This window comes from Astatotilapia calliptera, chromosome 16, assembly GCF_900246225.1.
Source record: "Astatotilapia calliptera chromosome 16, fAstCal1.2, whole genome shotgun sequence".
NCBI classification, from domain to species: domain Eukaryota; kingdom Metazoa; phylum Chordata; class Actinopteri; order Cichliformes; family Cichlidae; genus Astatotilapia; species Astatotilapia calliptera.
Window position 1 is genome coordinate 22,275,240 of NC_039317.1, and position 69,378 is coordinate 22,344,617.

The window sequence follows — 69,378 nt, forward strand, 5'->3', positions numbered from 1 at the left end:
AGTGTATGTGCATGTTTGTGTGCAGTGAAAGTTCCCCAGCAGAGATGACATTTCATCTCCTGGAGCCTATCTCACGTGGTAACAATTGTGCCCAGTCCTGCTGGCACAGATTATACATACATATGGTCTAGGTGTAATATGTAATGCACACAAATGTGCCAGCTGCATGGACATTTGGGGTATAAACAAGCACACAGCTATGCATGCAAATATATTGCCCTTTTTCTCTGCATTAACACATACACAATGCACACACAAATCCAATCAGCACTAATAGCAGCTCGAACATCTCTTCTGCACTAAAAGCCTCATCTATTGACAAACGTGACTCTCTCTCTCTCTCTCTCTCTCTCTCTCTCTCTCTCTCTCTCTCTCTCCCTCTGCCTGTCTCTTCTTTTTTTGTGCTTCCTAATGTAATAGTGTTGTAATGGTGTGTAATTGCTGCTTTACCATGGCAATCTATTGTGGTAGATGAAACCACACTTGAACAAAGCAGATCAGAGCAGCAGGCAGCAGATGAACCACAGAAACTTTCAGATGTGTCCTGTTTTCAGAGATAAGTAGATAAATTAACCAGAAGGAGAAATGGATAGTCACCACTAACTGGTGGAATAGCAGTGGTTTTCTTTTGGACTCACTGATCAAAAAAATGTTGCCGCTGGTCCTGGGAAACATTGCATTTGTAAAATCTTGACTTTGCTTTCTTCTCTGCCCACTTTTTACGATTATGCTGTGTGCGTTTGATTCAGTTCCCTGGTCATTTGGCTCCAGGCCTTTGAACTCATGGCTGATAATATTAGAATTCCTTTTGAGGAAATATTAAAGGAATAAATTGATATAGGAGAGCACAGAATACATGCTGTGCTGCACTTGAAATGTTGAATGTAATGGCATATGCTGTTTTTTGCTCTCCAGAGCAATAATATTGTTAACAGTTTCAGAGTCTGCATTCATTGTCATAAATTCATGTTTGTTAGCAGTTCTTTTCTTTGAACTGCTAACAAACACCTTCTATGTCTATGGGTCTGCTTAGACTGAAGCTATTAAAGGTCGAAAGGGGGTAGGTGGTAATGATTATGCAGACAGCTGATGGTTGTTACAACAGCTGATAACATCAGCTGTTGTAACAACTAAATGCTATTTCACATTAGCTGACGGTTCAGCTGACACTCTTCTGTGCAACCTATTGGCAAAACCTCATATAGGACACACAATTGACACACAAAGTTGCTTTAGCCTGGCTGCTGTTCCTGCTGCACCTGCAAGCAACTTTGCAACCCACCTCCTGCCCAGGTTCACTTTTTCTGCTGTCATTGCTCTTTTTTTGTGCTGGGGGTATTGTATTGGTTTCAGATTCCCTGCCTTGTCTTTCTCTGTATGTGCATAATAACACATATTTGGCATGATGGGTCTGTCCTTAGACCCATCATGCCAAATATAAACTATCACACATGGAATAACTGTCCTGCTTTTACAAAACTGGTGCTAAGCGAACTGGCTCTAGGACAACTTATATGTTTTCAGTTGGTAATTGTTTATCCATCTGCTTACAAGCAGCTTCATGAAGCCTCCTCTGTCACTGAGCAAGTTGCGAGATATGGCTGGTAGGCAAAGGGTTTAATATAGGTTTCTGTTCCTTCCTCCTGTGGTACTAAACTTAGTAATTTCACTGTGGCATCTCTATAATCATTGAACTGCACAATCCCCTTCTTTTTTTTCTGAACCTAAGTATCAAATCACAACCTTTTTTGTCTCTTTTTGTGTATATATACAAGTGTTTATCATCCAGTGATTGTTGTTGTGAATGGACACTAAAAACATGTAACTGAATTGAAGGTATCAAAAAAGTGTATTTAGAATAAATTATGAGTCTTTTTATCTGCTGCATTGTTCGTATGCTGGGGTAAAAACATAAAAAATGAGGCAGCAGTATAGAAAAACTAATTTGAACAGAGCAAATAAAACAGTTTTGGACAGAATATATATAAAACACTTCATAATGTGACATTGAAATGGTCAACATATGAACATTTTCAAAACTGAAATTTTAAATGTCATAAACAAACATATCTTCATTTGACATATCTCTAAATTGAAATATTAAACGAAACCAACTGACAAGACATAAAGCTGAATTTCAACAGCAGATTGTCGGAACGTTGTCTTTTATGCTCAATATCACCAAAGGCAAAACACCCCATATAGATATTAGTATTTTAATACAGGAGAGCTATTTCCAGTTTGCTTACGTTGCCGTACAATTTTCCCATCATTTCATGCTCCACATATGTTTACGTGTGTCAAGCAGTGGGTTGTAAAAATGCTTTATGGCGTCCCAGGAAACACTGACCTTTCCAGAAAACCACTGATCTGTTCCAAACAAACATGATATACCGTGCGCATGCGTGTTCGCGAGCGTGTTCGCGAGCGTGTGTGCTTTTGAGCTTGGGCGCACGTTCATGTTTTTAGGTAGTTGTGTGTGACATGATGTACAGCCAGTAACATTCCACCCCACAAGCCATCATTAACTATGATGTACAGCCAAATGTCGTTATGTATGGTCGACTGCATGATTTACTGTTAGAGACATAATGGAGTGGCCACTGTAATGAACTTGCTGAGTGTTTGATGTACGGGTCTCTGCTGGAGGGAGAGAAGTAAATACTACGGCCATGATGGCAACAATTACTGTGATGATGATGATGATGATGAAATTTCTCTCGTCGCAGACGCAAGTTCAATTTCTAGAGGGAGAGAAGGAGGACAAAAAGGAGGAGGAGATGAGTAGACGAAGGAAGTGGGTAAAGAGAGGAGGGAAGGAGGGGGAGCAATTATAGTGCTGCTGTAGCAAACTTTGATGTTTTGACAGCCAGCCACTGCTGGAGGGAGACAGTGGTGATGATGAAGATAATAAATGGTGATGACACTGATGATGGAGAAGTTCACACAGTCTTTAAAGTCTTTTATTATTGAAGATCTGTGGAGCCAGAGCGTGCCAAACTAGGTCAACCACCCACCCTGCCTCAGTGTCCTTGAGCACTGGAGTTCAGCAGATGACTTTGTGCTCTGATCTTAATGAAAGGGTTTTAAGTGTTTGCAAGATCAAAAAGTATTATTATGTAACGAAAATGGCACCGTTGGGAAGGAAGGAGTCACAGGTGAGGATTTCCGAGGAGAGCACAGACTTAAGGCCACGAGGAAACGTCAAATGATTTCTGGTAATGACTAGTGTTAAAATCTTAATTGAAGTTGATACAATATACTTTACCTCATTTGCGTATTTAAGACTTACTTTTGTAATGTAAATATACATAATATTCCTAATTATAATAATTATGATCATTATTCCACAGCATAGCAGCCTACAGTGGCAGAACTATAATCTCACACTTAACCCTTAAGTCTTGTTTTAAAGCTGGAAAGCGCTTCACCAAACCAAACACAGTCTGACTTTGCCCCCTAATGGAACACAGCCTATATTACCTTCTAGAGCAGTTTTACCTCCATTTTCTGCACTGCTGGATGAATGAATTAACTTCATTAAAAAATTAATTTAAAAAAAAGACAAGAAAAATACAATCAATTCATTTTTATTTACATAGCTCCCAATCACAACTTTAGTCATCTCAAGGTACTTCCCATTTTACGTAATGACTCTAAAACACAATAATGCCCTCTAAGCAAACACTTGGCACAGTAGATTAAAGCAAATAAATAAACATTCCCTTTTAACAGGAAGAAACCTCCAGCAAAACCTGACTCGGGGAGTGTGGACATCTGCCTCGACCAGTTGGAGTAAGGAGAAAGAGAAGAGCATAGAGAGAGACAACGAAAAACAGACAGGGTAAAGCACAATGACCTCACCAGAAGACTGAATGCAGGCAAAATCATTAAAACTCACCGAGCTTTTTCTTTTCCCTTCTTTCATATAACAAGCACGGCTAATGTTTTTCCCATTATAAGATGCCCTTTATTTCTCAAGGGCTTGTCAAAGTGGATGAATGCTCACGCTTGACTTGGTGCCAAATACACTTCCTGATGCAACCCTCTCATTTTTCCGGGCTTGGAACCGGCACTAAGGCTACACGAGCTTGTGACCCCGTGAAGCTGGACTTGTCTCATTGCATGTAAGGTGAATGTGGTAACCACTACACCACGAAGCCACTTTTCCCAATACAAATTAAAAGCACTAATTCACTTCACTGAATTATTACATAGCTAAATCTTCCTTGACTCAACTGCACCAAAAATGTAGATTACGGTATCACAGGTATAGTCGTGTGGAGTCCTTAGTCCACTTCAACACTAATACACTTGGTTCTGGATTATTTCTAATTAATTTAATTAGTCATTTTTCAGCTTCTCTCTTCATTTCCACACAAAACATTGGTATCTTTAAACTGAAAATGCTAGAAATCCAATGAAAAACAAAAGCACTAATTAAATTATTAAACTATTTTATTCGATTTTTTTTAAACAGCACCTTCATGAAACCAAAGTCGTTTGTTCCAACTTTTGTCTTTCTTACATATGAGTTGTGTTCTCTTTGCATCCACAGAATGGAAAAGTCCCACAGCAAGGCTGAAGCCAGGGTCTCCACAAAATCTTGTCCCAAGTCAGTTGCAATTCGACGCCCTGTTCAGCTCTATTGGCCTCTGAATGAGCACCAGCAGGTGCCTGTTCATCTGGGAGTGTGCCTTTATGGCTCTCCACGGCTTTGGCGGTCTGCTCAAGGATTTCAGCATATCGGGGCTCAGTATCAGGAGTCAGAGGCCGAGACTCTGAGGGATCGTGGAAGAGGTTATACAGTAGCGGCGGGTCATGGTGAGTCACATGCTCTCCATGACAAAGGCAAATCTTTGTGTCATAGCAGCCACCGGCGCCCGGGGGGAAAAAGTTGGGAGTGAAGAAGTGCACCTTGAAGATAGAGTCACCTGTATGGAAACACACATCGGTGAAGATATATCAACATAGAGTGGCAAGACAAAAAGTGAATATTTAAAAATTATCTTTATATAGAAATGTACTGAAATCAGGTCAAATCTTCATCGAGGTCATAATCATGACAAAACCATCAATTTGAACTAGTAGCACACAAACCATTACATTGTTCTTATAGAAAAGATTATTCAAATTAAAAAATGACTAACTAGAGTCAGGAATTAGCAAAAAGAGTCAAGAGTCCAACCAATGACACGTAATTATTTGCAACAGCCTTACTTTGACCTTTAAAAATAAACATTTCAGGGTTGGAATTTACTAAGAAAATAAATAAAAAACACAAAAAACAAAAACCATCTTCTGCTGTGACGCACGCATCCCAAAAATTGATTTGGAAAGACTCACTGTCATCAATCATTGATTTTTATGAAGCTGGAAAGGTTGCAGCTCTAGAGTTTAGATATTAATCAGTCTACAGTGAACAGTGAACCAGCTAAAGGCCAAAACAATCACTGAAGCATCTATTTTAATGAGTCTAACACAAATATTAGGGAAGGTTTGTATATGAACTGATGAACTGTGCAAAGTTGATGTTCTGAAGTGGGACAAAGTTTTTGCTGCACTAAGAAATAAGAAAGAAGTTTTTTATGTCCCTCACTGTATTTATTCAGCTTACAATATAAGACATAATAAGAGCACATATAATATGGATGTACTTATTTTATCCTTTAGCCAAAACACCAGACACACCGTCAGCTATTGCTACTACTGTAGGCTAATCCCATCACGTGGTAATAAAAAACAGGCTGATGTCAGCATGTTGCGATAAAGCATCAATGTTTTATTATAGCCTTTGCCCTTCGGGGAGCAATTGAGGTCTCTGAGTGCTGTTTTCTATTTCAAGTTTTTGTTACTGAGCACTAAAATTTATTTTGTTTATATTTACAGATCACATTATTTAAAAACTTTGGGAATTTTTGGCATTAATATCCCTAACTGTAACAAGAAATAAGGAATAAAGAATCAAAAATGTTGATCTTCTAGGTTTATATATGTGCAAACTTACTGCCAGGTGGGTGCCAGCGCACTGCATTCAGGTAGATGCCACAGTAGTGGAACATGAACTCGTGCTCTGATCGTGCAACTTCCCCCTCCAACAGCGGCATGAGGTTATAGCCATCGGATTGTCTGGAATAGAATCACAAGAAAAAAAGAGGTCAGAACGATGGGGTAAAATACAATCGGAAACTGTTTTAACCTTTTCAAGAAAACAGGAAAGAAACAAGACTCAGTTAATACAATTACACACAATTTAAAAAGCACTTGTGGGAGTGAATTGATATACCTGTCTGGTTGTTTGTCCTTGGCTAAATATTTAAGGGTGGGATACAGATCCATGAGGCTAGTGGGTTCATCCACCACTTTTCCTGCTCTCAGCCTGCCTGGCCAGCGGAAAATGCCAGGTACCCTGATCCCCCCTTCCCAGCCCCCCATAGCTTTCCCACCTACATGTGAAACAACAGGAGATATAATAAAACACAGAGATGTGATTTTTTTTTTGGTTTTGTTTGTCAATAGTACGCATGAGATTTAAAATTCTACAAAAATGTCTGAATGCCTGCTATAAAATCTTTAAAGTTTGCAATTTAATATCAGCAAAAAAACAGCTTGACACATTGTTTACCTTTATAGATGCCGTTCCAGCCTCCTTTCTGCCCAGTTCGTGAATCAGAATCTTCCAGATGCCCACCATGATCGGATGTAAAGTACATGAGAGTATTGTTGGCAATGCCAAGGGAATCCACCGTCTCTGTAATTTTACCTAAAAAGACAAGCGGCATAGTAAGATAATAGGATGAGGTTGATTTCAAAGGAAAATTAAGAACTGCACAGATTCCTAATTGGTGCAGAGCAACTGATTCATTGAGATCTTGCTTTCATACATTTGGCCATATTTTGTCGTGATTATAAAAACATGGATTGCTGACTGCCACAAAGCTACAAGCCACTGGATAATATTTAACATTGCATGCACATGGTGGCACACTTATTTCACCACCCTCACTCACCAATCATCCAGTCCACTTCTTCTAGGTTGTCACCGTAGGCACCATGCCGACTTTTGCCAGCAAACTGTGGTGTTTTAAACATTGGCGTGTGGATATGGGCCAATGAGAAGACTAGGAGGAATGGACGATCCACATTCCTAAAGAGCAGCAAAAAGGAGTTGAACACTCTCTCAAAGGCCTTTTTTTTATCTTTTTAATTATTGCCTGTTTTCTTGTCATGGCAATGGGGACAAGCAATTTCCTGTCATTGTCAACCATAACCAACAATGATCTAATCCCACTCACATAAATTGCCCTGTGAAGCTGAAGTCTGATGCAAACTAAGCCACTAGCATTGTCTGTGTGACATTTGATGCTCTATATAGAGTTTTTTTTTTTAAATGGCTTCAATGAGTTGAAAACAGTTCAAGTGAATCAAAACAACACAGGTCCACACACACAAGAATCTTAGGGCGTTTTCACACCCAGAGTTCATTTATTCTGGTGCGAATCAGTTTATGAGTTTATAAACTTGCATCTTTTTCCAGTGTTTTAGTTTGTTTTCATACAGAAAATAAAAAAAATAAAAATGACTAGTTGCTAGTCCGTACAACCGTTTGTGTACTATTTTTTTATAGATCCTGTTTTATGATTTCTTTTGATACGATTTATTTTGGTAATGATCCCTGTAATAACTATCTGAAATAATGAATGTCCTATCCATCCATCCATCCATCTTCATCCGCTTTATCCGAGGCCGGGTCGCGGGGGCAGCAGCCTAAGCAAAGAGGCCCAGACCTCCCTCTCCCCAGCCACCTCCTCCAGCTAATCCGAGGGAACACCAAGGCGTTCCCAGGCCAGCCGAGAGATATAATCTCTCCAGCGTGTCCTGGGTCTGCCCCGGGGCCTCCTCCCAGTGGGACATGCCTGGAACACCTCACCCAGGAGGCGCCCAGGGGGCATCCTTGTCAGATGCCCGAACCACCTCAGCTGGCTCCTTTCGATGTGGAGCAGCAGCGGCTCTACTCTGAGCCCCTCCCGGATGGCCGAACTTCTCACCCTATCTCTAAGGGAGAGGCCAGCCACCCTTCGGAGGAAGCTCATTTCTGCCGCTTGTATCCGCGATCTCGTTCTTATTCCATAGTTCTTTCGGTCACTACCCACAGCTCGTGGCCATAGGTGAGGGTAGGGACGTCCTAATTAGTAAGAATCATTTGAACGTGCACTGATGTCAGTCTGAGTTCAAATGTTAAGGTTAATTTCCTCACAAGGGAAACAGAAAATTATTAGTATTGTTGGAGATCAATCAGCTGTAACTCTAACATAACCATCATATCAAGGTTAACTTCCTTGATAAGACTGCAAACAAAAGACTACCAGTAAAAGTCTCTGCACAAAAGCCATGTGATTATTTGTTTTGCTCCACCACTTTTACCTCTTTATAAAGTTTTGTGCTTCTCCCAGCAATCTCTGGGGCAGTGTCTCCACGGTCATCGGCTGTTCGATTACTTCTTGGTTCCTCATAATGATGCAGTTCCATGTTGGCAAGAACTTAAAGGGCACACACCACACAGCGGTTGCTAGGATGCAGAGAAAGAAAAGTAGTACCAGGAGCCACAGGCCGACTTCAAAAAGGCCACACACACGGGCACACACCTGAAAACATGTAGCACATAGACACACAAAGGCTGGATTCAGAAAGATTTGTCTGTTTGTTTGTTCTTCCCTAATGACAATGTTCACAGTTATTCCCGGTTTACTTCTAGTGTTTTTAGAAAGCCTTTTGATTTTATAGTGGTTTTCTCACCTTAGGTTCTATACGCAGGAGAACAGATTAGGTACTCAGGTAATTAGGTACTCGCTATGTAATGTTTGCCAGCAACACCTGATTACCAACTACAACTTCAGAGATTATATATAACTGACTCAGTCCTCTCTAACATTTAACCATATTTTCTTCATAACAGACATTTTATTGTACAGATATTACTCCTGGGACCCTTCTCTATTAATTTACTTTTGTGCAACTTCATGATACAACCACTAGATGGCATCAGAAACTACCATGAACGTTTATTATTTTCCCTTAGTGAAACAAGTAGTACATTGTGTCCTTTGTTCACACTAGAACAGAAAATAGAAAATAGTTGTATTTGTTAACATTTGACGAGGATGAAGTGGTTCCTGGTTTTTGTATTTGCTTTTAATCATTTTTAATGACACAGCTAACTGGTACCCCCTGGTTTCTCCTGGGAATACCAATGCTGCAGGTGAGGTAGCATCAATAAACGTTCATGTGTTAACCAAATTTCAATAATGACGTTATTCTTTTTTTCTAGAATAAGTTTCTGGGCGGCGTAACTGAATTTCACATTTGCAGTTTGTGTTTCCAGTTTGTGTTTTTTTTTTTCCTCCAACCTCTTAAGCACATGTCTAAGTGATTACACACATCAGTTAATTTTGCTTTGGGGCAACTAGCACAACGACTCTTTGTTTTCCAGTTTCTTACTCATCGTCTAACAAGGATGTTGTATCCCTCAGGATTTCTTATAATTCCATTCTTTTCAGTAAATATGCCTCTGTGAGACTTCTTTAAAATAAAATGTACCTCATTATGATCTTGTTGTTCTTGTTACGATTATAATTGTATGATCATGCCAGGTCTCTCTTGGAAATGACATTTTTAATCTCAGTGAGATTTTTACCTGGATAAATAAAGGATTAATAAATGAAAAAAGAATGTGTGCAGATGAAAACAAAGATAAACTGACAGAAAAATCACACTTACGATTGTGAGAAGTCCAACTCCGAGCAACATGGTCAAATTTTGGAGCGCGTGCTGGAGATCTACCAGCACGTCGCTGCCCTCTCCAGGCACACAGTCATTGAACAGGGTGAATGGTAGACCATAGAAGTAACTGAAGCCATGCTGGTTCGGGTGATGACAGTGATCCTCTCTGTGTTTGCAATTCACACCCAAGTGCCATTTACCTGTAGATATACAATGAAAATGAGATATAGAGAGATGAGATACCAGAACCATAAATCCTGGGTATGTTTCTTCAGATGAGTTACGGTGCATACCAAATGCAAACCATATGAATTTCAAGTGCTGCGAGTGCCATCAACCTTTTCTCACTTTCACTGGTAAAGTGAGGAAATGCTGATGTCATCACAAATTGCCTTCTTGTGCTCAATAAAACATCCCCGGTGTGCAGACCTTTAAGTGCAATTTTCCAAAGGGCCATAGCACATTATGTCATCTCACCCACTAGACCAGTAGTGTATCCTTGCTGCTGTAGTCTCTTAGCAAAGGTGGTCTCACTGGGTGCAAGCCCTCCTGAACCTCCGAGGAACAGCAGCACCTGGACACGCCCTGTGCTGACCATTCCTAGTCAATAGATGCACACATGCACAAAAAACAAAAAAGGTTAATCAAATATGGAACATGGAGTTTGTCCAGGTTGCCACTTGCTGACTGAGCGTAAATATGTCTGTTACCTGAGCGGATTGCATAACGGCCCGTCATAAAAGCAGTACGACTTGGGGTGCAGAGTGGAGCAGCTGCAATGTGCTGCGTAAGCTTCACCCCATCAGAAGCAAGTCTGTCGATATTTGGAGTTCTAAAGACATTGAACAGATATGATGAAGGGTCTTATCAAGTTTAAACAGAGACACATTTTTTTTGGCTGGATCCACATTCAGATTATTGGTAATTCTGCTCTTCAGACTGAAAAGGAATGGGAGATCAGCCACAGACAAGTGTGCTAGTTTAGCCTGTCCCTGCTGCAGATTGCACTGTTTTGAAATCAGTTACAATATGGCACGTATTATATTATTATACACATTTAGCACATTGTAGTAGCAAGTAAATGAGCAGATCACACTGTGTGTATCACCTCTACAGGATTTTCTTCCTGCTAATCACCATTGTGAAGATGTGTGATGATGAGGATTTAGGATGTAGTGTGAAGGAGTATCTCATTAACTCCTTTAGCACTTTAACAAGGAAAGACTTGAAAGAGAGGGTTTATATGATGGCGCGGGGACTGAACTTTCAAACGATCACACGTGAGAAGTCACTTAGTTAACAGGTTGTGCTAACTTCAGCGAATGCTTTTGCAAGTTACACCACCAGGATCTGTCATACGTAATATTATAATAATATTATATTATTTTGGTTTCCATGTACCCCAGTTTTAAGAAACTAGAGACACACAAATATTCGTGTATTTAACAACATTTTCAAAACTAAGAAAGCTGTATTTCTGTAAAATTAAACAGTGGTGATAACAATATGGCCTATTAATATTTTTTTTTTAATGCTACATTACATAAAGTCTGGAATGGCTTTAAAATTGAATGAACAGACATATTATTTGGTATGAAGATTAAAATTAACTTTAACTACATTACATGCCGTTTTTATTACGGACTTAAAAGAGAGTTTAGAGTTTAATACAATTCCCAAATATTTATGACAGCCTACAACCCGCAGTTTTTTCCTCCAGATATGTAAACATTAGATTGTACAACTTGGTGAAAAGCAAACACACTAACTGAAAACAAGACTAATTCAGCCATATGGAAACATTTAAGAGAACATCTGCAAGTTTGTTGGTTGTTTCAGTTTCATTATTACTATACACAAAGAACAGTTCTTGCTTGTGTGTAATTAGCAGTGCCATGACATTCACCTGTGATACAAGACTGAGAACAGGAAAATGTTTATATTTGCTTTCAACTGAAGGCCAATTTCACTAAAACCACTGACAGTGTGTGACTGGCTGTGTGCTTTCACACATATTTGAAAAACATTGGATTGAAAACATTAATGCAATGCTGGACGGCATTAAGGTCAGTGTGAGATCTATAGTCCTGAGTGACATAAGGACAAACTGCTTTGATGACCTGTCAGAGCCAGAGGAGAAATGCATGAACACAATAACAAAATAGAAGTGAAGTGCACGTGCAGACAATAGCAGTGTGCACGAACACAATGAGAAAGGCTAGCATGGGTGGGGAAATGACTGAAGTGCATCAAAGAGATCAAGAACAACTGTAAAATGCCCAATAGTGCTCAGACACTTGTAATTTTATTAAATGCCTGACTTCTTTACTTGCTTGGGTTATGGGCCATTCTCATGGTGTGGCTTTGCAACGTTTACTAAAGGATCTGAAGTAATTCCTCAATTGTAGTTCCTCACTATCAGCTAGTGTTTCAAAGTGTATAATTACTACAGAAGGTTTTTTAAAAATGCATATGTCCTTTAAAATTTATTTAGCCAGTAATGAAATTCTAGAAAGGTGAAAAAATAAACTTAACAAAGAATAGTGGAGCGAAACACACAGCTACACACATTTCAGACTTACCTAATGGTGTCATTACCGTAGCACCCTATATCACCAATTCCTAAGTCATCAACAACCATTAGAACAAAGTTGGGCTTCTGGTCAAATCCCTTCCCTGTGACATCACGTCCTGTTGTCAGGAGCAGGAAGAGAAAAGGAACCAACAGGACAGACCTGAGAGCAAAACACTGGTTATACATCTGAAGTTCTCTTATATGTGATTTTAGACCCCCCCCATATCTTGACAATCAGGGGTCAAAGAAACACTGACATATTTTCCGAACCCAAGGTTAGTATTTTTTATCATCATTGGTGATTAAGACGTCGATTATTCGATATTTAAATAAAACCTATATGAATTCATCAGATTTCTGGACTCCGTATTAGGTTTTGGACTTCGAGCAAATAAAACTTACGATTTCACTTTGGACTCTCTTGCGATTTCACTTGTGACGTGCAACTCTTTTTTTGTTTTTTGGATCACATGTCTTACATTTTATATACCAAACCTTTTTTTCTTAATGTATCAACGTGATAACGATTCTTAGTTTTGGTTATAAAACGAATCCAGAATATGACGCGTCTACTGCTGTGATACGTGTTTTGCAACAGTGGCAAATGTGTAAAAAAAAAAAAAAAGTGACACATAGGTGCTGCTGCTCTGAAGCTCGAACTGTCGGGAGAGCAAAAGTGAAATCAGATAGGTGCCTTTTATCTTTTGTTTTAATTTGAGCTCTTTCAACGGGCTCTTACCGTAGCTCGTGTGAGAGCAATTGCATTTGCAGTTGTCTCGATAAGCAGAATTTTTTTCCCATCCGAACTCACCTCATAATGGGCTTTCACATTCATGAATCCATAAACACAGGAGTTCCTTCTTAGCTAAATTCGTTGGCCCCGCCTCGCTGACTGTACAGTACTGTTTCAAGTATGAGCGCAGAACCTTTATTTGTACCGTAATGTAGGACATAAAGGCACAAAAAAACTGCTGTGGCCTGCAAGTTACTGGTCGACACCCCTTGTTTTTGTCTCATACTTTAAAGGTGCACTTTTTTAGGGACATGGGAGAAAAAAAATTACGATGAACTTTTGCGAGATCTCGCAAAACAAACTCGGGATCTCGCAAAAGTCCGTCTTAATTTTTTTTTCTGCCATGTCCCCTGCGGGGCTCCGTACTTTTTACATATCTTTATCTACTATTATTTTTTTCAAAGTTATGATCAATGAATAGTTATTCAGTCCAGTTTAAAGAATTAAGTGGTTTAAGTGTTATGGAAATGCAACATGTTGCAAACTATAATGGGAAATAGATGTCAAAAACACAACTATAGCTCTTTTATAGTATATAATAAACTCATGGACTTATAGGGCATTTGTTATACCTCAGAACATCTATTTGTGAGGGATATTTTTTACACTAAATTATTCTCTTGTATTTTTCATGACTCATTTTATCTCGATACCAAAACAAGACCTTTCATGAGAAATCATTCTACCTGATTAACTTGTTGGGCGCAAACTCTATTAGTCACTACCTCGTCTCCATAGTCACCTTCACTGCTTTGTTTAATTGGACGGCTTACGGTTGGTGTGGGTGTAATGCCTTGGGGGGGGGGGGGGGGGGGTACCAAATGTGCTCATGAAGATAGGTGTGTTTGGCTTACCAACAAAAACATTATGGAACTTCCCACATTCTATCTCTGAGAAACTGATCAGGTGTGTCTTTATAGACCTGTCACAATAAATCAGTTGCAACGGGAGAATTATTATTGTGTGGCTGTCCTTCTATAAATACCTTACATATCTTAGATTTTTTTTTCTCACTGAACTTTATTAACTTTTCGACAGATCACATACACAAAAAGCCACAAACACAAAATAGAATAACTTTTACTGTATTTATATCGTATGTATGGTAAAATAACAGTAATTGAAGCTTACTCATTGGTCACAACCACATGCTCATAAGACCCATAGGGCATTGGTGTTTACCATACAGAATTGCACTCCCTGCCCACTTCATTAGGTACACCCTACTACTAGTTGGACCCCCTTTTGCCTTCATAGCTGCCTTAATTCTTTGTGGTATCAATTCAACAAAATGCTGGAAACATTCCTCAGAGATTTTTGTCCGTACTGATATGATAAAATCATGCCGTTGCTGCAGATTTGTTGGGTGCACATCCATGACAACAATCTGCCGTTCCACCACATGCCAAATGTGCTGTATTGGATTGCGATCTGGTGACTGTGGAGGCCATTTGAGTACATTGAACTTATTGTCATGTTCAAGAAACTAGTTTCTGATGATCTGAACTTTGTGAAATGATTTGTTACCTTGCAGGAAGCAGCCATCAGAAGATGTATACACTAGTTATAAAGGGATGGACATGGTCAGCAACAATACTGCGGCAGGCTGTGGGATTTCAGTGATTCTCAGTAGGTATTAAGGGCTGAAACTGTGCCAAGGAAATATTATATTCGTTATAACACCACCATTTGGCTTGAACAGTTGTTAGAAGACAGGATAGATCCATGTTTTCAGTTTCAGTTTTCATTGTCCAGTTTTGGTGAGCTTACATGAATCCTAGCTTCACTTTACTGTTGTTAGCTGACAGCAGCAACGCCTAGTGTGTTTTTCTGCTGTTAAATTGCAGATAAATTGCACTTTTGGAGATGCTCTTCTGTGTGGCTTGGTTGTAACAAGTGGTTATCTGAGTTACTGTTGCCTTCCTATTACCTCAAAGCAATCTGGCAATTCTCCTATGATCTCTGACATCAATAATGCATCTTCACTCAGAGAACTGCTGCTGATTGGAACTTTTCTCTTTTTTTGGACCATTCTCTGTAAACCCTAGAGATGGTTGCGGTGTTTCTGAGTTTCTGAAATGCTCAGACAAGACTGTCTGACACCAAAAGGGTATCTTAAATCACCTTTCTTTTACATTCTGACACTCTGAATTTTAGCATGTCATGTTGACCATGTCTATATTCCTAAATAAATTAAGTTTCCAGCATGTGATTGGCTGATTAGAAATTTGTGTTAACAGGTGTACCAGATGAAGTGGCCAGTCTACATGTTTGCCATTAGATTTGAGCACATTAACAAACAAAACATACATTTTAGAATTAGCAATAAAAACAAACACTGCTTTGACTAATGGGAAATCTAAATACTAATGTATTTTGGCATAAACCAAAGTAATTGTCAAACTACAATAACTTTAGATGGTGCTAATTCAATTAATCTTCTGGTGACCTTGAATGTCCGTTCTACAATAATCCATTACATCACTGAAGAGTTTTTGATGTATACCAAAGTGATGAACTGGTCTATCAACAGTGGCTAAAAATGAAAGAAAAAGAAATCCCACAAAAACTGTTTAATTGATTCCTCAAACATTATTTACACAACTCCAGAAGAACACAAGTGCCAGATGACAAAAATAAAAAGGACAGTTCCTACACAAAAACCACACAGAATATTTAAATAAACAGGAAGTCAGAAGAAGAACAAATGAATTGTCTATATATGTGTAGTAAATCAAGATGTATACAGGATAGGAACGTGCTTCTCCCATTGAGATTACAAAAAAAATCTCTGCTTGTGTCGCTGTGTCGTTTTTTTATGATGACATTATTGTTTGTTTTCCTATCAGGAATATTCAAGAGCATATAAGGAATAAGGCAGGACTGGTCAGTGCCATGATTGATGCCCTAGTGTTATGTGGCAAGTGCACTTCAGGACCCAATGAGTTTACAACACTCAAGGTTTACATTCTAGTTTGAATGCTGTGTTCTGATACTTTGTATTGCTGGGATCAAGCACCATGAGGTGACTGTAGTTGTGAATTGATATAATATAAATAAGACTGAATTATTGACCGAGAGTGTTTCGGCAAAATGTATTGTTGACCATGATGTCCTCAGTGCAAGCAACGCATATCGAATTTTTCTGGATTATTGTACGAGTCTCCATTACAGGAAGTTATCTAAAAGAGCATCGCAGGACATTTCAGTGCTTTTGTTCACTGCAGGGCAGTACTGCATTTAAAGAAAAAATTTGTATTTTGAAGGCATCGGTGGCTAGTCCTATTTGTATTATTATTATTGAGTGGGTATTTTTTGTGCATTGTCACTCCTGATACACTATCTACGTAGTTCAGTGTTACAAGAGAAAACAGCTTTTGTCTGTCACAGATTACAGGTTAAGAAGGCAGATCGCTGACACTGCGTCTGACCCACAGTTTGTAGAGTGGAATTGATCACAGATTATTAACATTTCTCAGCTTGAGGCTAGGCTGTTAGCAACAGTCTCTGTCCTGTATTGCAGCTATATGGTGCTTTACAAGTAACACACATTACATGACCTGCAGCACTATGCAGCCTCTATAGCCATATATCAAAGTTTAAAGGGAGCAGGGCAAGTACAAAACTTCAAGGCAACAAAAAAGACATTCAGAAGTTACGATTTTTTTGTGTGTGTGCTACATTTGGAAAAAAGCCGTAGCGCTGCATTCTTTGCATTTTACAATAATATTAACAAAATAGCACAGCAAACAAGTTGACTAAAGACAATCTGTCGGCTCCGAGGCATGGCTGCTAAATGTAAAGGATTCCTATAAAAAAATCACAAGTGAATGGCGTTTGTAATGTGGATACATGAACAATAAAAATACACTGTTACAGCAGCTGGCTTGCTCAAATAAAGAGACACACAATGAGAAGAGTTTTACATCTGCCACCAGCGGAGGTGGTTGAAAGAGTTTAGATTGCAAGATTAGCTAAAATAACTAAGACTGTAAACGGCCCGACTGTGGACACACATACAGCAGCTGTTATGTTTGTGTTATTATTTTACATGCATGAGCAGTTTAATTTTAAAAAATGTAATTGCGTAAATGACAGATTAAGAATGAATACAGAACACTCTTTCATTGTTATAGCCTCCTACTGGTTTGCTTGTCTTCTCAGTAACAGATGGGTAAAAAGTTAAAGGTTGACCCAGCATTAAGGGTGTTTAAAGTGTTAAGCCAGTTCATGTCTCTGGAACTATTGGAGGAATAAAACAATATTCTTCTGAAAAAATATTCCCTCATTATGTATTTTGATAACGTTGTTGGAGACCTGGGGGGAGATCTCAGACTGATAAGTCCATAGTTTATGGATCCCATTATTTTCATTCTTACCAAGCAATTAAACAGGCAATTTGGATGGGTGTATTTTCATCTTGTAAGAGACTTCAGCCATCAAAGTGAAATGTTTTAAATTTAGAATAGCTCAGAAATTTGAAATTTGAAACAGCAACAAAAAAATCTCCCTGCAGCATAAACCATCCTTTAATTTGTCACCCTGTATATCTTCTCTGTGTGTCTGTAGATTGCTCAAGCCAGGCTGTGTCAGTGAAAGGCACTATAGAGAAAAAAAAAAAGACTGCTTCACAACTACACACATACTACATCAGAACAAAGTCTAATACATTACTACATGACCTCCATTGAATTTGTCCATGTCAGGATTAGACTTTACTTCATCGTACTTTAGTAAGTTTACACAATATATTTTTGTTGGCTTGTTTTTGGTATTTCCTAAATTAATATGACTTGAATCTTAGGCTGTATTTGATTTGTGTCATCTTTTAATGTATTCAACCGACCGAGGAGAAACGGTCACTTAACAGGATTTTAAATCAAGCCCCTTCACCTATCAGAAAACAAGCACACACATTCAGTGACATCGGTGGTCATCTAAACACATTTGACCACGCATCCCAAGAATACTCGTCTTTAAATCCTTTACCACAGCTCCTAACCAGACTCCACAAAATGCTTGCTACTGTGTCCCCCTGTTATCCAGTTAACCTGCATCTGTACTATAGATAATTGAAAAAGAAATGTCTTATCTAAATGATTTAAAATCATACGGGCAGTTCAACAATGGCAAAATTGTATAAAATTCCAAAGAAACAATTACAAGTTAAACACCTACAACATCGATTTCAGTTACTGTTTTGTATTTACATTGAATTAATAGTAGCCATATAAATAAAATTAAAAGGTAGGTATATAATTAATCCATTTTATGGTTATACGTAAATTGAGATTAAATCTCTTTAATGGCCACTCTGAAAAAAATTATAATAATTTGGTTTAAAGTAGAGTGTTTGACCAATTATTTTAATACATTTTTTTAACAATAATGAAAGCCCTAAAGATCACATGATCTTTTTCTAGCTCCTTCTTTCCACATTTATGCACACACAAGAATGAACGGATATTATTCACACGCACACTGAGACACATCCACGCAAGCTCGTGTAGAGCAACATACAGACATAGAAATTCAGACTGAAACACGCAGCCCTACTCTGGGGCCTCACAGTAATTTAGCTCTACAGAGGACAGAGCCGAACAGTGAGACTGCCACTTTGTTAGACTGTAGTTGGCCCGGGCGGTAAGGTGATCGTTTCAGGTCTAGGAGGAGTTCAGAAGGTTGCTAAGAACTGTAAATAAAGAAAGGAGGAAAAAAATAGATTAATGGTTAACACGTTTAAAGTATTACATGTGAATATTTATATCAAAAATGTGTTCTTTGCGTTTTCGTTGTGTGTGTGTGTGTGTTTGTCATACCCTGGGGATCTGACCGAGCCTCTGCTGCATCAGCTTTGTGTGGAGCCTCAGGGTCTGCTTCTAGTCACAAAGATTGACAGTCAGAGAAAAGCGAATAAAACAAACGTGGGAACTCATTGCTCAATTGCAAGGTTGTACTGCCAAGTTGAATTTCGCAAGTATTTAAGCAACAACCTCCAGAGCAGAAAAAATGAAGCCAACATGCAATTGCCCAAAAAAATTGCAATTCCTTAAGGCTACAATTAAAAGTGAATATATGCTCATAGATCCCCACAAGGCTTATAGTTTGCATGAAAAAGGACAGCTTTGTGAGCACTACTGTATTACCGCCTGTCTGCTAGGCTTCACTTTCGCTGACTCAAACAACTGAACTGGACCCAAGTTAATCAAGATCAAAATGCAGAACTCCTATACAGCTATACAGCTATACTATTAAAGTTGAGGTTTCAAAATTAAGATTCGCAATCTGTGAATCTGTGACATCATGGTGGATATGCCCATCCTTTGTATACAGTCTATGATTTAGCTTAATAATGTTTCTACTAATTAGCATCAAGTTATTGCGTCCCTTCTCTCAAATATGAGGAAAAGCGTTCATCTTCCTTCAGTGTGAAACTGCTTCACCAGCTGTACAGAAGTGTGAATTTCTAAGGATCTTGATTTCTTGGGGTAATTGCATATTATCCAAACCATGAAAATTAGTTTCTTATTTTTTGTGTCACAGAGGAAAACTTATACCTATTCGTGAAGTCTTTTAAATTATTGTTAGTGAAGCAGAAACTAGCTGCAATTACTACCTCTGCTCTTTACAGAGGAAAACTGCATGTCTAAATATGTTTAATCAAATTAAAAACACATATTGTCTATTACTCTAAATGCTCAAATTATAAGAGTTACTTTGAATCTGACTACTGGCCTGCACTGCTATAAGTGGATGCCCTATTACTCATGTTGACTGCAAATGAAAACTTTGCTGAACTGGCAGTAATAGGATGCAGGATGCGAGGATGGTGTGAGTCGTATGTCACTGACAACAGTTCATGAAAGGGAGCCAAAAGCTGAATTTAAAAGAACTGGTAAACTTGAAAACCCGTGCTTTTAGGACTACAAGTAACAAACACACACCTTGCCCACTGGACACAGTTAGGATGAAACTTGATTTAAAGCGGAGATTCAGATAAAAGATGAATAATTTTCTTTTGTAGCGTCATTAAAGCTTAACAGATCTGAAGCTCTGATGGGGGTTGGCATTCATTTCAAAGAGCTTGGACATAAGCAGTTCTTCTGTTGCTAATGTGGGCACCAAACTGAACAACAAACACAATTTTGGCATACACTTCATTCATTGTTGATGAGGGTCAAGAAGAATTTCTTGTCTGGTCAAATACCAAACCTTGCGTACAGCAGTTAAGGTAGCTACTGTATAAATTGACTTTTCCCTTTGATTTATTATTATTAATTAGTTTTCCACCAGCAACAAAAGGATCAGATAATTACCCTGTCTATTTTTGAAGCACAGCTTCTTCTGTTGATAGGTGAAGTATCCAGCGATTGCTCCCACTGCAGACACAACAATCGCACTAAGGATTGCTGCTAAAGAGCTTGAGCTGGCCTCTGTAGCACAACAAACAAACAAAGAGACAAATAAAGATAAGTCATAACAGCAGAGAATGTGCAGTCAAGTTCAGCAGTATCCTATGAACATGCCACTGGAACTGTAAACCTATTGGTCTGAGCATTAATGTGATCTGTGAAAATCCATCTATAACAACTGTAACTGTAACACTGAGTGTCAGCACTGGGTGCCATTTTGCAGTTGAAAGAATGAATATCAATTTAGTAAAGAAGCTCACTGACATGACATAATGTGTGAATTATGTGTGTATGTGTGAGACAGACAGGGGGAAGGGAAGGAGAGATGAAGAGCAAGCAACAGTGTGTGTGTGTGTGTGTGTGTGTGTGTGTGTGTGTGTGTGTGTGTGTGTGTGTAAGCGAGAGAGCGAGGCTGCATCATCTCGTTCCAGAATTTTCTGATTCCTTTTCATTCGTCTGTCATTTAAACTTCCCACAGCATTCACAGTGAGCATTCACAGAAATCTGTCTGCACCTGTAACCCAGTTACTATGACAACACCAAAATGAATAGTTTTCATGCTGTGTGACAGCACACCGCCAAGTATAGGTACTGGCACATACATCACTAAATTGGCTAAATTGTGAGTAAATGTAATTAATTGTGCATCTAAATAATGTTTTTAACAAACAAAAAGGTTTAAGTAACCCCATCAAACTCATTGTAATAGGTCGCTACACTAACACTACATATATCTGGCACATGATTTCATGCTGTTGTGTTTCCAACTTAAAGGCGAGGCTTTTATTGTCCTCTTGTGGCCTGAGTCGACAGCGAGACTTTCAGCGCTACAGGGGTGAAATTGATGTTGAGGCATAAAAGACAAGTTCGGAAAAAAAAAAGAATAAAAGAGGACAGGAGATCCAGAGCTCACGGCGAGAAAAGCAAGGGAGTGGCATGAGTCAGAAAAGTGAGACGAATAAAAAGTGGGAATTAGTCAGTTAAATTAAGTGGAATGAAACCGGAGAGTATAGTGAGTCAGAAAAAGGAAGTAAAGGTGGGTGGAAACTGACGTGTATGAGCATGAATGCGCATAAACGCATCACATACAGCTGGGACACAACTGTTTCTTGAACAGAGGCATTGACATGAAATAATACTAAATGACACTGACTATCATCGAAATATGTTTTAGAGTCGCTCCTGTAATTAAACATTTGGGCACTTGTGAGTTAAACCTTGAATCCATTTGGTAGATTCTACAGCTTTTGCTTCTTTTATAAAATTATTCTTAGATGTTTTTTAAACTTGAAAGGAAGGTTTAACCATCAAACCTACCAAAGCTACTTGACTACACATAATAATTAAAGTTTTACCTCCCTTTACCACTACAATGGATTCTAAATTGAACAATCAATATGCGATTGAAATGCTGACTTCAAAGCATTAACTGTTTCGGAATTACAACCTGTTACAGTCAATCGAAGCCACTATACTTGGTTAATGAAAACACTTTACAACATCTAGCCAAGTCAAGAACACTCTCAAGGAAGTAGGTGCGCCTTTCTCAAGGTCTACAATCAAGAAATGCCTTCACGAACACAGCATTTACAACAAGGTGTGAAGCCCTGGTTATTCTCAAGAACAAGAATGCCAGATTAGCTTTGCTGGAAAACATCTAAAACTGCCTGCAGAGTTCTGACAAACATGGAACAGATTAAATAAAGCTGAACTAGTACTATGAAAGCATGGAGTAAAAGAGAAACAGCTCATGATCCAAAGGCATGTATGGCTACCAAGGGGAACGGATCCACTGGTATTTACTGATGATGTGACTGATGAGATAGCCCGTCACAGTGCAAATAGATAAAAACACAAAGCATACTGCAAAGCTACCCAAGAGTTTCTCAAGGCAAGAAATTCGATAGGGCCAAGTCAGTCACCTGATATCAACCCAGTAGAGCATGATTTTCAGTTACTGACGACAGAACTAAATGCAGAAATACCCACAAAAAAGCAGCAACTGAGAGTAGCTTCAGTAAAGACCAAGCACAGCATCTCAAGTAATGTGACATTTGGTGATGTCCATGGATTCGGGGCTTTAGGCAGTCACTAACTTCAAAGGATTATCGCCCAAGTAATAAAAACAGTCTTTGTGAGCCTCTAAAAATAGGACCTATGTATAAAAATGTTTCTAATTCAAAATTAAAAGTCTGACTCTTTAATTTAAAATCCACTGAGCAGTGCATAGAGGCAAAACTCCAAAATTTAACTGTAGTGTTAGAAAGACAATGTAAACAGACTATAATTTAAATTGACTGAGATGACCCGATCAATAATGGGGTTGTAATTAGGGTGTTGCTGTGGGGCTTGAATTATTTGCTACCAAAACATTCTGGTAATAATCATCACAGTGAAGTCATAGTTGGCCCAGCAGCGATTCACTTCTGAAGTCTGTGTCTTGTGCACACAGACTTCAGAAGTGGTGCTCAGGACGCTGTGAGCCCCAGAAGTCAGTGAATATTTAGCAATGCTACAAATGAGTAATGCTCATGTGTATGTGTGCAGGTTGGGAACTGAATAGATTTTTGATCAGTAAATATGGAAAGAGATTATGGTGAAAGGTTGAGAGTCTTAGCCAACTAAGTTACATGTAGGTTTGTGGCACACGTGGATTGTTACTTTAAAATAGGAAAACAGAGGAGAGAACTCACTTTGGGGCTGTTGATCTGCTGTAAAGAAGAGAGAACACACAAAAAGTTAGCAACACAACAACATCACATTCAGTTGTTCATGGTAAACTGTTTGTATCCTTTCATCTGCTTTGATATGAACATTTAATTCTACTGTTATTTCCAATAAAATTCGATGTGACACACCCCTAAAGACCAGCTTCAAACACGAGAGAGAGGCATTTCTCTGTGACTCTTGTATCCTGTTTGCATTGACAAAGGCATGCCAGTAATATCCTGTCTGTTTCAGAACCACATTGGGCCTATTTGTGCTGCTGCGGCTACGATCCTATGTACGGTATTTGACTAGGATTTGCACTGTAATATTTTGCTATCATGCGTATTTTTGATCTCAAAGACAAACAGAAAAAATTAAATCCTTACCATCACTCCCTGAGGCACCCAAAGCAGGCACTAAAGAGAGACAGAAAGACAAGAAAGGAGAGAGAAGGTATTATTTAAATGCTCTAATGATGCATGTAAAGCATTGTTGCTGAAATGACAAAGTGGAAAAAAAGAAGAAAGGTGAGATTATTCTCTTTACAGTGACTTGTAACCTCAGGGGCATTAAGAGTTCTAAAGTTTCTGTCCTAACTAGACTGTACAAACACACACACACGCTCATGCATACACAAGATTGTATGAAACATCCCTTATGTACAGTTACAAAGATGGCAAAGATACTTTTATAGCATCAGAGCGATAAAATATCTCACAGAGAGAGAGCGAGAGAGAGACAAACACTTTCTCCAGCTCTTTCACAACCTGATCTTTGATTTTATCCACACTCAAACAACCCTGTTATCTCCTTCTGCACTGCCTGTCTGTATATGTCTGTGACATCATCCTTGCCCTTTACTTGCTTCAACTTGAAGAAGCTGCTAATAACAGAGTACTAAAGAGGAGTCTTTCACCCTTCGCAAGTATATAAATGATTATACTACTTTTGAGTTTTCACATTTCAGGAGGGAACTGAGAAGCTGCTTCAGGAAAATCTGCTGTTCCCACATTTCTGTCATATTGCCGCAAGGTTAGTGATTAAGCTTTTGTAAAACAAGTCAGTTCAGCACCTTGTCATGGGAGCAAGGCACTGAACCGACAGCCTTCTTCCAATAGAGAGACAAGAGAAATGAGAAGAATGTTTTATGAAAACCAAACTACACCTTACTAGCCCCTGATTGCAATGCTAACTTTGTACATACACAGGACATTTTTAGTTTGGATACAACAATAAATTCAACCATAATAGTTATGAATGAATACCAACCATCTTCGCTTTTATTTTCGTCGTTTGACAGAGGTGCTAAAAAAATAAATGAAATAAAATTAACAAATACCGTGGATCAATAAAGAAATGCAAAATTATTCTCGGAATGGGAATTTCTTATCAGATGTTTATGAATACATATCACAAATCTAACACACTATAACATGGTGTTTCTGTCCCCCTTTCATTGGATTTAAATGGGAGCTGCCAGCGTCTTGAGCTCAGTCACATTTAACTACACAGTAACGATTAGCATTTGGTTTGACTTAAACAATATCATGCATAGTTTATACACTTCTTGCTGGTTATGTTGTACAGGTGCTAACAGTATGAACTAATTTTGCACTGAAATGTGTTAATATGAATACATTCAGTGGTAGATGTACTATACAGTAGGCTAAACACCCACTAAAATATTGACCACTATTCACAAATAATAAGTACTCTAAGAAGTTTCAAATCCCAATTTAACCCTTGCTCAAGACCTACTGTGAATATGGTGCATTAGCCCTGTTGTACCAGGCTCTAGAGCTACCAGAGGACCATCTCAAACCCCAGTCTGTGATGCAGTTTTCAAGTGATCAAGTGCTAAAAAAATTTTTGGTAGAGGAATAACTTTGTTATTTTTTTTAAACCTTTATGAAGATGACAACAGTCTTGTCACTAATTTCCCCTGTAATATTTTGCATCTTAATGGCTTTAAGACTCTAATTTCACCACTTAAAAATAATAGATAATTAGATGATGGCAGCTAAGGCAAAAGACTCAACTGGATATACAAATACAACTATTCATAGTTGATCCCTAAGATCTAGTCGCTGTCGTAAACAGGGCTAATCTCATTGCACTGGTTGTGTTGTTTCATATCTTTATTTATTCTGGACATTTTCGGTTATTGGTTACAAGAATAAACTGAATTTTAATTGTTATGAGCAATTACTAACCACCTAACTCCTGGTGTGCTACCACCCTCTTCTCCACGGGACTTTCCTGGTTTAACCCTGTATATAGTAAAATAGTCAATAAATGGATGAATAAATGAATGAATTAATCAATCAATCAATCAATAAATTAGACAATCAATAAGCCTGTTAGTCAATCAATCTTGCCAATGTGTTTTTAAAAACATTGAAGCAAAAAGCATGTAGCCCTCCATGTCGATGGGGCCATGACAGTTGATCCCTAAGAGATGGTTATTGGTTACGACACTAAACTGAATTGAAATTATTATGAGCAATAACTTCCCAACTTCCCAACTTCCGGTTACAGATGGGAAGCGCATCTGTAACCGGAAGGTCGCCGGTTCGATCCCCGGGTGTTGGGCAGAGGGGCCGATGGCGCAATATGGCAGCCTCGCTTCCGTCAGTCGGCCCCAGGGCAGCTGTGGCTACAACCGTAGCTGCTTCCACCAGTGTGTGAATGTGAGAGTGAATGAATAGTAGCATTGTAAAGCGCTTTGGGTGCCTTGAAAAGCGCTATATAAATCCAATCCATTATTATTATTATTATTATTATTACCTGAATTCTGCCGTGGTCCCATCCTGCTCTTCACGGGAGTTTCCTGGTTTAACACTGTATACAGTAAAACAATGAATAAATAAATGAATCAATCAATCAATCAATCAATCAATAAGCCTGTTTGTCAGTCAATCAATCTTGCCAATGTGTTTGTGAAAACACTGAAATAAAAAGCATGTAGCCCTCCATGTCGATGGGGCCATAACAGCTGATCCTTAAAATCTACAGTCACTGTGGTAAACAATGCTACTCTCTTTGCATCGCATAGATTGTACTGATTTGAAGTTTTCAGTCAAAACGACACTTTAGGCTAAATCTCCATCAGTATCTGTTCGTGCTGTATTGGACAGGTACTTCTGTGCATCTCCATTTTTTTTTATCAATAGCAACAATAAACTCAACAGCAATTATTATGAGCAATTACTGACCATGTGTTTCCTGCTCTGCAATTGACGTCTTCTCAATGTTAAACCCTGGATCTGGTAAATAAACAAACAAATAAATAAATACATACATACATACATAAACAGAAACACAAAATCAATCACTGTACAGGAATTTTATCTAGATAATGCCAAAACATATTGAAACACATGTAACACACTGTAACACTCTGTTCTCAGTCCCTCATGACCCTCGTGAATGCCCTGCAGAGGTGTTCTCAGTACTGAAATACTGAAACACAGCCAGCTCCAAGGGTGTAACTGTGATCTTGTGAACCAATGTTGACTTAGATTAAGGGATATTGTCTGTCACGAACAAAACCTTACCCTACTATATATTTATTGGGGAAAACCCAATTGACTTAAATAACATGTGGGACTCAGTGTATAGTGTTAGGCTGGCCAGGGCAGGGTGGGGTGTGATCACCGCATTAATTTATCACTGATAGAAACCTCAGTGACCTATTTTCTAGGGACCTATTCTTTCTGTTAATAACATCATGAAAACAAATGCAATTAAAATACCAAAATAATTTATTGATAGGATGGATGTTAAATAACAAACCTACATTACTCTCATTCTGACCCCCACATCTTTTCTTCTTGTCTGAATAGTTCTTCCAGGGTAATTGGTCCAAATTACTAACTTCCTTTCCCATCTCAGTGCTTGCACTTCTAGGGACAAGCTAAGCTAAAGCACAATGTCTCTGTCTAAAAAAAGGTAAAGCCAAACATAACCTTAGAATAGGACATACTGACATGAGGTCAGCATAACATTTAGTATGAAAGAGCACAAACTCCAGTTTGAGAAAGAGGGTGTTATAAGATAAATAGAAATAAATTAAGGGAGACACTTCTATTTTCATAAACCTTTACTCGGGTCATTTGGCAGGCTCATGACATTCATAATTTGGAAGATAAAATCAGCCAAGCCAAAATCCCACCTTAGAACCTTCCTAAGGGAATTGTATTTCCTGATAGAAAGGCACAGATGGATTATTTTGTTCAGAAAACAGGGAGTTGCAGAAAAAAATATAGAGTACATTACACCTCAAAAAAGCATTACAGCATGTACATATTTTTTAATGAGTGACAATGCAAAAGTTCTGTCAGGAGTAATTTTATTAGTCCCAGAATCAAAGAATCTCTCAGTTGAGATCGAATCTCAAATTTAAAATATGTAGTTATGGCCAAAATCTAGAAAACAAAACTGCAAGAATGAAAGGCATTCTTCAGATCTGTTTGATTTGAAGTCTTTGCTCAGGGACAGGCAGCGCTGCCGTATATTCAGAGATTATGGGAAAACCCCAAGATTCAACTGATCATCTTAAGAAAGCTCTAAAAAATGTTTCTGCTCAAATGATTTTCAAGCTATGCAGATCCTCATCTGTCGTTTCTGTAATTATTTAAAATGCTGTAAATGAACATTTCTGAACATCAGCTTAACTTGCAAGCTTCTGTGTATTTCATATAACTGAATTTAAGGAAAATAAAATGTTTTTAGGTCTTGTTTAGAGGTTATATGATCAAAAGAAGAAGGAGTCATAATGCCAAATAATAACCGACCTGCATTTGCAAAGGGAAAATACAGGTATGTTTATTGTCTGTATGCTATTATTTGTGTATATATGAGGCATATAAAGGTCTCTTTATACTACTTGTTATGACTTGCAGTTCTACTGTCACACAAAATACATGCTTATACTGGAAACAAGGGACAGCAGGTGACGTTTTACTAAGAAGTTTGTGTAATATCCCATCATAAAAGACACTCAAGAGATGGCCTCATCTACAGAATACATGTGCTTGGCTCTGTTTACAACTTTTTCTCTGTGGTCTTAGCACATACTCATTTTCAAAACTCAGGTGCATTTTCCATATTCATGAATGCATGTACAAGAGTGTGCAAAATATGTACTTGAATATCTTTACTTACTTATAGTGACAGTTTCATCTGTGGTTGTGAAATCATCTGTGGATGACTCTTCATTAGCAGATGGATCAGTTGGTGCCTCCTCATTGGCTTCTAGACCTACTGTTGTTATGATGTCATGAAGTCCACTCTATTAAAAAAATATTATAACACATATGAACCCATAGTACAGGACACATTTACTCACTATCATAGCAACCTATTAATGACATCTGTAAAATACAAACCTTAATAGGTGTGAATAAGAAGTTTTACTTTTTAAAAAATGGTATTAACCTCGTCTTGAGCAGGTGTTGTATTCGCATTTGTGGTGGGTTGCGCCTCCTCATTAACTGCTGTTTGCGTAGCTTCTGGAGTGTCATCCTCAGAATCAGCAGCTGGCCATGGATAGAAGTGAAACAGAAGTAGCGAAGCATTAGTTCACTGATTTTTCCTTTTATAGCCCAATTACCACATTCTGTGGCATGGGCTTTTAGGGCTTGTTTTGCTGCACAGTTAAAAACAATACAAGAAAGACATGTAAGAAACATTTTACATTATAATAGCCATTCCTTCAAAGTTACATCATTTTTTTTTGATGTAATAGTGCAAAAGTTGAACCTGCTTTTTGCTGCAATGAAGAATGAAGATTTTTATTTTTAATAAACTGCAGCTTTGCTGTGAGATATTAACTACCTGAAACATTTTACAGCAGAGAGGTAAAAAAAAAGAAAGAAAGAATAAAAACAACAGTGTAGTATGAATGCCAAGTATTAAAAAGTGAGGAAACTGACAGCAGTTTATTTATCTAACAAAAAAAGAGAAACAAAAGCACCATGTTTCATTATTGCTTTAAATGTGCATATATGCAATTCTATTAATCACCTTGTGTAGTTGTAGGCGCGTCAGAAATAACTGGTTCTGTTTCTCCAGTCGTAGGACTCGCTGATTGACCCTCCTCCCCTGCAGGAGCATCTGTAGGCACTGGCTCTGTGCTTACATCTGCAGCATTTGCTTCTTGGATTAATTCAGCCTCAGGGTCAGCAGTGGGCTCAGGCTGCAATACTTCCTGTTTGGCACAACATTTTATTTAAATAAGCAACGGTCTATGTAACACTAGGTGAGATTTTCAAACGGCTGACAGGGACCCAGGACTGAACAGTTCAAACAAAATATCTCAATTTCTCACCTCAGTTGCAGTGACCACCTCCCCAAGGTTATGCTGGTCGATGACCTCTACATCTGCTTTAGATGTGGGAGTTTCAATAGATGGCTCTACTGTTGGGATTATATCATCTGCACAAAGTTAAGTGAAAGACGCAAGTCAGAGAATAATACAGTGTGGGATTACATACTGACAATCAGTTGGAAACAGATGGGAAAAAGCCAATTCATGGTGCCACAGCTGGCAGAACCTGTACAACAATCAAACAAAAAAGGCAGACATGGCGACTCAAAGTCCACCTCAGTGTCTCAAAGAATATTTTTCCATGCTTTTGAACCCATAGAACTTCCCGATGATACAATTCCCTATTTTGTAACTTTTCTGTTTGAAAACCAATGCAAGGAATATCGCATTGGTTTCTAATATAATAATATAGATAATAAAGTTTCTACTAAAATTTTGGCATGATTTGTGTAACCGCTGATTATTAAAAAGCAGCACGCCTTAATCGCCTTCCATCTGTTGCTCCTCTAAGTCATTAAAGTCATCTGAGTGGTGTTTAAGATGACACATACATAAACTTAGAACCACACCCTGGCCTGATTGGTGCCTGATGCTACCGATCCAGCCAAAAACAAACGAAAAAAACCTGCTTCACATACACATCGATCACTTGTGACCTGCTTCCACATCAAATGCAGTCTTAACCTCAGCACTGGCATTGCAACTCTGTGCTAATGAGAAAATGACAGAGATGTGCTCTTTGTCAGTCTGTGTGTGACAAGCAATGTGTGCGTGTACGCCTGTGACATTCCCCCGTCGCATGTGACAAGCTCAAGCAGTAAAGTGAGCTCTGGCTTGATTGTTCTTTGCTTGCTGACGTCAGCAGCACCCTGATGCTGGTTTATCTGAGCAGATCTTCTTTCACAAAACACCCAATATTAAGGCAGGACTGATTAAAAAATCTAATCAAATACCTCTACCACTTTTTTAAGAGCTATTCATTGCAGGGTGGATTTTCAATAAAGAATCACGGGGCTTGCCAAGTGAGATTGTATCACAATCAGCAAAGCCTGGAGGGAGAGCAGCAACACATCTAAAGTATTTCCATCGGGGTGAAAATCTTTTAGTGGTAACAAGTACTGGCTACACCCTGAATCCATTCATCCACACAAATATACATTCATATTGCAGGAAAAAAAAATCACACACACAAACAAAAGCAAGTGCACACACACACTGCAGCATGAATATTTGACATGCAAACTCTCATGCACCACTGCATGGCTCCTGAAACCATCATAGAAAAAAATCTCTTTGTTCCACTGAATATCACTGCACCAGTTTAACAAACATTAATCAGTTTCCATACATTGTGCGCATGGATATGTGTGGTATGTATCAATTTCACTATCTTAATCAGTTCTTTGGAAATTACTGTCTTCAGCAAAGATGTGCTGTAGCATGCCACTTCAGGCTAATGGGGTGGAACACAGTTAAGATTGAAGTTGATGAGTCTCACCAGAACACCTATGGTGAGGCACAGAAAAAACACTACATTCATCAAACTGTTCCTTAGACAGCTGTCAGTAACCTTCTGCCACAATCTTATTAATAATCTCTCAAACCATTAACTCTAATAATGAGTCTCTATTTGTGTGAGAACGCAGTGTGCATGAGACATGAGGATAAAATATAATTCCCCCAGTTCTTGTGCATGTGTGTTTGTGTTTATGAGTGTGTAGAGGCTACCCCTCTATGCAAACTCCTTCTTCATAGAACATTCTGTTCCCATCTATTAGTTTGCCACTTCCTCGTTTAACTACCTCTCCCATAAGCATTGCCCAGTCCAGCAACACTTACATGCATACATACAAACTCATGTAATGTTCCCTCCTCCCCTCCTGTCCCCTATCATACAAACAGCTACATGTTCACACACGTATGAAGTTCATGTGCACACATGTTCCCATTCACCCTCTCTGAGTAAGGGGAGCCCTGTTTTGTGTTAGCACAGCAGTGAAGCCAACTGTTGCACATCCCAAGCGCTCTCACTCCTTGCCTTCCCTATCGCCCCTTCCATTTCACCAAGTCTCGACTCTCTCTCTCTTTCATTGTCGCTACTTTCCCTTGAGGCTGATGAGTCATCTGTGTCTCTGACATGGCCGCACGCTATTGTGTGGCGCAAAACAACTGTGCTAAACTGCAAAAATATTCCCTGAGAAAGAAGTTCCTAAGTTAAACCAGTTCACCCATGTGGGAACGTATCTTACTATCAATTAGACTGGCGGAAAAATCTCTCTAACAGCACCTAGAAGCTCATTAATTAACAAAAATTAAAGTGTAATAAAGAGAACTTGTCTTGTTGGGTTTATGCCGTCGCTGGAAATGAATGCCGCCACTATTAATTTTATTATTATTATTGATTAGACTGCTGATTGATTTTTTTCAAATACTGACTAATTTAATTGGGTAGAATGAAAGCAGATGTGGGAAATGCCTGATATAATTTCATACAGCCCGAGTGACATGATCAAATGTCTTGTTTTGAATATCTGTGCAGCTACAAATGGCAAGTATTCAACATTTTAGATATAAGTGAATTATTACTTAATCATTCAACTGCCAACTACATTTATATCAAATAATATACTGGCAATGAGCAGGCAGTTAATTGATTATTTCTAGCTGCTCTCCTGAAAAGGACGACTCTTGGAAAAGACATATTTCTGCCTATAACTCCTGGCAACTTCTAGCTCCGTGAGAGAAATTTTATAAGCATCTTTCCACACAGCTCATTTCGAGTCCATCTTCACCTTTCCGTGTTACATAACCGGCAGTTTGCTTTACTACTTTTTTATATGACATGTATCTAGAAAGAAGAGTGATTGATAACAGCCTTCTGGATCTATGCCAAAATGTAAGAGTTCATCCTGAAGTATGCTGTACCTCGCCTATATAATTCAACCAAGATGAAATTGTAATATAGCACTTAGGATAGCAAACTGATATGGGCATCAGCTTTGTCATGGTGGCACTCTGGCATAAATCAACATGCTTTAAAAAAAAAAGAGAGAGACAGAACTGTCATGACAAGGAACCAGGAAAAGTGGTTCTTGGGAAATAAGGTACGAACTTTAATTAAAAGGAAATTCCACTTAAATATATGTGATTGCAAAGAATGCCACAAAGAGGTGTGGTTCTTATGAACAATTAATATACTGTGTTAAATAATGATGTTTCTGTAGTTTACAGCATGTTAACTAGTTTCAATGTTTTCAGGAAAGGGGACTAGTATAAACATTTGCCACATCAAAGATAGCAATCTATATACTGTGAAAAGCCCCTTGTAAAGAAATGACTAATAAACTTATCTTATGTTATCTTATCTTATCTTATCTTATCGTAGAAAGATAAATAACATGGACAGTTGGGAATTATACTAGTATGTGGATATGTCCAGTGATGGAACTCCTTATCTTGGCATTTTATATTACGCCCTAGCAAGCCTGACAATAAAAAGCTGAATTTGTTTTAATTCCTATTACGTTCTCTTTTTGTTTGTTTTGGAAACTGAAGAAGAGTAAAGGTGTTTTTAATGGAGTTTTAGTTATGTAACACACAGGACAGTGCATTACATAAATTGGAATCTGAAACACGTTACCAGCACCATGAATTAAAAAGGAACATTACTCTCGAGCTTTTCTGGTTCCTACCATGAGATTTTGTGCGATTTCCTGTGTGTAGCTGAATGAGTAATAATGCGTGTGCATGCCCTGCCTTGTAAAAATACACATGAACTCATTTGTGCATGTGTGCCAGGTGACACAGGTATGGTTCTGTTGTGTTTCTATGGGATAGAAAGTGCTGTGTTTACCCCAATCATGTGTCTTAACAATGCCCCCATAGAGATAATGCATGTGTGGAGTGTTTGTGTGCATGGGTGTGGGTTTCCCTTATCCACCGAAAGAATGATTTATGTGCTAGCAGTTGAAGGTGTAAACACAGACAAGTCTGCACACACACACACACACACACACACCTGGCTCACATCACAGCTCTTTTTTCTTTTATTTGTTTCTAAGGCAAACACATGTTCCCTAGCTGAATTGTGCACACCGATAAATAAAGCACACCCATACTCCCACATGTTCTGTACATTAAACTTCTACCCCACTCCCACCTACACATACGCACACAGATGCTAAGGGCCCCCGGGAAGCGTAAGGCGCTGAGACTAGTTCTGTAGATGGGTGTTGTCTACAGCTGGTGCTGGATCTAGTTACTGACACTCCCTATCATTCAACTCTATAAATCGCACTATAACTGATGTGCACATATACAGCTGAGCTAGCGCCCCATCTTTTTTGGTGTGACTAAGAATTGGTGTGCACACATATGCAAGTCAGCAAACACACCCATTGAGATTTTCTGTGATTGAGTAGTCCAACATCTACTGAGTTTAAAATCACATTAAACTTCTGCAATTATGGGCAATGTGTGTGAAAAGAGAAGGGAAAAAAGCGCTCTCTTTCTCTGTCTGTCTGTGTGTGTGTGTGTGTGTGTGTGTGTGTGTGTGTGTGTGTGTGTGTGTGTGTGTGTGTGTGTGTGTGTGTGTGTGTGTGTGTGTGGGTGAGAGAGAGAGAGTGTGCGTGTGTGTGAAGGTGGTTCCTCTCTGATGGTTTATCTGGTGATAACCGGTAGAGTGAGATTTTGCCAGATTGCATCCATGCGCACCAACGTCCAACTGAATTTTTTTGCATAAGGATAATAAAACGAATTTGTCTCACTTTTTCCATGCTTGTGTATCCTTGTTTTCCCTCTCAATCAGCTACATTGTTCCTTTATCTTTTGCCAACAGCTGTCCACTTTTCTCTTTAGTTTTTCCTCACTTTATGTGTTTTTCTCAATGTTTCTTTCTATTCCTGTGAGTTTTACTGCACATTTAAACAATCTGGAATCATTGCATGTGCCGCAGGGAAGGGCAGAGGCCCATGGGCCAGCTGAAGGAGAAGGGAAAGGAAGAGGAGAGAGAAAACACGAAGAACGAGAGATGCAGAGGAAAAGAATAGATGTGGCTCAATAACACATTGAAACAGAAACAGGGAAACGGGAATCAATTATAATTATTTATGTAACAACAATGGAACCACCACACCCCTATGGACCTAAACTCCAGTCCAAAAAGAAATGGCCACATGACAAGACACACCTTTTTTTAATGATGATGTCTGGGAAACAAAGCTGGAACCCCAATATAGTAATAAAGATGGAGGGCTTTTCATTCGCTTAGCCAGAACTGATAATAACAATAATAACATAGATTTTTTTTTTAATCAGCTAAAGGTTAATTGAATTGAAACATGACAGGGATTCGGGCAAAAGGCACAGTGGTAATTGTGCTCACACAAGCAAAGGCAAGAGGAGAGAAAAAGACAGAAAAGGAGAAAGACAGGTGAGAGCCAGAGGGGAGTAAAGGTGGGGGGAGAAATGGAGGCAGTGAGATAATGACCAGCACAGTCAGTTAGTCAGACATACAGACAGACAGACGGGGGGAGAGACAGACATAGATGGATAAATAGATAGACAGATAGATGCACAGATAAAAAGATAGATAGAAGCCACCATGCACACTAACACATGAAATGCTCTGCTGAAGAATGCGCTGAATTAACTGGAAACAAATTATTACCTTGTGCCTTGGCGTGCGTAGCCAGCAGGCTTCCTAATAGCAGAATCCACAGGTATGACATCATGGGAACACGGCGAGGCTGCGAATAAAATCGGGGTTCAATCTCCCTTTTCTCGCCCTTCAACAATGACAATTAACTGGCGTGGAGGTTTCAGGTAGATCTGGAGGGCGTGCTCGCGTGTGTGCCGGTGCGTTCTTGCGCGTCGGATCAATCCAAGGTGCTGAGATGCTCAGGCTCAGTGCGCGCCGCCGCGGATCCGTCGTCCCCTTTGTCTGGATTGGGAGAGAAGGTTCGGTTTTTATTGGTAGGCGGTCTCTTCTCTCAAATGAAGGGAGGCGGACTGACTGCTAGGTACGTTGCTGTGCTGGCATTCACATGACTTTCCGCGCTAATTAGTGGGCTTTTTGTCTGTATCTCTCTGTTAAGTATTGCGAACATTTCGGGTGCATGCTCTTCGTTATCAAGCGCGATTAGTGCCGATTAGGACTTGTGTCATTCATGATAGCAGCCGCCATGCACTATTTTAACTCGAAAGTGCCACTAATGAGTATAATCGTGTCATTCATTAAGTATTTCCCAAATTTTGATAAAGGGTCCAGCAAGACCTCGAAAGGATCTATCTCTTATGTGCTGAGGTCATAGCTGTGGGGATGGTACTATGAGTTGGGTAGGGTAGTATCATCAGCAGTTAGATAAGAGCTGTATAAATTATATATGTTGTAAAATGTACTTTGGTTACCATGTTACCTAATATGACGATTGCCTTTAAAATAAAGTAAAAAAAAAAAAACCAACAAAAATCATACAGAACGGCTGCGAGATGAAAGCCAGATTTATACAGAAAACATTAATAAACCTGTAACCATCCAGACAGCAAAGACAACACTGCACCTAAGCCTCACTCTTTATCACAACTGCCTCAAACACTCATTTCCTTTCAAAACCAGTGGTAACCAGATAACAAGCACGCCATGATTTACCCACAGAATAGTAACAGCCAATAGCAGCTCTGAGCTGGCTCTTATGAAAGCCACATAAATATCTTGTCGATCCGGCCATGCTCAATTTACAGGCCAAGGAAACGCATCGGATCCAACTAACACTTAATAACAGGTGATGTTTGGTTAATTTATTGTGGCAGAGCACGGAAGGCCTCAAATATTCTCAATAATTTCAAATATTACCCAAACCCCAAAAGTATGTTTCCAGCCACATACTTTTCATCATGTCTAGTTTCTAGGTTGGTTTTCTGCTCCCTTGAAGCAAAGAAATAGCCAACCTCCTTGGGCTGTCTTCGTGAGTACTGTAGGAGCAGCATGCTGATTCTAACGATGTTTCATGGGAAATTCAGTTTTGCATAGCCATTTTCATGTGCAGTCACTAATCTGTGGTCAGGGACACAACTTAACCTATGCAAGATACACACACACCATACACTACTAAAACTTTCTTAAACTAATAGAATTTAAATGGAAAGTAAATAAAAATAACAGAGAATCCAGGATGTGCTGCAGGATCCTCAGTACCCCTGCTTCCCATGGCCTTGGCTGAGACACCTAAAGGGATTTTTTTTTGTCTGTTTTGTTTTCTTACAGCAGCTTATCCCTTCATGACTTAATGATTTCCACATAAGTTTAATCATGATTTCAATTGTGTATTCTACATTTATAAACTTATGCTAAGATTTAAGATTAAGTCTGTAATTTGCTTCAATTTATTAAAAATATCATTTTCTGAAGAGGACAGAAAATCACTGATGTAAGCCTTAGGTCTGTTTTTGATGTTAAATTAATGTTAGGTTTCCATTTGAGAAAACCACACATGACCTCATGCACACCAACCAACCGACCAGAAGGTGGATCTGAAAGGGGAACATTTTCCTTTCCTCACCATTAAAAAAACCCCCCAAAAAAACCCTTTCCTCTCTGCCAAAGTGAAATGCGTGTGCTTTTATTAATCCACAGGTGGCGCCATTAATTCAAATCTTAATAAACTCCAAATGTTCAGGGCTGTGTTCAGATATAAAAACACAGAAGACAACATGCCACCATCTAGGGCCGTTTGTTGACATTTTTAATGAATTTTACACTACATTTTGTGTGCTGTGTAGTACATTTGCATGCATTTGACCCATGTACCCACTGAAGACACTAATATGAGCACCAACAAGTGTCATGGAAAAATTAAAAATTAAAAAAAAACCTGAGGGGATGGTTTTGAGTTATCTTGGCAGAGATGAATCACTGAGGTTTGACCTTTAGACTTTGGTAATAAAAAGCCCGTTTCTCTTATCTTTTAACGGCAAATAAATGTAAACAGGAAAAGCAAACATGTCTACGTGAAGAATCAAAACACCCACAGCCACCTTTACATGCTAAGCAAAACCAGCAGTCACATTTCATCCCGCTTCCCCGTTCTCTTTGGTTCCTCTGCCAGTCGGTATAAAAACACAACAGTAAGTTCAAAAAAGGGAAATGTTTATTAGTGTCATAACACAATGATTACATCTGACACATTTGTCATTTAGAAAAAAAAACAAAACAAACATACATAAAGCTTCAATTTGAGATTCTTTCAGTAAAACAATTGTTTATTCTGGGGAAAAATTTTTGCTGATCTCAGCACAACATTCAGACGTCAGATCCATTATGCACCAATTTTTCTCCCCTTCAGATTGATGTCATCGAAGAAGCACAAGTATGCGTGTATGTTTATGTAAGCCTAATGTGAGGATCTCAACCAAAAAACAGTCTGTATCTGTGTGTAGCTGCACTCAGGTCATATCAGAATAAGTGGTGAGGCACATTGACAGTGGGCTGAGTTCTATATGGGTTTTTTTTTCTGTTGCATTAAAGCTACAATGCTTGACAGCAAATAAAGGATCTGATTTTTCGCATTTACGGTTAAATTTTGTGTAAACAATTAAACTATGAAACTCAAATTGTGAGAGTGATTTCTTTCCTCAGCCAAAAAACAAAACAAAAATCACATAACCGAAGTTTTTCAACCCTTCTTCTGTATTTTCTACTATAAATTTGTAGTATAAAAGCACTTGGTCGTCAATACTTTGGTCAGCAACAGATTAACAATAACAAAGATTACTTCTGTGTGACGAACATAAAATGACTTTTAAAAAAATTAAGAAAAAGAAAAATGGAAATGTAAAAAGTGTAGTGGCTTTCTAAAGCTCGGTCCATGTTTACAGTCATATTTCTTGCAGTTTATTTCAAATTGAACATTCACCAGTGCACTCTTCTGCTTTTGTTTGGTTCGACTTGCTGTTGCAAATGTGAAATTTAAACACAAACGTAAGCATAACATTAGAAGTTCTATCAGAAACAAGTTCCCCATTCTTTAACTCATCACTATTGCCATTAATCACCTAAAATCAAATAGTATGAAAACCTTTATGTAAGGAGATTCTGGAGAGGGTTGAAAGGTAACACGTAAAGATCCTTCCATCAAGGCAGGCAACTCTAAAACGAGTCACATGAACCACTGTTTGCAAAGTGCAGCCTGTGTCAACTCAAACTAGTATATTGCTCTGTGTTATTCATTGTGACTGATTGAGAGAGCTAACAACTGAAATATACTGCATGGATAATCCCATGGATCCATTGTGCAATGATAATGCCACATTTTCTTCTTGGACATGTTAATGAAAGCGCAACTAAGGATGAGTGTGTAAATTTGGACTGTCTGAAGTACGAAGGTCAGAAAATCAAGGAAAAGGTTCTATTAAGACACTTGACGTTAAAGAGGCATTGTTCCACTTTCACTTTTTTAATGTGTGTGTGCTTCAACTGAGTATAGCAAAACAAATTAAAGGCAGCATTTGGGTTCCCATCTTTTCTCCACAGGACTACAGTATAATCACTGGCTGTTGGTCCTAGTCTGTACAATCAGAGTATAGTTTTGGTGCAAAGTACGATCGCTTTGGAAAGTTCGGCTCACATTTTGCTGAAACACTCCTTGGCATTGGACCACACCTGGATTCCCTGTAACAGTACACAAGTACCAGAAAAAAGGAGTGACTTAGAGACATTGAAAGACAAGACAGAAATACTAAACAGTTAAGGAGTGGTACTGCTGAACAAAAGACCACATGCTATGAATTTATATACATACACAAAATACACACAAGAATAAATGTCCACACCTTCTTACACATACTGATCTGCATAATGGCGTAGCTTATCAGCGCCTCACGCAAATCTTTGTCTTTCTGCTCTTTAAAATGTTCGATGTCATCCCATGCTGCTCGCACAAACTCCCTGGTGGCACAATCACAAAGACGCATGATACTGTTAGTCTGTTTGCGTGGAGAAGAAGCACAGGGAGAAGAACAAAGGAAGAGGTAGAGGAAGAAGAAAAGAAAAACAATGCAGCATTTGCTTTGTTCCTTATTCTTATTAGGTTCTAGTTCCTGTATTTTCTACTGATACCACTGGCTTTTGTTTTTCCGTTGAAAAAAACAAAAAGAAATTGAATAGAACTACTTTTTAATTACACACAGAACCTCAATTTGTCTCTCAACACTTTCAGCAAATACCTCAGTTCACCAGTTTGTGCTGGGGAAAAAATTATCTAGTCTCCTGTTATTATTCTTTGCATTTATGTTGTTCAGTTGCCACAGTTCAGTCAGAAAACAGTCAGATTATGTGCTATATTTTTCACACAGAGGAAGAACAGTGAGGAAGAGAAATTTAAAATAGGGATAATTTCAAAATAGGTAAGTGGTTGATAAGATAGTGTTGTGCTTACTGGCACTCGGTGTTCTTCTCCTTGACCGTTTCCTCTCCTTCCTGAATACTCTGCTCCAGGGCTGCTAACCTGCTCTCTTTTTGCTCCGGGCTCTCTTGGCCAAATAATTTACTGGTCATTCCCTTCAAAGAAAAGATTCGCACCGTCTGCACTCACACACAAACAGACACACACGGAAAAACAAATGCACGCATTAAATTATGTTCACGACAATTTGGATCACAACGGTGTTTTTGAACACACGCCCACTTCTGGTTCTTAATTTGCACATATCGTGCGAGGAGAAAGACAGATTATAAGCCAGAGTGTGTGAAAGTGTGTTACCCCGGTTGCCAGCTCTTCTTTCTGTTGTTTCTTTTGGGCAAGGTCCTGAGCTGCCATCTCCAATTCATACTGAATCAGCTCATGTTTTCTGCACACTGACCTTAACGCACACACAAATTCAGACATATTTTAAACCCTGACAGTCCCAAAACATGAATGCATTCTGCTACAAAGGCTATAACAGTCAACAGAATGTATTTACATTTACTGTAAATAAAGATGTGGGCTGCGTCGGATCTACAAAACTGACACTCTTTTCTCTGCTGAATGATGTTTTAATGCTTACAATAAAATTCAATTCATTCAGAAGAATAGATTTTTAGCAAACATAAAATAAGAGATATAGTGTCAGAAATGTGTGCTGCATCACTACAGACCAATTAAGAGGAATAAAGCATGAAGTTACACACTGACCAAAACAACCCTTGTGTGTTTGTGAAAGAGGAAAAACAAAACAAAATAAGGAATAGATGAGGTGGAAGGTAAAGCATGAAAAACAAAATGTCCAGGCTTTCCAAGTTATGCAAGCAGAAGCCTTGTTGGTATGAAGTCTCCTTTTACTGTTTACATGACTGTGCTATGGAAGACATTAACCTTTCCAGATATTAACAAAGATAATGATGGCTTCCTGTTCCTGCTATAAATCACTGCTGCATCGGTAACTGAGCTAGAATACCTGCTTCAGCACAGTGATTATTGTATTATGCCTAACGTCTAATTCCATGTTTTTACATATGGTGAGATTCATGTATGCAACTTTTATGCAAAATGTAATAAAATGACAGCATATTCAGAGCATCTGTCTACCCTGATAAGTGTGTTAACAAAACCATCTTGTAACACAATATAATACCTGACGGCGTCAGTGTAGAAGAGGTATTCTTTGAGCTGGTCTGCAAAGTGCTCTTCCTCCTCCAGAATGTCGTCAATTGATGCAGCATAACTGAGATAACACGCAAAGTCACTGTACAATTGAAGCAATACCAAACAAACATTATGTGTTTGTGTCCATCACCAATTCAGGTAACACCTTTACTTACGTGTCCATGTGGTGTCCAGCACTCTGCAGTCCATCTCCCATCTCTTTCTCTATTGCGCTCCACTCACTAAAGACAGAAAAATGTTCATGTATACTTGACTTGAATGCAGCAGCTCTCTTTGTTCACTAAACAGGAAAATGGCTGTCTGAAATAATGATTGTTTTTAAGTAGTTAAGTATCTATTATATCATGATTACCCAAACAAAAGGAGATTGTGTGGGCATACAGAAACAAAGAAGGCAATTGAGGCATATCTATGAAAAAAGGAATTCCCTAATGACCCACAACAATCCTTTAATACTAAATGCATTATTGCTGCAGGGAAACTTTTTAAGTGACCTAATTCAATATAAGGTAAAATATCATCTGCCTAAAATGTGTTTTTATTCTGCTTATATAAATGGATACAGTAATTTATGCTTGTAACTATAATTTGATACAGTAGAAAACAGAGTAGAACAGGTGTTCCTCACCTGAAAACTCTGCCATAGTTACCATGGACTTTGTAAACTCCATATAGCCTGTCTGCTACTCGCTAGAAGAAAAAAACAAAACTAATCATTAGAAACAGACCTTAGACCGTCTGCTTTAAAAACCTTGAAGAGATACATTTGGCATTAGAGTGCAATTCAATAACTTTCTATTATTCTCAATGTCTTGGATGCAGCCAGCTTTTAAATCACTTTTAAATAATAAATGTTGGCATGCTATGGAGTAGACGTCCAAGATAAAATGGTGAGTGCCCTGGAAAAGAAAGTCAAAATTCTAGGAAAGTAGATACAGATTTTTGTATTTCAGAGACAAAAATGTTGGAATTTGAAGTTCCACAAGCAACCACCAACGGATGCCCACGGTTTGCACAAAGCATCAACTTAAGATAAACCTCAGTCTCTCTAAACAAACGTGCCAAAACTTACCGCTCGAATTCTGAGTAACTGAGAGATGACGCTGTTCAGTTCATCACTGTACTGTTTCAGTGCTGTAAACCGCCTAGAGGCAAAACAAGAAGAAAAGTAACTGATTGAACAGTATTTTCTTTTACATTATTCACTCTAGAAATTTGTTCTTTCAGTTTGCCTTGGAACAGAATAAATTATTACTTAATATGGTGGTAAAAATAGAATTTTCATATTTGTGCTCATAAATATATCCAAGTGATTATCACACATCTTACACCCTGTTTTTGCTGCCTGATTTTATAATGAATATTTCATTTATTTTAGTTATTAAAAATTCCTGAGAAAGTATTTCACAATAGTCTTAAATCTGTCTAAGTTGTGTAACTTGCATAAATCCTAGAAAATGGAAAAATTAGGTTAGGTTTGGCTGTTTTTACACCTACTTGTCAGGATTCTTGACTCTGAACATGGCACTCAGAGACTTGAGTCTGGAATCAGCCTGTTAGGGAAAAGAATTACACACAGCAAAATATACGAAGAAGTGCTTTAAACATAACTCAGTTTGAATTTGTAAAACACACAAAAAATGCGGATATGAAATTCAGATTAAAATGATGAAAACATCAACAGAATCATTTACAGTGTATAAAAGATGGAAGGAGCCACAGGCTGGTTTGGTTTTAAAGCTCTGAGCTGAGATTTGCCACCGTCATGTCATTGTCACCTGCATGCTCATATGCAACTTACTTTTGAACTGGAAATTAGTTCAAAATAAATCACACAGTATTAAGCAGACATGTATTTCTGTCATGTTTGCCACTTGGCCATTAGTTTGTGGCAAGAACAGTTTATACAGGCAAAAAAGCTTACCCTGGTTTATTGTCCTTCTGGACACTGGTGGGACCAATAATTTAAAAAGGGATAATCATACTGAAAGTAGTGATTCAGCCCATAAGCTCATCAGGAAAGTATTTACAGGAGGCATTGATCAAAAGAGTGGGCAGTGGTTTTCCCATGGTCTTCCATGAAACCATAACTTTAGATGCCCCCTGCTGGCCATTAGAAAGAATGCCAGTTTCTGGCACTTCCAACATCAGCTTTCCTTGTCAGACCTGGAAACTACTTGCATCGTTTACACATGTGACCTGAACTTGTGTCTTTCACACTCCATCTGGTTGTACCTTGTCTTGGAAGCCCGTTTCCAAAACCGCATCTCTCCATCCCTTTTCCTAAAGAAATGACAGAAAAAATACATGACAGACTCGAAAGTCAGCCAGATTGTATAACCCCTCTCCAAAAAACAAAAAACGGGGTATTCCAGCTACAAAAGCGGCTGCAATGAAGAGACAAATCTACCAACTATGGGTGCATAAATAGCTCTTAAATTCTTTACAGTTCAGGGTTCATCTTTAACGTCAGTTTGAAATCTGTTATACTGTGAATGTGGAAGGCGTGAATATACTACATGAATGGCAAAAGATCTACACGGACATTATGCAACTTATGTTAGGCTGCTAACCTCTGTAAGAAAGAGGAAGAAAATTTTGTCATTGGAGAGGACCGGATGTGATGCAACACGCAACAGGAAATTTTCCAGGCCAACTCGCCGCCGCTCAACAAAGTCTGGATCTAAGTTGTCTGCTGAAAGCTTGTGCCACACAAACTCGGCCTGTAAGAGACACAAACAAGGGTGGAAACAAAAAAGGTAAATGGCTGAATATTATTTACTATGAAGTTGAAGGTAAGCTGTATTAGTAATAGTCACTTAATAATTTCCATTTAATTCTTTTTTTAAAATTATTGATTAGTCCTTTCCCACCACCTACGCATTACTCACCCTTTTCTCTGGTAGCGGGGGGATGATAATGTAGGGATAGGTGACCAGCAGGTAAGTTCGGAGAAGCTCAAACTCACTGTAGCGTCTCCACAAAGTGTCAGGTGCCGCTGGTGTCCCTCCCTCTGTTTCAGCAGGCCTGGACAAAGACCAATGAGAAAAAAAATTGTATTTCAGGTGTGTCAAAAAAAGTGGTAGATGCTTGAGCTACTACACTTTCATTCATAGCAACTTGCCAGTTGACACAACTGTACTGTACATGATGTGACTATATTTTCCCAGTTCAATACTATAAAAATCAAGACAAAAAGGCAAATTTGTTGTGCAAACTGTAATATATCTGAGGTAAAAAATAAATAAATAAAAAAAACACGCAAAAGAATGCAAAAATGCAAGTGTTCGTACTCCACCTCTCTCTACTTTTTTATAAGCACTAAATATTTGCATATGATGCACCTATGATGCGGACAGAAAAGTGAATGCTTCACTTTACAACCTACCGTATTTCAATCAGGTACACAGTGTATGTTTCCTGCATGTTAACAGTGTTCTTCCCTGTTCTCTTCTCTGCCTCTGCCACATTTATCTCCAGTTTCCTCAACAGAGCCGTCCCTCTTTCCACCATCTGCACACACCAGAATAAATTATGAGTATGGAAGTCAAAAAAAGGTAAACATATGGAAGAGTGTTAGCGGCAACGGACAGGGGCTAAAAGAACAGAAATATGCATTAAACTTGAGTATAAAATAAGGGTCATCTGTTTTGGTTAGCTGGAGATACTATAACAATAGTACAGCACACAGAGTTATGGCAGGCGTGTGCAGGTCACAAGACAAGACCATAATCACCGAAATACTGGGGGGGGAAAGTTGCTTTAGTATTCGGAATTCAATCTTTCTAACAGGTTAGCACTCAAAGAGCAGAATGGGCAACATGGCTAACATAAACTTAGGTTTAGCGTTCAGACTTAATAGCTAGCAAGCTAACGTCAGGAAGACTAAAGTTTAGGACTAAAGTTTGACACAGTCTTCGCAGAAGCAACTTTAAGTCATTTAATTAATTTAACGCTAAGCCGCAGAAGGGAGTAAGCTAAATCTAGCGGGGGAAGCCAGTGAACGTTTCATAAAACTCCGCAGGCTTTTTGTAGAAACAGTGGAAAAGTCTTCGACGCTCCAACTGGCTAACATTAAATTAGGCCCTATTTGAAAGGTTTTCAGCAGTAAAAACAAAAAAGATTTTTAAACCTCAAGTATGGTTATTATGAAGAACAACAAAGGGTACGACCGTATTTATGATGTTGTTCTCAGATTCCGTGGAAGTGATGTCGGTATTACTAATCACTGCTACTTCTTCTCTACTTACAGAGTCTGCCATGGTTATAGGCTGCCAGAGTACTGCCGCCGCCGCTGCTGCTGTCAGCTGAGCTGGCAGTGGACTGGTGCCTGTTTTCTGCGCACGCGCAGTTCACGGCTGGGAAAATGGTTTGCTTTGGGTCTGTGCTTTTGGTTTCGGTGATCATTTGAGCGTTTTAGTATTTGCATCTAGGCAAATTATACGTACGTATTAAGCTGTTATTATCCCACACTCGATCTCACGAGACTAAAGCGTGAGATATATATATATATATATATATATATATATATATATATATATATATATATATATATATATATATATATATATATATATATATATACATACAATAGCAAATTACTCTGCAATCAATGACACCGAATATATAGGTATTTTTTTTAGTTTTAGCATAATTGTTAATGTTCAGATCTTACAGAATTAAGGGGATTTCCCTCGTGATTATGCAAAAACATAAAAAACATAACATGGTTGCACGTGTGAAATAGTTGCACAAGGTGTGTCTACAAGTTGCAAAGCAGCTTTCCATGCAATACTCCTCATTGTTGAACCCATTACCCTTTGCATAGCTTATTCGACACCTTTTTTTTGGCAATACTGACATCTGCTGGTTGGATTGTGGCACTCATTCGTTTCCACCCTATACTTTGTAAACGGTTGGTCTTATTGCAAAATCCCAAGTGTGTAAATGTTCTCCTAAGTGTAAACGTCCATTGAATGATAATAAGCAGTGAGTGTGATATATGTAGACAGTTATCTGAATTTTTGCATTGTGTTTTTGGAACTTTTACCTATTTTGCGTTAGTCTTATTTCAGTATTTCTCCCTTTAATTTAGTCTTGAATCCAATTCTGCTTTCTTTCTCTTGGTTTTATGTTTTTTTTTTTAAATATATGTAGGCTTTGATTTTTTTTCTTTAATTGTGTTACATTTAGCTCTTGCTTTGTATGCTGTGTATTGCCTATTGCAAAGTATCTTTCAACATTTTATTTCGTAAAAAAGGACTGTGCAGTTAAAACAAATGCTTGCTTTCTTATATGGCTAGAACACTAGTTTGTTGGTTAAACATGATATAAAATGTGCTTTTAGCAAATGAAAAAGTAGCAGCCATTGCCCTATACATTTACAGTATTCCTTGTCTTACACAATGCCTTCTTGCCATTGTTTTTATGGTCACAAAAATGTGAAAAAGGTGTCATACATGATGAGTTTCCTCACTGTGGTCATATCTTTTCGTGCCTCATTTTTTTTTGTAGATGGTTGTGGGCCCAGTTCTGAATGAGAGGGATGTGGTATTCCTCAGGCTAGTAAACAGCACAGAAACACGGCCTTTTAGTTCCTGTGGTCACGCTGTTGTTCAGTGTTTAATGTTTAAAGAGAAGGGTGGAGCAGGATTTAGTAAGGAAGCAGATGCCACTGGGCATAGAGTGGTTTGATGGAGTGTTATGGGATGTGGGGTGGATGGAGTGAGAAAAAAGGCATAAAAATAGAGAAACATTATGATGGTAAAATGAAAAATATAATCATTACTTTTAAAATTATCGATGGCACAAATGCACCAGGTATGGGCGGATGGAAGGAGTGATGGTGTGATGCGGTTTCAGGCTGCAGTGTGTCAGGAAACCAAAAGCTTGAGCTGTGACCAGCCGTTGTCTGAGCAACAGCATAGCTACCATTCTTTCCTGCCACTGACCTCAAACCAGCCACCACCACTTCCTGTCCACATATACCCGCACGCACACAAATATATAGACACACACACCTCCAGCCCTATTTGGCTGTCTATAATTGGCCATTTGACAACTTTTTAGAGCTCGCTGACCAATGTTCTTGAATGCTGAGCTACAATAAGCTTTGCACAGTTTCTGTGTGTACGCGTGACTGTTGATATTTGGAGATTCTGAACAAAATCTGTTGGGTTTATCATAGATGTAAATATAGATATATAGACTTATAGAGACTCATTATCTCTTTCACAATGACTGCTAACTATTATTGTTTTGGGAAGTGAATATTGATTCTACTGATAAAATTAATATTGCGCATGCCAAAATCAATTAACTACTGCAGTTTTAATCTAGTTTTAATGCAGCTCTGTTGACCAGAGAAACATCTTTCATATCAACTAACTGAATATTACCGTATACCCACCTCTGTACTGCCTGATAATTTGTAAATTCATTTGCTAGAGAAAACTGTTCTCTGTTGGTGTTTTGACTTTTGAACAGCAGATGGTAGCAAAAATCAAATAAAGCAGGCTACAGTCATCAATATGAATGAATATAAGTGGTTTCTTGACCAATCACAGAAGAAACACTGTAGTGGTGCTAATTGCCTGTAAATGTCAAATCATGACAGACTAGAATTTGTACTCTGAAAGTGAAACAACTAAATGCAATTTTCCCTGACATAATTTGTCTATTTACAAATTTCAGATGTGTTATTATTGCATAATGAATACTTTCAATGAAAAAGCATATTACTGTAATATTAATGGGTTTTTGGTAATATTTACAGTACATTATGTAAAGATCTAGCAACACAACATCCTAAACACTACAAGGAAACGTGTATTGTGTAGTTGGCCTGCACAACCAGCCATTACACACTGCACAAATCTCTGCACAATTCACTCTGATGTACAGCAATATATATATGCACGGACAATCAATATATATATTGCATAACATAAATATACATGTGTATGTATTTTTATTTTCAAAATAGACTATTTGAAGACAGTAATATAATATCTCACTGTAGAGGTGTTTTTGGGAGATCTGTTGGGGCAATCTGCACCGTTGTTATGGCCTGTTCAATACTTGTACAGTTAAGAGCATGATTTGGAATACTAGCTATAAGTCAAACCTGTTTGCTGTGGATGTTAGATTCTGCCTGGGCTACCCTTTGCCACCAATTATACATCTGACTTTTAGGACAGAATTTTTAGGCGCAGCCAAGCGGTGGAGGGTTTCATGTTTGGTTGCCTCTAGACCACCTTTCTACATTTCTGGGTACTGGCGAGAAGTTCAGCCCCAAGCAGAGGAATTCAAGTATATTAGGGTCTTGTTCAGGAGTGAGGAGGAGTGGACTGGAAAGAGGGAATGGTGCAGTGTCAGTAGCAATTGATAGGTTCTATTGGTAGGTTAAGTTGAAGAAGGAGTTGAATAAGAAAGCAAAATTTTGATTTACTAGTTGATCCAGTTGTTTCTTAATTATGGCCACAAACTCTGAGTAGAGAATAAGATCACAGATACAGAAGTCAGTCAGAGCTTCCTCCCTAGGGTGTCACCTTAAGAGATAGTGTGAGGAGTGGGCATAGGATTCCACCAGGTTCAACTTAGATGTCATGTTTCATGTATGTCCAATCTGGAGGAAACCTGTTAGAAAACTCAAGATATGCTGGAGAGCTAACATTTCTTAGCTGGGAATAACTTCAGGTCCCCCCTGGAAGGGCTGGGGGAAGTGACTGGAGGGATCTAGGCATCTCTGCTTAGACTGCTGCTTCTGTTGCAGAAATTGGATGTATTGATAGATGGATGGAAAAGATTTACAAATAATTTATCAATAATTGTTAAGGTTTGAGTGACATCTGTGATTGCATATCTTTTATTCATACTTTGTCTTTATGAACTAAAATCCTGTCAGAATATGTATTTTTGTTTGCCTTAAAAAAAATGTTTTTCATGGTTTTGAAATAATTGCACGATTGGCTTAGATACAATCATTTATGGGATTTTTAAAAAACCAGATCTGGTCAATAACAAGTTTTAGGAAGTTGCATTTTATGTGTATGCTTAAGTGTGTATGTGTGTACATGCTGTATGCACAAGGCTGGTCACGAAGATCATAAAGAGGAAGTCCTTGTGGTCAGTTAGAAAGGAACACATGTTTTGCTCCATGTCATAGTCTCCATCCTTCATTTTCCTCTCATTCATCCTTCTATTCTTGCCTTTGAGAGTGGTGGAAAACTCATGCAGTGTGTTTATTTGCGTGGGTGAGTCTGTATAGCACACACATGATGATGCGGTATACTTGGGATTACCTACAATTAAAGTATGCCCCTGTGTGTTATTCCGATTTATATTAGGTCTTCGTGTTTTTATTTTTTAAGTGACCCCCATAAACCTAATTTTTGACAGTTTATTATAGTTATACTCTTATAGTAGCATTAGAAGCTTCTAGTTCAGAGTTGTCTATTTCAAACCGAGCCAAATGGCATGTATACATATCTATCTATCTATCTATCTATCTATCTATCTATCTATCTATCTATCTATCTATCTATCTATCTATCTATCTATCTATCTATCTATCTATCTATCTATCTATCTATCTATCTATCTATCTATCTATCTATCTATCTATCTATCTATCTATCTATATATATATATATATATATTACTGTCTTATATATGTATATATAATGCTGACTTTTACAAACTTTACCACTCCTTAAACACTCACGATGCTTGCATGAAATCCAAAAAATATTATTTTCTTTTTCCTGCTGTCCTCCTGATTCCCTCTCTCTCATCCATCACCAATGTGTTGACAAATTAAGACAAGCAAGTCTCAGTGCAGCCTTCTCTGCATGACTGCCACAGCTTTTCAGCAAGCATGTGTATGCTGTTACCTTAGACTCTCTCTCTCTCTCTCTCTCTCTCTCTCTCTCTCTCTCTCTCTCACACACACACACACACACACACACACACACACACACACACACACACACACACACACACACACACACACATATATGCAGTGTGAGTGTGAGCAATGCAGTATAATAAGCAGCATGGCAGAAATGTGGTCAGCTTTGCCCCATGTGCAATCGTTGAGAAGCCACATTAAAGCTTCTGGGTATTAAAGGACAAGCCTTGGTTGGCTGGGAGGGAATCTGTCATGCAACACAAAAACTGTGTTTTTCACCCTTTTCCCTCTTTCATGTCTTCTTGATCCTTTTTTAAAAACTTCTCTTTTCCAAGTCTTTTTTCTAATTTCTCTCCCTCTCTCTTCCACATTTTTTCCTCTTCTTCATTTCTTTCATTCTGTGGCATATTAGACTTGGTTGTAATACTCCAGTTTAAAATGCTTAGACCGCTGGAATGTTCCGTCAAAGAGGTAGGCGGACCCAGGGGGCGGGACAGACCAACATAACCAATTAAGGAGGAGATTGAGGTAAGACGGACAGCTTCTAAATGGTGTAATAACAACCTACTAAAATGTAATTACAATGCAATAGCAATAGACACTTCTAATGACAGGATGTATATGCCAACGTGATTTCCTAATTATGGCCTTGGCATAATGGGTGACTGTTAACATGGCGTGGAGATTATAGAGAGGTGTCTGAATACAGAAATTTAACCACACTGACTTGTGCGGTGTTGAAGGGCATAATGACCTGGTAGATACCTGGTACCTGGTAGAACTCAGAAGTTAGGAAGTTCTATCAGGTATTGATCAAAACTAGAATTGCATAAGGATCAGTACTGAATGATATAGTTAGTGTGAGCCTGACTGACTAATATGATTAAGTAGTTAAATATCCACAGTCCATCTTGCTTTCAGTCTATAGACTAGGTGATCCATCCATCCATCCATCCATCCATCCATCCATCCATCCATCCATCCATCCATCCATCCATCCATCCATCCATCCATCCATCCATCTCTAACAGGAGGAGTGGATGGTGGCGTCCATTATTACAGAGCATCCCAGAATAGAGTCTCGTTTTATTACAAGTCCCTCTGGTTGCCGTGGCTACCCAAATTACAGGCCAGTCTTCTCACACATAAAAAAGGTTGCGCTGCCGAAAACCAGCCACCTCAATAAAGGATGGATTAGAAAATCCTTTGCTTTTTTCCCTTCCTTTCCTTTTTGAAAGGTTTTCTGTACATTTTTTTCCCTCTGGTGTTTTGTTTTATGTTGGGGTGCAGCGGTCTTCTTCAGTGGTTCTGCTCCCCGACCCTGCGGCGGGAAAATACGCTCACTTGTGGGTTTCTGGGAAGGCAGCGGTGAATGAAACATCTGCTGGGAGCAAGATGTATGTAAGTGTGTGTACATGTGTGTGAGAGAGAAAGAAGAAGAGAGTACGTGCATATAGGGACATGGCCTTTGCATCATGTTTGAGTTTGTGGATCCTTTTAAGTGATACCAAAACAGTAAGACATAGTAAAAAACAATTAATATTCTATAAGTTTTACTTCATAGTTTTTTTAAATGACTAAAACTGTAGGAAAATACAATATTTATTTATCTCATTCTAATGAAAGATTTTGATAGTTGAGTAAAAACAAAATTAAACAAATCAAAAAACGAATACCTTTGTTTTAGGTGCTATGCCAAAGCAAAGACAGTAACAATGTTTCAGCTGGAAAAGTAAAAATATTAACTTCATCAAATGACACCAAGCATCACTCACTTAAACACATACTGCCAGTTTGAGTCTTAACATGCTTTACTGAGGTTATGTCTGCATTGTGACATCCCAGATGCTAGCAAATAGCTAGCATCTGGGATATTGTTGTTAAGCTATGTTTCTGCAAAGAAGAAAGCAGTTATGCTTGGTAAACCTCAGAAGAAATGATCTATTTTGTTGTCTGCAGAGCAGACATTAGCACTTGGGACCATCATTTTGGGCAGTCTGAAAGCCTACCAATGACAGCTTGCCATGCTTTTGGCATACCTGCTTCCTGGTCCATCCGTCAAAGTCTTTCGGCCTAGGTTTAGCAGAAACTATGGCTTAAACTAAGACAGCAGTACTTTTTTCTTATTGTTACCTTTGTGCAAAATGTTAAAACTAAACAAAATTATCAAAGTTGTTAACAAATAGAAGTTGAGAATGAAGTAGTTTATTTATACTGTTATGGTAATGTTAAAGCTGGCTAGTGAATTCAAACCATGGATATTTTTGGTGTGAGGTGACGGTGCTAACCACCAGTGTTGGTCAAGTTACTTGAAAATAGTAGTTAGTTACTAATTACTGATCCTGTTACTTTACCGATTACTTATTTTCAAAAGTAATTAGTTACTTTATTACTTAGTTACTTTTCAAAAACACGATACACAACCTGAATACTTAATAAAGCAATAGACCTTTCAGCCCAATTCTATTTTTTCTGTATAATCCATCATATAAAATTAAATCAAATGAAAAAGTCTCTTTGTTTTATTAGTTTTAATCTTTTAACTTTTTGCACATTGCATCAAGCAAAATATAAATTATATGCAACAGTCTTTGGCTTGAAGAAATTTGTTTAACATTTAAAGCTATTTTCTACATATTTCATCATATAAAATACAATATGTTTTGTGTTTACACTGACTCTTTCAAATAGATGCAAGTAAAACACAGCAAAAAACCATGCTCTTAAATCTATTTTCACCTGTTTAGCAGGAGTGGGGTGGATGGAGGTTTTCCTAGTGCTACAGTGGTCATGTCAGTGGGGGGGATCTGGGGGTTTCTGTGTGATTTCATGTTCCCGTGGCAGTGTACTAGATGCTTGCTCAGATTTGAAGTTAAATTTTTTTGCTGCAGAAAGACAAAAACATTAGTGTCCACTGTACACTAATGTTTTTGTCACTTTCAGACAAACAAAATCACGGTTAAGTAACACAGTGATGCAGCGTGCTCACAGGAAAGTAACAGTAATCTAATTACCTTTTTACAAAAGTAATTCCTTACTTTACTCATTACTTGAAAAAAGTAATCAGATTAAAGTAACACGTTACAAGTAACACATTACTGTAATACCATCTCTGCTAACCACTGTACCCCATGCTCCCAGAGCAGACAAAGGTCCCAGCTGGCCTCTCTGGAGTTTGCATGTTCTCTCTCTTTCTGTATGGATTATCTCCAGGAGTTTCGCTAGGTATTTTATTTTATTTTAATTATTTGGAGGGGTCTTTAAGGGATATTTATTCCAGTTTGCTAAAATCATGTAAAAAAGGTTATAACGAACAGTTTTGAGGTACAGTTCACTGAACAGTTTACTGAAGGAAATCTGTACCTTTATGAATATTCAGACTGTTTTTAAGTATGATGAGAGATGGAGCTGCTTTTAAAAGATCCTCTCTTACATTTCAACTGTGAAATACATTCTAAGGATCAGATTTGGTCAAATTTGACTCAGCAGTCTCATTAGAATGGTTGTATAAGGCCTTGCTGTTTTCAAAAAGGGATACTCTCATTGCTCTGTGACTGTTGTAAATACAAGCAATATCTTTACATTTTATTTAGCTATGTGTTTTTTTCTCTGTGCATTTTCTGAATTGTGGGCAATTAACTAAGTCTTACCTTTGTAAGACTGGCTGGTAATCACAAAACACACTATACAAGCAAAAGTAATGAGCCACTTATCCACTACTGGAGCTTTTATGACATCCCACTCTAAATCCATCGGCGTAAATATGGAGTTGGCTTTTACTCTTCTGAAAAGGGTTTCTACAAGAATTCGGCGTGTGTCTGTGGGAATATTTGCTTGTTCATCCAAAGTGCATTTGTGTCAGACTCTGATGTTGGACTTTGGGGTTTGGCTCACAATCTCCATTCTGCATCATTCCAGAGCTGTTTGAGTCAGTTTCTTCCATGCATAAGTCATCCAGCCATGCATCCCTTTTACCACAAAAGGGATAAGGGGCACAGGCCAGCCCCAGAAAAAACAAACAAACAAAAAACATAGCATTGTTCCACCTGCACCAAACTTCACAGCTAACACATTGCAGTCAGGTAGGCAACATTCTGCTGGCATTCACCAGAACCAGACTTATTTATCAGGATGCAACAAAAATAGAGAAAATTAAGTTGTTACTCCAGAAAGCACATTTCCACTGCTCTAGAGTCCAGTGGTGACATGTTTTACACGACTCCATCAGACATTTAGACATTTATTTGGACATCAGAAATTTGCACTCCGCTTGCAGTGGGTTGACCATGAAGACCTGTACCACAAAGCTCCTAACTCAGTTTTTGCACTGTTAATGCCAGGGTAGGTTTGGAAATCTGCAGTGACATTCATGTTGTCACGGTCTGGCTGGCAGACCGTGGGGAATGTTGGAGAAAGGACCCAAACGCTGGACTTAGTGCAATGAACAGTGCATTTATTTACAGTGGGGGTAAATGTACACCACGCAATAGGTCTCCAGAGTGCTCCCTCAACTCCTGTGTTGTGCCTTCTCCCAAGTGCTGGTATTCCGTGCTCTCTGCTCCCGTGCCTGCGCACACCCTGTGCGTCCTGCAGTCCCGTGTTCCGCTCTCCTGAGGAAAAAACAACAGACACCGCCGTTATGGCACCAACTCCAGCAGGCATACACTGACCAGTACTTTAAACACTGACATGGAGTCTAACTCAACGATCCTGCGCCGGAGGAAGCTCCATCGCTCTGTTAAGTAGCTCCCCCGACGAGCCTGATCAGAAGCAGGTGTGTGAGAACCTAGGCGTGACCGGCAGCCGGCAGGGCCACGCCCATCAGGTCTGCAGGTGGCTGTCCTTCATCCTTCAGCCACACCCGCAGACACCCACACGTACACACACCAGCATGGAACACAAGAGCACAGTGCAGCAAACATACATCCAATACAATAATAATAACAATAATGGTCCTCACTGTTCACGGACCTCGAGTCCCCGGAACCGGGTCCGTGACACATGTGCTACGTGCATCGGGACTAAGCAACCCAGCTCTGTGACTTCACATGTTCTGCAACTTTGTCAATGAGTTGTTGAGGTTGAGTTTATCATAGAATATCTAGGAGGGAAGAAATTTCATAAACTGACATTACTTTATATTACAGTACCAGTGGGCTCTTTAGGAAGGCCCATTTTTTCACAAATGTTTGTCGAGGCAGACGCCATGGCTAGGAGCTTGATTTTACACACCTGTGGCAATGCGACTGATTGAAACATTTGGATTCAACAATTACACAAAAGTGTGGTTTAATACTTTTATCCATACAGTGTAACTGTCAATGAATTTGTGACAACCCCACACATCCTCAACAAGTTACAGCAACTTGTGTGTTGTTCCTGATTGCTAATACTAATTTCTCAGGATCAAATCGGTCTATTACTTTTTTCACAGCAGAAGCAACTGAAGCCCATTATAACCTATTTCATCTTTCACCAGGGATTCAGAAGTTATGCTTTTTGGTAAAAAATGCTGAAATATTATTTATGTTGGTTCACCAAAAACAGATTAGTGACAAACAAAACCCTGACTGTCTAATTGAAACTTTGTCCTCAACCTAGGCAATATGCTTGTGCATGCAAGTCCATTTTGAACAACTGTGCTCTGTACAGCCGTGTATGGTAACCCCTTCCTGTAATAATCAGCAATTATGCAGTCTTTTCCATGGTTGTGGTATATCTTGAGAGAGAAGGATTATGGAGATTCAAAGGGAGAAGTTAAAGCTAGAGACCAAAACATTTTGGGGATAGATGAGAGATGGGGGTTGGAAAGCTCTATCATCAATAAAAGAGGATGTTTTTAACTGTTTTTTTTTTTCTTTCCTTTAAACCAAAATGAGAAATATAGTGTGTGATGCTTACTCTTTAAACAATGTGAGGACTCCTTATCATGTGGCAACCCACCGGAAATAGGGCTGTGACCCATCTTGGGTTCCTACCCATCGTTAAGAAGCTAGGGTTTTACGGGAAGTGTGAATGTGGTGTGCGATGAAAGGATGGGATGAGATGTGTGTGTGCATGTCTGCTTGTGTGTGTGTGTCTGCAGTGCATGCTGTTATTATGTTGCTGTGGTTGTAATGATGTAAGATCGAAGGGAGTAAACAAGAGCAGCACGCTATCTACAAGCAACATATGAAAACATCATGTCTCTGTGGGTCTTAACTGATTAAGAAATAAATGATAAATATGTAAAAAAAAAGAAGAGAACAAATTGAGTACAAATTCACTTTGGTTGTTAAACATGACTGATGCTTATCTGAACACAGTACAGCTACAAATCTAAAGCTTACCAGCAGGACTCCAAGTTACTTCTTTGTATAAGGAGCGGCACAAATTGAAGTTAGTTGAAGTCTGGTCATCTCTATCAACCCTGATAAATATGCCATAAATGTATTTTGCTTTCCTTGGGCTACTTTTTTACTTGCTGTAGGGGTACAGACGCCCACTAGTAAAACATAGCACGTGGTTAAAAACCTTCAGGCAGACTTCAAAGGCGTATAACAGGAATGACTAGCTGGTGTCTCCAGCTGTCCATGTGTAGAGCAGAGGACCCAAACCATCCCAGCTTAATTTGGCTAGGTTGGTTTGGGTCCACTCCTTAGAGTTAAGCGTTGCTTCAAATTAACAAAAAATTGTTCTCAGTGATTGCCTTTAACCTATGATGGAATATTCCTTTTTTGTATAGGACTGGTTTCCAGGCTGATGATTGAGGATGACAGCGTCCACATCCACGGGGCATAAGGGGTCACTAAAGATTTGATGAGTATCAACTTGCGATCACACTCACCAGATCATAATCCAGTTCAGTGCCTGTTGGAGATTTGGGGTCAACATTTTAGATAGTTCTCTCAACCACCATCATCACAGGAAACTCTTTTAGAAAATATGTTTCACTCATTGAAGTTGATCTGTGGTTGTTTGGTGGGCCAGTACCACTTTTTTTTCTCCTTTGATTTGTTACCCAACTGTACTCTCCGTGAGCGGGTGAATCGAGGGAGTGTCCACCTGAATGAGTATGATGCTCCAACCTTTTATTTCAAGGGATTCCGAAGAGCACGGTGAGCCGGATAGCAGGCAGGTGAAAGTGATTGAGTAGTGGTGGCTCTGAGGAATGAGCACACAGACTGAAACAGTGAGTTTGATGCGATGTGACTGGCATTCAGGAGAAAATCGTGCAGGTGAGTCAAGTCTGGGTCTAGGAAGAAATTGTGGGGTTGTAGACGAACTGGCATTGAGTGGAAAGTGGGGCTGGTTTATAATGCTGGCCTGCTAATTGTCATTCCTGGAGGTGGATTATGCAGGTGTGAAAACAGGGCTCTGTGTCCCCATGGGCGGATACAAGAAAACCAGAGCCAATGCAGAAAAACACCAAAAGAGCAGACACTCACTTGGATGATGACATGTACTCCTGTTTCCTCCTACAGTAAAAAGACATGCAAGTTAATTGGTAAGTCTAAATTATCCATGTGTGAATGTGCATGTGAACGGTTGTCTGTCTCTCTGTTAGTCCTGTGATATAATGGCGACCTATCCAGGGTGTACCTTGCCTCTCACCCTATGACAGGATAGGCTCCAGCCCAGCTTTAACCGTGAATCAGATAAGTGGATGGATGGATGGATGAATGGATGGATGGATGGAAATCCGGTGTAAATGTGAATGCTTGTCTGTCCCTCTGTGTTAGCCCTGTGACAGTGATGTGTCACAGGATGTGCCCCACCTTCTCCTATGATAGCTATAATGGCCCTTACCCCTCCATGACCCTAAATTTGATAAGTGGAAGAATATGGATGGATGGATGGTTATTATGAAGTGTTATCACGATCTGTCTGGCAAGCTGATCACATAATACAGTAAGTCCACTGATGGGACAATAATAATAATAATAATAATCCCCAGTTAACAAACATCCAGATTTTTTCCCTCCCGAAATAACACAGTAAGACTTGTGCTCTTTCTCTCTTGCTGCCTTATCCAACCATACCCCCCTTCATCCTTCTGCCTTGTCAATCAGTAGAAGGAGGAAAAAGTCATTAAATCTCTCTGTTGGCCATATATGTAATTACAGTCTGCCTGTATGTTGCTAAATACGCCCCGGCGCTAGTCTGGTCTCCCTGGTCATGTTTTTTCCTCCCACCGGTCGTGTTTGAAGCCCTTATAATTGGTGCAGGCAGCGTGTCAGGATTACAGGCTGCTAGTTTGAGACCCCGAAGCCCCCTCCTCCTTCCCTGCCTGGCCCCCCATGCTGATTACCACAAGTTTAAACCCTAAAATCCCTCTTCCCTTTTTGTGTTAGAACTAGATCGGAGATCACTAAAGTCTCATAACTATAATATTTCATCAATTTTAGATATTGTGCAGTTTATTTATTTATTTGTGAAAGTTTTTTTTTTTGTTTTTTTTTTACAGTAGGTGCCATTTAAAGTTTTAATTAAAATGTCTCCAACGTACATGGTGTGCTGTTTCAGTCTTTTGTGGCTTGTTATCCTCAGTTTTAGGCATACCTTAACAAATAACTCCAGACTGTTTCATTCAGCCTTTTTCACTACTTTGTTATGCAAAAAACAAACAAACAAAAATATATATAAATCTTTAGCACAGATCGTGTGACACAAAATGACGCAAGGGATAGAGTGAGATATAATGAAATCATCCAGTGTGGTGATTCCTAAAAGGAGGAGCTGAAAGAAGAAAAAGAAGATCTATACATCCGTGTTTCTCTCCCGCTATAAAAAATTATCAAGGATCACATTGCTACACTTGTAAAGGTTTTTTTTAGTGTGTTAATTAAGTCTGTGCATATTTGACTGGTGCCTGCAGGACGCCTGTGGTCAGTTGTCTACCTCTCTCATGTCACTCTACAGACCTTTTATTCAGAGCACCCCTGTCTAACTACGCAGTCAGTGAAAAAAAAATCCTCCTTTGCTGATGCCAAGCTCATCATTTAGGTTTGACCACGTTTTCACCCCAAAACTAGAATTTAGCATTTGAGTGAAATCATTTGACTTAAAAAAAAAAGGAAAAAACCCTCTTAATGTGTTTGGATGTAGCATAAAGTTTACAGTGCTATAGGACTACCTCTGTCTCACTGCCAGTCGTAAAACTCTTGTGGGTTGAGACAAATGAAGGTTGTTTGAGCCATCAAAGCGTTTAAAGTTGAAATGATGGAGCTGATGGTCAGTGATGTCAGAAAAGATGTTGACTTTGTCTGAGTCACAGCAGTTTCTGGTCAGTAGAGCCCCTAATTTTTCGGTCTGTCCGTTGCTGTCTCTGAGTTTGTGTCTCTCCCTGTTAACCTCTCTTACTCTCACATCATCTCACTCTGCTCTCTCTCACATCTAAAAACTGCTGCTCGCTTCTCCAAGTCAAAAGTGCTGAGTGGGGCCAGAGATTATTGGTTTATATGTTATGTTTCTGAAGACACTTCAATGGAAAAATCTTTATTCCAAACACGATCAAATTAATCAAAAATGAAAGATTTTTGTGCCCTACATAACAAGGGCACCTCTTTTTTTTTAGATGAAATATTAAGAGTAGCGGTGTTAATTTCCTTCTCCCTTGTTGGCCACTGCCATATTTGGATGCACATATGACAACACTGTGACTTTTGCAAAAATTTGAAGAAGAGTTGGGTTTCCAAGATTTCATACTGTACTGCAAAGAACTCAGATATGATTCTTCTTCAGCTTAAAATCAGAATGAAATACAGTAGTTGTGCTAATTCCAATATGGCTATCTTTTTCATTGATGCTGATATGCTTCATGGAAAGTGAGTTCAGATATTGTTTTGGGGAATGGAGGTATAATTATGATATGGGGTAATGAGGTTGTTGATCATGTATGAAGTCAAAGCCATGTATGAAGCTGTTGTTTGCTGTCTTGTTTTCATAGGCCTATGTGTGCAACATGTTTTAACAGAAGCCTGGGGGAAGGTAGAAGCTACTAAAATATGTATTGCTTATGTAGCTTAGGTAAGAGATCATTTAGAACCCTAAGGGGCTTAGAATGTAGTAAATCATAACAGTTAAATACTTCAACCCATCTGTAGCCTTTGTCTTGAAACAGGCATTTGAATGTGAGGACCTTAATTCTCAAAACCATCTATAAATGAGCCTCCTCTAACATAGATGAAGTTTTTGGTCAAACTTAATAAAGTATCCTGATGTGCAATTGTGGTCTTGATGAAAAATTGTATGTATAACTTATATAAACTGTACTGTCACATGTTAGGTCTGCATAATGACTTGTGCTTTGATCAGGTCAAATGCACACTTATGCCGTATCCTTGAATGAAACACTGTCCTGTGAATCCTGTACACTAATTTCTATTTCAGACAGACTATAAACGAATCTCTGGAAAAACTGTACAGTTTAATATTGTGAAGATGGATTAAACAAATTCATTAAACCAAAGGACAAGAAACTTTCTAAAGCAAGAACTTCAAACCTCGATTTGTGATAGTGCTACCGCTTTATTGTGTTGTTCACCAGGAATCTGTGAGATTAAGTGAACATCACAAAAACAGTTTAATGTGGAATTCATTTTTTAACATATGGTGCATGCTAAAACTCCCCCTTCTTCATTAACTTATTTTTCAGCTTTGGGTTTCCAACCAGCAGCTTCTAAGAGGGTTCTCTGGTGTCTCTGTGGCCTTTTCACCCTATTTGCCGAGTTCTGGATGTCACGTAGTGGTACACTGGAGTTTTCAATGGACTTTATGAAAACCATTGTAACCATACAAACAATAGTGAAGTATCCAAAAGGGCCTCTGAATGTGAATGTCTTCATTCAATAAACAGAAGAACAATAAAACGCCATGTAATTTCCCCAGTTTCTTTTTGTTCACGGAATAAATATTTCTGTCTTTGCACAAATGAGTCTATGGGTGGGACTGGCAGAGGCCATACAAGAATATTTAATTTCTTTAAATTTGATCAGCTTGACCCTTTTTTCATTCCCTTTTTTTCTGTTGTTTTGTGGTTGCAGTAGTACTGAATGGTTATCAGCTTTTTATTTATTTGAAACTGGCCAGTTGTTACATTTACTTTTACTTACTGTGCACCACTTCCTTGTGTTCGCTGAACATTTGTATTTTTGTCATAGCTGGATTTCCTTTCTGCCTCTATTATATATCTATGTTAAAGACTCCAGTCTTTCCACTTGTTCTCTGTTACTATACACCCCCCAACCTTACCCAGAAGCCCCCACCCCCAACCCAGACATCTGTCTCACCGCAGCGCAGAGCCACGGTGTGACACCGTGCTATAAATACGAGTGCACACAGACGCACACAAACACATACACATATACTATAAATACCATCTCTGTGCAAAACACACTGCTGCAGTATAAATATTTAAGTATAAATGTGTAATGAATTTATTGATATGTTGCCCATGCCAGCAGGCACTGTTTTGAGCCGCAGAGTGGTAAACCAGTGTGGTGGGATTGAAGTGGTGCTGAGGGATTGTGGGGACGCATGTTCCGAGTTAGGCAGCTGACCAATCGGTGGGCTGGAAGCTGGAAGCCGCATCACAAAAAGAGCTACTGATCAGTACCAGTCTTCATAGCCATCCATCTTTCTCTTTTGCTCTTTCCTTGCCCTCTTTCTTTGCTCTCTTCTCTTTATGATCCCTTTTATTCTTTCTTTCTTGTTTTTCATGATTCAACTTTAATTTTTTATCCTTTTATTCTGGCCATTCTTGCCTCAAAAACTTTTATTTACACAAAAAATAGTAACAAAACTCTTCGAGTATGTTTCTGGTTATGAATGTAAACATCTTTTAGTGGAGTTGTTGCTTACTAAAAATCTAGAAACAACTGTCCTAAAATTGTTGGCATCTGTACTGTCTATAGATGTCCGTTAACAGTTTGTTATATTCTTTCTTAGTTTTGAATCTTATGTCTGCAAATGTATACATAAAGCCTGTTAGGTGGAAAATCTTATGATTTAAATGCTTTGATTCCCACCAGATGGAGTAAAAGTGTTAGTTACAATGTGTCATTTTTTTCATCGTTCTAAAAATATGAAAAAAAAAATAGTTTCTTTTAGTGTTCACAGTGGCTATTGTACTTTCAGTTCTAATGGGAGTAGCCAGTATCACTTCCTTTTGATAACAATCATGATTTGTCCTACTGTGCTCAATAAAATTGTTCCAGAGTCCCAATTTCCTTCCTTCGTAGTAGCTGTTCCACTCTCGTAAGTATTAGCCTCATGGGAAAGTATCTGAGTGTATATTTCTATAAATACCCCCTGTGCAACAAGTGTTCTGGAAGAGCTGGACTTCCAATGTTCAGTTTTTTTTAACAAAAGAAGTGACTGCACCATTAGACAGGCGCTGATCCTAATCCTATATAAGATTCATTTTTGACTTTTGTCCAGAAGTGGAGCTTAGCTCTAGATGATAGTTGTGGAAGTAACTTTGGCAGTATTTTCCAACATCATCTGTGTTACTCGTGACACATCCTTATGTTGTGTTGGTAAAAATTTCAAAAATTGGATAGAATATTATCCCTTTTTTTCTGATGTTTGACCAAATGAGTTGGGCTGTGTCAAACCAAAATTATATTTACTATTGGATTTACACATATGTATTAACTTTTATACAAGCTTTGGAATATATTCAAAACATTATCCAGAACAAATGTTAATCTCACTTCAAAGAAACCCACAGCAAATGAATCTTCTCCCCAGAATAAGTTGTTGATGGCAACAGATGTCGAGATATTTTGCCCTAAAACTTCTCTGGGGCTGTTATCCATTGGACACTTTAAACAGCCCTGCATATTCCGGGTCTCTATTGTGCATTTTGTGATGGATCACTCCTGCAGGTGAAATGATGAGTTTCTCATCACTTGATACTTTCACTTCCTTTCCTTCATTTCCATAACAGGGCTTTGTTTCTGCTGCTTTGGTGATCTCACTAGGGTTATTGACAGCAATCTTGCATATGACTGTCAGGTTGAGGTCTGGATCACTCCTTGACATTTTGTGTTTGTGTGAATGGACCCAGCTCAGCTTGCATAAGATTTTGGTTTTTAAGGGATTAGCATGTCTACACCTGTCCATAATTACTCTGTGTGCTTTCAAGATTCAATCAACAGCACAAGCTACCTTGGTGTGACTCTGTTTTCTTTGTTTTCTCTGGCAAAACTGCAGCTGTGGCACTGGTGAGCATCACCAACATCAGGAACAAGATCGAGATCTCCTCTTCAGAGCCCAGCCTTGATTTCTTGAGTCTGCATGGTTTCATTTGTGCGTCACTTGTACTGACACACAGATCCACAGCCTGAGATAATGGCTAATGGGCTTCATATCATTTGAAACTGCCAGGCTGGACCTAGAGCAGAACTGTGAGTGACCCTTACAGTCTCTGGAATGATGCACTAGCATGTTGAAAAACCTATAGATCTTGTTCTAGCTGAATGCACTTTCTATAAAATTAATGTGAAGAAAAATGTGGTATCTTACAAATTAGTGTAATGCTATGAAGTGAAAATAGCCTAAGGGATTGTTTTCAGCTGCTTGTTTTTGTGTTTCCGTTTGCATTTTCTCTTCCTGTTTTTAAACAGATCTTTCGGTCATCCCACTTCCCTTCCCTTCACTTTCTCTGTGTTCCTCTGTGATTCTCCCATCCTCCTTGCCACACAACTCTTCCCTGTGTTCTCTCAAAGCCAAGTTTCTATGTCCTTCTTCCAGCTCCAGTCATCAGAGGTCACTACATCCCTGATTAGGGCAAGTGACTGTACAAAAACCTATGTGTGACAGTAACTTCACTTATTTGAAAAGTTGACTTCTATGGAACTACTGTTTTCATGTCTGTCTCATGCATTCATTCTGTGTTTATCTTTGAGCAAGCATGGTAATCATGTTGTCACAGCTGATTTAAGGGTGCCCTCTCTTTCTCTGTCTTTCTCTCTCACTGGATTTCTCTCGTTCTCTTTTCCACCTTACATGTTTACTTTTTATGTTTTATCTTTCTGTTCTCTTTGTCTTTGTGCTTGTTTGCGTCTTACCATTTTTCTCCATCTTTCGTTCCTCCCTCTCTTTCTCACTTGCTCTCCTCCCCCTTCACTTTCTTTCCCTTTTTCTGCCCAAAGTTCTGGAGGCCAGCTGGCATGGTTTTCTAGTGGTGTAGTAAAATATAAATATAATAAGGACGTTTTTGAGCTGGTGAATCCATTCTGAGCAGAGAAACATCACCACAGAGCCCACAGATGTGGCACATACTCAGGAGAGAGAGTGAGGGATGTAGAGAGGGAGGAGGGACAAATCCCTCATTTGACATTGAGAATACAGCAGCAGCATTAGGCTGCATTATTGTTGACATTACCAAAGTACTAGACGTGTTATTAGGACACTTAATAATACTCATTTCCAGACCCATATTTTTATTCTGGGAGTGGAACGGAGTAGCTATGTATGATTCATAGTTAGGAAGAATCTTTTTTTATTGTTCATCTTCTCAGATTACTGACTATATAAAACAAAGTATTTTTGCACCTCTTTCTTAAGGGCCATGCTCCTTTTACACCAACTTTCTTCTGATTTGCTGCACCTTGAAAACAAATGGTTTGTATAACAAGGGGGTGAGGCTTCTGTGCTAGCTAGCCAGAGCAGTGTTCCTGAGATGATATCACCTCTGTCTGACATCACATACATGTCAAAGAGTTTGAAAATATGGATGGAAAGAGTTTCAATAAATAAATAAGTAAATTTAAAAAAACCCACAAATGGAGCAAAACTGCCAACCTGTCCAGGGTATACTTTACCTATCACCTTATGACAGTTGGAATGCAGTCCACCTCCCATAACCCTCAGCTGGATAACTGGATGGATCGATGAATGAAATGGCAAATTTGGAGCAGGCCATTTTTAATATAACATTTCACTGTAACATGAAAAAACACGTGTTCTATAACCATATACAACACCCCCCCCCCCCCCCCGCCCCCCCCAATGGAGTGGATTTTATTGGCATTTTAATATGCAATATCTATATTTACTTTACTAAGTGCAACCTTGTAGAAAAGCATTAATGCTTATCTAAATGTTGCACGTGTTCATGTACATGCATGCGTGCGTGCATGTGATCTCTCTATTTAACAACTTGTGGCTGTGTCTATACCTGCAGTTGGGTACTTCTGTATGCATGTATTTGAGTGCATGCATGTGTGTTTCCATCTCTTAGTGGCTATGTGTTTAATGTCAGAGCACAGCACAGCCTACTTCAGTCCCCTGGGTAGCTCTTTGTTTGCTTTAGCCATGCGGTGGCTAGCCTAGCCCGCTAACTCCAAGACACATTTAGCCTGGGCTCCACTTTTATATCATCCTGCTTTTATTTTCCTTCTGTCTGCTCTTAAACCAAACACTCTGCACTGAACTGGACTTTAGCAAGACTAGTATTGGTGCCATTCTCAACCATTGACAGACAGGTTTGGTCAGTGTGGTTTTCACTGGCTGACATGTTAGCTCCAACTTACCATCTTAACTGCTGGCACTGGCTAAGTGGCACTCACTGCCAAAAAAAAAGTATGGTAAAATATATAAAGGCTACAGATAAGCCCAGCATGCCCACTTTGTTTTATCTCCTTGTTTTGGAAGATTAAGGCTTAGAAGATTTCATATATTCCCACTATGCTGCTTAGAAGCCGACTACATATAGGCATAGTTTTAGGTGTTTATTGCGGTCTGGGGTTTGATGCTGGAGTGTGTGGAGGGACAGAAGAAGAAGGAGGAGGAGGAGGAGGAAGAGGGATGGTGGTTTTAGCCACCAGCTGTTGTTACCTTGAGCATAACGTCCTTTAACCCCCATTACAGCAAGCCACCACAAGCCACAAACACGCTAGCTTCAACTGACTGAAAAACAACCCAAACTCACTTGTTTACTAGCTAATGTGCCAAGCCATTTGCTGTCTCTTACTCATTCAAACACTCATTCAAAAACTCTGTTTTTTTAAATCAACTTCTTAATTTACATCTTGCTCTCTCATTTGTCTATCCAAATTTCCTGACATAGTCACAGTCGCTTTGTTAAATTTTCTCAGTGTCTTTCATTATGATTCAGTTTTTCTGTATAATCATTTCTAACATCTTTTCCATCCCTTTCTTTTCACTTCCTTTTGGAATTTTCTTTCATCTGTGTCTTCCTCCTTTTGCCCGATTCAGAGCCTTTGTTGGTTAGGGCCCCGGGTATGCGTGGGTAACCCCGATGCCCATGCAAAGGCTGTGGACTCATTGAGCCTCAGTGTCAGCAGATGAAAGCAGAGGGAGATTCTGGGGCTGGCACCCATCTCCTTCTGTCCTGCCACCATGGTCTCTTATTTCGCAGAGAAAATTAATAACTTTAACAAACATCAATGAATGAGGGCCTGATGCTTGGTTGGTTTGTCGGCTGGCCTGGCATATGTGTGTATACTGTGTACACATGCCTAGATATGTGTGTCTTTGCGTTTACGGTTGTGTGTTTGAGCTCATACCTTACTTTATGTGAACCATTTTAGTTCTGCTGAAAGAGCCTGACAGGAATAGTTTACAGGAATAGTGTACAGCAGAGAAACTGACAGGTTGATGAATAGTAACAGCGAGACAAGATTTTGGGTGGGGGTGTGTCAGGCTCCACTTTGGTTTGATCTGATCAGAATGTTGTCTTCTTGAAACGCCATAGTGTCGTCTTTTGAGGCCAAGAAGAACTGAGAGATGGATGGATGAAGGGAGGGATGGATGGATGGGAGAATGTGACCACTTCTGAGGCATTGTCGACAGCCACGCTGAATAGGCAGCGGGCCTGCCTGGAACCACGCCTGTATTTATGATCTTCAAAGGAAGGATGACACACACACGCTCACGCACATCCACAAATTATTGATAGTTACAGGAAAACACATGCTTGTGCAAGTGTGGCACATGCAAATTTGCATATAGATTTCTTCTCACACATAATAAACAAAGAAAAGCAATTCTTACATACATGGCGCCAGCACAAGTACCACCGCTGATAATGTGTATGTAAGTGGTCACAGCAGGTCAGTTTTAGTGAAATGTGCATTGCTGTTTAGCTATAAATGGCACCTTTATGGTCAGAATGGTGCAAAGGTCTTTACAATGCCTATAGAGGTTTCACACGTGAAGTTGTCCGCCACATTATATATGAAACAACCACTGGGGAAAATGTGTATTGTAATGTGTAATGTGTATTATAAGTAAGAATAAAAAAGTCCCCAATCTGGAAATGGAGAAAGTTCACCTTCAGTGTAAAAGTTGTGCCTTAGCGCTGCAGTAAACACATTTCAAAGGTGCAACTTTTACTTTCAAGCAAATATTTTATAGTTTCTTGGAGAGTTGGTGAGTGTTTGCAAGCACAGACATTCACTAACTACAGAGCACAGTGACAGTCTGATAGCAGTGAAACCAAATAAATTCTAAGGAGGTCAAGAAATACACCCTACAACATACACAAGAAATCAAGAAAGTTTTTCCTTTGTAAATGTTGGTTGGGAGGAAGGGGAGGTCACTGACTGCCTATGTGATTGCAGCTTTAGCAACCAATTTCACAGAGACCTCCATCAACCTTCAGCAACCACTCAAGAACCAGTCAGGGAATAGACTACACATTTTTACTGGTTAATGGTGGTTGCCAGCTCAGATTCTAGGCCTGTGTGATTGGGATGTTACATCGCCACACATCCAAAATGGCAGAGAAGTTAACCTCGCATGGTTAGCTGACATGTGACTGAAAAATCTCAGTACCTGCATCAGCATCTGCAACTGGTGCAAGAACAAAAATGTGCAAGATGCTAACTTGGTGAATGATAGCATTTTTGGGGTTCAGTCTTTTGCTGCTTAGGAGAGCAAAGGAACTAAAAACTCCCAATAATGTGATATTTAAAGCAGTGAGGCACAGTTAGCTTGGCTATCCCTGAATTATCTGAATTATCTCTGATAATTATGACACTGGATCATGCGGTATGCACATGTAGACACAGATTTTTGGCTGTGAAGTTGACTGGTAGCAGCATGTGGCAGCAGTTGACTGGTGAAGACTTCATGAGGTTGCTAAACTGGTGAAAGAAATACGCTGTTTTACGTGAAGAGTGGGGAAATGTCAAACACTTAGAAAGCCATCTTCATGTTTTGTTAATAGGGTAAGCAATCCAGAGGATGAACTAGAGATATAAGAACTGCACATTTATATTAATTCAATCATAATTTCACAGACACCATCCATACATTCATGATCTTCTTAGCTGTGAGGAAGTAAATAAGTTTACTGCCCAAATAGTGAAACCTTTCTTTTATTTGTTAACACTGCTACGATTTAAGGAACAGTCATTAAAAGAAACTCTTAACAGTGATATCTTTGAAAAGTCACTGATCATGCCCCAAAAAAGCTTTTTATTCCTGGAGTAGCAAAAGTTCCCGATAAGATTAAACTGCATTATGGGAGCTATTCCACTTTGCGAAGCTAGAACCAAATTTGGCAAAACACTGACACCTCTATCTGACAAATTTTGATTTATTTGAACTAGTCTGCATGCTCCATACCAGGAAAAGTTTAATGAATTTACACAAGTGTCAGTATGTGCTCTGTTTCAGCTTAAAGGCAAAAACAAAAATAGATGGCTGTTTACTCTGTGTGAATCTCTCTATTTGCCTTTCAGAGTCCCATCAAGACACATGAAAAGCAGTGTTGCAGCAAAAAATACTTTACGGTGTTTACAGACACAAATAATAAAACGTAAACTGTGGAAAGCCTCAGCCTTGTACAGTTTAATTCATTCCAAGGAGCCAGCATTGAGAAACAGTGGTGAGACCACTGATTTTCTGCTGGCAAATATTTGAAGAGCTAATTTGGAGGGGTTGGGTTTGCTTGTGTGTGTGTTTGTGTGTGCATGTGGATGTGTGCTTCACCTATAGGCAGCAAGAGAACCAAGTAGCCAAAAGCTTTTAAATTAAAGATGTCCATTTTAGAAAACTGACATAAAGTTAGTACTATTGGTTATTTATTAGAGCACTCATTTAAAACTAATTGTCCCTGCTGTAACTCAGTCAGTCAACTAGCCGTTCAACAATCTGTCAGTCAGTCAGCAAATCAGTTTTTCTGCCAAGCAATCTACCTGCTAAACATCCAGGCAATTAGTATGTCTCACCCCTGGTAATTACCCTATTACGCAGTCAGTCATCCAAC

At 38.9% G+C, this 69,378-nt stretch overlaps 3 protein-coding genes across 10 annotated transcripts; all 3 read right to left on the bottom strand.

The window, feature by feature from the left end:
• Positions 1-4,440: 4,440 nt before the first annotated feature.
• On the bottom strand, positions 4,441-13,412 carry arsh (arylsulfatase H). Of its 3 annotated transcripts, none has more exons than XM_026144550.1 (11): positions 13,167-13,412; positions 12,363-12,471; positions 10,491-10,612; positions 10,258-10,380; positions 9,778-9,980; positions 8,425-8,645; positions 7,011-7,147; positions 6,626-6,763; positions 6,287-6,446; positions 6,008-6,129; positions 4,441-4,934 (listed from the first exon to the last, which is right to left on the bottom strand). In XM_026144550.1, the coding sequence occupies exons 2-11, from the start codon at positions 12,419-12,421 to the stop codon at positions 4,525-4,527; spliced, it is 1,695 nt and encodes a 564-aa protein (XP_026000335.1). In that variant the 5' UTR covers positions 12,422-12,471; positions 13,167-13,412; the 3' UTR covers positions 4,441-4,524. The 3 variants fall into 3 exon arrangements, with proteins under 3 accessions (XP_026000335.1, XP_026000334.1, XP_026000333.1); XM_026144549.1 differs by having other exon boundaries at positions 12,363-12,515; XM_026144548.1 differs by lacking the exon at positions 13,167-13,412 and adding an exon at positions 13,095-13,157 and having other exon boundaries at positions 12,363-12,515.
• A 2,294-nt stretch (positions 13,413-15,706) lies between these two features.
• Positions 15,707-35,561, bottom strand: LOC113007703 (putative uncharacterized protein DDB_G0290521). Of its 5 annotated transcripts, none has more exons than XM_026144553.1 (13): positions 35,269-35,561; positions 29,601-29,707; positions 29,297-29,480; positions 28,709-28,809; positions 28,436-28,562; positions 26,485-26,535; positions 26,057-26,110; positions 24,539-24,574; positions 23,656-23,685; positions 23,254-23,268; positions 20,465-20,581; positions 18,968-19,027; positions 15,707-18,840 (listed from the first exon to the last, which is right to left on the bottom strand). In XM_026144553.1, the coding sequence occupies exons 1-13, from the start codon at positions 35,330-35,332 to the stop codon at positions 18,812-18,814; spliced, it is 975 nt and encodes a 324-aa protein (XP_026000338.1). In that variant the 5' UTR covers positions 35,333-35,561; the 3' UTR covers positions 15,707-18,811. The 5 variants fall into 5 exon arrangements, with proteins under 5 accessions (XP_026000338.1, XP_026000337.1, XP_026000336.1 ...); XM_026144552.1 differs by having other exon boundaries at positions 18,968-19,024; positions 23,254-23,271; XM_026144551.1 differs by having other exon boundaries at positions 23,254-23,271.
• A 2,168-nt stretch (positions 35,562-37,729) lies between these two features.
• Positions 37,730-45,622, bottom strand: snx4 (sorting nexin 4). Of its 2 annotated transcripts, none has more exons than XM_026145481.1 (14): positions 45,493-45,622; positions 44,631-44,755; positions 44,134-44,269; positions 43,816-43,965; positions 43,478-43,525; positions 42,740-42,795; positions 42,315-42,387; positions 41,871-41,932; positions 41,398-41,463; positions 41,211-41,300; positions 40,358-40,457; positions 40,034-40,179; positions 39,429-39,543; positions 37,730-39,267 (listed from the first exon to the last, which is right to left on the bottom strand). In XM_026145481.1, exons 1-14 carry the CDS (start codon positions 45,502-45,504, stop codon positions 39,220-39,222), a joined length of 1,227 nt encoding a protein of 408 aa, XP_026001266.1. In that variant the 5' UTR covers positions 45,505-45,622; the 3' UTR covers positions 37,730-39,219. The 2 variants fall into 2 exon arrangements, with proteins under 2 accessions (XP_026001266.1, XP_026001265.1); XM_026145480.1 differs by having other exon boundaries at positions 45,415-45,621.
• Between the last annotated feature and the right edge of the window lie 23,756 nt (positions 45,623-69,378).

Bases quoted from the DNA above. Each gene is read 5' to 3' on its own strand.
- LOC113007703 (XM_026144551.1), bottom strand. From the start codon at position 35,332: ATGATGTCATACCTGTGGATTCTGCTATTAGGAAGCCTGCTGGCTACG. The intron at 29,708-35,268 runs GTAATAATTTGT...AACTTTGTGCAG, and splicing joins TACGCACGCCAAGGCACAAG to ATGATATAATCCCAACAGTA. The intron at 26,111-26,484 runs GTCAGTAATTGC...TACTGTATACAG, and splicing joins TGCAGAGCAGGAAACACATG to TGTTAAACCAGGAAACTCCC.
- arsh (XM_026144548.1), bottom strand. From the start codon at position 13,156: ATGGGAAAAAAATTCTGCTTATCGAGACAACTGCAAATGCAATTGCTC. The intron at 12,516-13,094 runs GTAAGAGCCCGT...TTTTGCTCTCAG, and splicing joins TTGCTCTCACACGAGCTACG to GTCTGTCCTGTTGGTTCCTT. The intron at 10,613-12,362 runs GTAAGTCTGAAA...CAATGTCTTTAG, and splicing joins TACGGTAATGACACCATTAG to AACTCCAAATATCGACAGAC.
- snx4 (XM_026145480.1), bottom strand. From the start codon at position 45,504: ATGGCAGACTCTGTAAGTAGAGAAGAAGTAGCAGTGATTAGTAATACC. The intron at 40,458-41,210 runs GTATTATATTGT...GTGTGCGTTAAG, and splicing joins TTCTACACTGACGCCGTCAG to GTCAGTGTGCAGAAAACATG. The intron at 39,544-40,033 runs GTAAGCACAACA...TTGTGCCACCAG, and splicing joins GAGAAGAACACCGAGTGCCA to GGAGTTTGTGCGAGCAGCAT.